We start from the raw sequence: 68860 nt of genomic DNA on the forward strand, positions 1-68860 counted from the left end.
CTTCCCACCCTCAGGGCCGCTCCCCCGCCAGGACCAGGGGTGTAATCCCAACTGCAGGGCTAGGCCACCCAGCTGCGCCCGCCGCCCGGACCGCAGCGCCGGGGCTACTGCTCCCCTGCACCCCACCCTGCCCCGCCCCGCCCGGGCCAGCGCCCGCGGGTCGCGAGTCCGCTCCCGATCCGGGCCGGGTTTCCCCCGCCTCGCTGGGGTCTCCGCCCCTCCGAGTCGCCAGCCCGGGCCCCACCGAGCGTCGCCGCGGGAGCCACGCGCACCGCCCGAACCCTAACCGCTGGGCGCCGGCGCCCGCGAGCCGCACTTTTGCATTCGAACTCCCCGAGTCTGGACCCTCGCGGTTCCTGCGCGTCACCCGAATTTGAGCCTCGGGGCTCCGAAGTGACCCCTTCACGGCACCGTTCGCTGTCTGCGCGGCCATCCCGCTCCGCTTCTCAGCTTCCTGGTCCCGGCTCCGGAGAGGTAGGGGGGCCGCGAGCCTTGAGGGGGCTGGCCTCCTCCACGGAATGGGGGCCGCCGTCCCCCATGGGAGAAAGCCGCGGCGCCCCCAGGGCCAGGCCCCGCCCACTCCCTGACCAGATAACCGAGACCGCCCCGCACTCCGGTGCTCAGACGCGCCATCCCATCAGCCCTCCTCCGCCCCGTCGCCATATCTGTCCCACCTGTCCCCAGAGTCTGCTGCCTCGGGGGACGGACCCCTGCCAGGTTAGACAGCTTCCTTGTGATCTCTCTCCAGTCTGCTTTCCCCACCCCATCTCCTCAAAGGGGCCGAGGGACACGTCTCCCACGGTTGAGGCCCCGGAGGCACCCCCTTCCTCATCCGCTGCCTCTGCCCCACTTCATCCTCCCTCCCCCGCCTCTTCTCCAGGTTTCTGTTCTCTTCCAGCCTCTTTTCTGGCTTTTTCCTTTCTTGGCCCCTCCCCCCACCACACCACCGGGAGAAGGGGGTGTGTCACGATGCTTTCTATTTATAGGCTTCCTGGGTAGGGGGTGCTGTGCTAGAACTTTTTTGGCGTCAGCGGAGCCCTGAGTCATGAGGTGGCATGTCTGTGATTCGGTATCCATGCCTCCTTCCGCTCCCCTCTCTCATCCTCTCTCCGCCGAATCTCCTGTCTGCCTTTTGTCTCCTTTCTGCCCCCGTTCTAGTCCTTTTTGCGCTCCTCGCATCTTGGGGCGCTTTGTGTAGCTGCGCTCTCTTTGTCTCCGCCTCTCTGCTCCCTTTCCTGCCTCTTCCAGTTCCCAAAAGCTGGGACTAATAGGGCATCAGTATTTTTTTGGGGAGGGGGGGGCGAATGGGATGGGGGCGCTCCCAGTTTGCCCGGTGATTACTTCAATCATCTCCTTCTCCCCAGATTGACCATTCATATTTATGAGATTGAAAGAACAGATGCAAGAATGTGGGGATATGGATGGCAAGGGAAATGCTACCCCAAGAGATGCCTGAACTACATTTCCCACAGTGCCCTGGAGGCACAGGGCTTCCTCTGCCTAGACCCTTTCTGGGAATTAAAGTTCAAGGAGTGGGTTTGAGGGTATCATACTGGAGGGTGGGAAGTGATCAGAAAGTGGAGCAAGGATTATAGAGCTGGCTGGCAGCTTTGGCTTGGCCTGGAACCCCTAACCTATTTTTTTTCCCGGCACCCACCTCCTTCAAGGTTTAAGGACCTTGGAATCTTTGTGTCTCCAAAAAGGGGAATAAGAATAGAGGAGTGCCCTGAAAGAAAAGATGGGTGATGAATTGGCAAGCCTTTCTTTCTTCCTTGTGACCCTGGGAACTACCCCACCCCTTCCCTTTACAAACAACCTAGTCGGAGATGTAGAGACACCATTGGAAATAGTCTCATCTTGAAAGCAAGGGAGGGAAAGAAAAGCCTAAAGTCTTAGATCTATTGGATGTGTTCCAGTTTACAAGTTGCTCACATTGTGGCCCCCTTAGGAGCAGGGCCGGGGTGGGGGGGGGGGGAAATTGCTGATGTTACTCCTCACCTACCAGCTTGCATTTTCCAGGGACCCATGGACAGCTGGCGAGGTTGCCTGGAGATGCAGGATAACCTGCTCAAGTTAACCATCATCCTCAGAGCCTGATGCAAGGAGTCTGATGCTTGTTGTTGGCCGAGAAATTGCTGACAGTGGGAGGGAAAGCAGTGGGGTTCCTCCTACAATCCCATCTCTGATTCTGAGTCAGCTCAGCCCTTAGCATTTGGGACCTCTGATTCCAGTCAAGGACCCAGTGATTTCTATCTTTGCTCTTCAGACTAGGTTTGGAGACACACACACACACACACACACACACACACACACACACATACACACACACATTAAAAGGTTATGTGTTTTTTTTCCTGCCTCCCTCACTGGCCTGGAAGCCAGAAAAACTTACAGTCTTGGGCCTCGATTTCCTCAATGTGAAAGGAATGGTTTGAACTTGGTGGTCTCTAATGACCCTAGTTGGGGCTCTAAGAGCCTCTGAGCCTGTGCCTCTGATCCTCTGAGCCTGTGCCTCTGAACTCTCTTACCTGGAAGAGCCTTAGGCATCAGCATCAGACTGAAAAGAAAGAGGGAGATGGTGGTCATGTTTTGAATCTTGTTTGTGTAGCAAGCGCTCTGTGTTCACATAAGTTTTATTTATGGTATGGAAGCTAAAATCACCCCTAACCCACCCTTGGTGCCTCTCCCAAGCCTTGGTAATGTTCTTGTTTGTGTTTTTGTTTTAATATATTTTATTGATTTTTTACAGAGAGGAAGGGAGAGGGATAGAGTTAGAAACATCAATGAGAGAGAAACATCGATCAGCTGCCTCCTGCACACCCCCTACTGGGGATGTGCCCGCAACCAAGGTACATGCCCTTGACCGGAATCGAACCTGGGACCTTTCAGTCTGCAGACCGACGCTCTATCCACTGAGCCACACCGGTTAGGGCTTGTTTTTGTTTTTAAATCCAACAAAGCCAATATCACTCTCCACAAAGTAGTTGTCCCCTAGGATGTTGGTTAATGAGATGCAGGTTGTGTGAGGCGGGGAGTATTAAAATTGGCTGGAAAGAGAGAGGAGGGGGATTTGATCAGTCTGGAGGAAGGAGATCTGGAAATAGTCCTCATGACTTGGGGAGGGCCTCTCTTTTTGGCCCTGTCTCTAGGCTGGGAAAAGAGAAAAGCCAGAGGCCAAACAGGTGCCAGATCCACAGGGAACTGACCCAAAAAGGAGCCTTTGATGAATGGCAAGGGCAGGGAAAGTCCTGTGTTGGAGATGGGGCAAAGATTACAGGAACGAATTTTAAAAGGAGGAAAAGGGAGGAGAGAGAAGAGAAGGGATTCTATCTTTGGAGGGAAGGAAAATGGGGAAGGGACATGGGTGATCTTGGTGGACATTTGGTTTGCTGGAGCCACAACAGAACCCTTTTCAAGATGATCACCTCATACTGGAGTGGAGCCAAGTCTCCCTAAGGAGGGAGTATACGCAAGGAGGAAGGAAAAGGTGGTTTTGCTGAGCCTGGAAGGAATGGCTTGAAATTTTCTAATGGAGCTCTCCATGTGTCCACTCCCTTGGTTTATGTTTGAATGTGGGTGTCGGGTGTGGAGGAACTGGGGCAGCATATATGTGTGTGTGTGTGTGTGTGTGTGTGTATGTGTATCTGGGGTCTACATCTCCCTCCCTTTGCCCTGGAATGATAAGTGACAATGGTAAAAAGATGGTGGGAGTTGAATCCTCCACTTTCCCTGGAAACTGTCCTGGAGAGGGAGTGGAGATTATGGGATTTTTTTTTTTCCTCATGTTGCTCTTATAGAGAGGTGGTAGGGCACTTGAGGAGTATCCCTCCATTATTTATACCCTCCTTCTTTCCTTTGAGTCCTGGGCCTGACAGGGGATGGAGGAGGCCAGGGGCTAGTCTCTGGGGAGCTCACAGGGCCCTGAGTTTGTGAGTGTTAAGACACATCCTGGTTGGGTAGAGCAGGATAGGATTAAGACTTCTTGGAGCTGGTGTGAGGGGGAACTGGAGGCCCTCTATTCCCGGGAAGGTCTGTGTGGAGAGAGGAGGAGAAGCAGTGTTTGTGTAGCAAGGGGCTGTGGGGACTATTTGTATAGAGGAGGCCAGATGTGGAAACAGCGGACTCTGACCCCAATGCCGGGTTCTTTCTTTCTGCAGGTTAATGAAGCTGGAAGCTGGCTGCCGTGTAGCCACCTCAGAGGTCCCTAAGCCTGAAAATGAGGCTGAGCCAGATGTGAAGCTACTTTCAGAACACCTGCCACAGGAGGCCAGGACTAAGTCCAAGTCTGGGTTAGGGATGGAGGCTGAGAAGGAACCTCTGGGGGCCAAGTTCCTGGGGCCAAGCCCAGGCCAGGATCTGGGCCCGAGACTGAGACTGAGCCGTTGGACCTCGTGGTGGCCACATAACCGGAGTTTGAGGAAGTGCTGGCCATCTCGGGGGGCATCTATGGTGGCCTTGGCTATCTTCCCAGCTGCTCCCACATCTGGCTCCAGGACCCCAACCTCACGGTGGTGCTGGCCAAGCACACCAGGGAAGTGGTGAGAACCGAGCAGTGCCTCGGTGAAAAGGGGTGAAGCCATGTTTGGGTGTCCGAATCTTAGGAAGGAGAGGAAGCAGCCTCTCTCCCTCAGCCCTTGTCAGATTGCTGAGGGTATCGAGTAGGCTTTGCAATCAAAGAGTAGGGTATTCAGATCCCTAGCCAGTGAGGGTGGGGTAGGGGACACGTAGAACTCAAGAATAGTGGAGGAGCCCAGCTGGCTCAGTGGTTGAGCATTGACCTACGAACCAGGAGGTCACGGTTCGATTCCATGGTCAGGGCACATGCCCAGGTTGCAGGCTCAATCCCCAATGTGGGGCATGCAGGAGATGGCCGATCAATGATTCTGTCATCATTGATGATTCCATCTCTCTCCCTCTCCTTCTCTCTGAAATCAATAAAATATATTTTTTTAAAAAAAGAATAATAGAGGGACTGGTGAGAGCTTTTGTATTTGAGGATTTGTTTGAGGAGTTTCTGGGGACAAGAGCACAAAAAGAGGGCAGCTAGTGGGGTGGAGGTAGGCTGGGAATGGGAGCAGGTAGAGTGGGGCCAGGAGCCCTAAGTAGGTTGACCTCTCACACAAAGAAGCCTGGTTACGTGAGTGAGCAGAACCAGTTCTGAGATGGGCTCCGGGAGAAGCCAATAGGAAAGGGGCGTGGTAGGTAACCGGGGCGTGGCAATCTCCTGGGGGCGTAGAGCCAGCGATAGGGGGCGTGGCGAGTGGTCTGGGACCCGTTTGCACCCGGAGCTGCCGCGTCTCTAGAGGTGGAAGCGGCCCGCCCAGTCAGCAGTGAGCGTTACTGCCAGGTCTGGAATCAGACCCAAGTACTGAGGAGAGCTCCCTGGACAGGTACCAGGTCTGGCCCGGCGCCCAGAGTAATGATGAAGGAGCGCTCAGCGTGTGGGAAGAGGCGAGCCCTGTGAGCCCAAGTGGCAGAGGCAGGGAAGGGGCCCCCTAACGGCCTGGGGAGTCGGTGCACTTGATCGATGCGAAGAAGACAGCGCTGGTGGAGGGGCTGCGCCTGGAGCCCCGGGAGCGCGGTCAGGGCGTGGCCTGCCTGCTGCAGCGCTTCTGCTCGCAGCTGGGCAGGCGGCAGCGCTCAGGGGTCCAGGTGGCACAGCCTTCCAGGGACGACCAGCGGGACCCCCAGGAGCTGAAGAAATACCTCCTAAACACCAAGCAGGTGAGAAGGACAAAGGGGCTGGGCGTCTTCCCCCAGGCTCAGCCAGTCACCCGTTTTCTTTCTCTGCCGGTTCTACCGAGTGGGAGCCCTGCCCTGGGACTCCCAGTCTTTACCCAGACCCTTTGGCCAAGGGGAAGTCAAACAGCTCCCGGCTCCCAGCTGCCAACCGTCGGTCCTTACTTCTGGAGACCGAAGAGCTCAGGAGCCTAGACTTTGGTGACCCTGCCTCCCATGCATCCATCCTGTCTCCCTTCAGGAACCCAAACATCTGAGCCTTTATCTCTCCCCCCCCCCCCCCCCCCCCCGCTTCCCCCATCCTACCAGCTGATCTGCTGCCTCACTTCCACCTCTCTCAGAGACTCCAGGGCCCACACCCCCAGTTCCCTGGACACTGCACACCGACCTCACCTCTCCTATTCACAGGTTTTGCCCCTGGTTCGTCTTCGCTATCCCCGGGGGACCCAGGCTTTCACATATTCCGCTTCACCCTGCACCGCACGATGTGTGCCCCTGTGGGGCTCAAGCGGGAGCCCGTGGGTGTGAATGTGGGAGTGAAGATGCCGAGAAGCCGAGGCCCCACCGGCTGGCCAGTTCTCCCACCGCCAGCCCCGTGCTCACTTGTGTCCCCCGCAGGGCATCCTTTTGGTCCGATCAGCACATCCGTGCTTCTGGCAGGCGGCGCTACGGGCCTCTGGCACTCTCAAAAGCAGGTGGCGACATGGCAAGCATCTCAGGCGTCAACGGCATGTGCCAGCTCTTCCTGGCGCCCCAATTGTGGTCACAGCTGGCTTATATCTGCCAGGTCGGCTTGGGGCTCCAGCTGGTCCAAGGTTACACGGAGCAGTATTTGCTGGAGGCCACTGGTGAAGTCCCTACTATCTGGAGAAGATGCCGCCCCCTTTCCCAGACCCCCAAAAAGCCCTGCCCTCATTTGCAAGCTCTGTCCCCTCCCGTGCCCCCATCCTTTCCTACTGCTGGTCCCTCTTTCCTTCCCCCTTACCTCTCTGCTGCCCACTGCCAGATCAGAACCACCCAGTTTGGTGGAGCCCCTTGCACTGCTATTGTCCACCTTTTCCCCTTCCTGGGCAAAGACTCTGTTCCATCATAGGCTTCAGAGCTTTTTCCTGTCCTCGTCTGGGAGTGAACGCTTTCCTTCCTGGCTTCTCCCTTCTGACAGTACCTCTCCAGCAGCACAGCTGCCTCAAGCCCTCAGAGCTTGCCCGTTCTCCCCTCACTGCCCTGTGCCTCTAGATCAGTGTCCTCTCCCTTTTCTCTGTACCCCCACCTTCCTCCTCCCTGGACCTCCCAGACACTTACCTCCTTTTCCCATTATCTCTTTATCACCCACCCTGTGTGCAATACGGAAAGAGACCCAGTAAGTGAAGTAGATTTATAATGCTCCCCCTGCTTTGGACCCCTATTTACCCTCTGGGGATGCACCTTTTTGAGCTTGCACCCTCTAACTGGGGTTTCCTCCAATTTTGCACCATGTTGATATTTCACAGGCCCCCTCCTAATGCCGGCAACCAGCGGCAGAACCAGGGGGTTCAGGCTGGAGAATTTGGTGTAGTGGAGGGCAAGTCCCCCAGCCAGTGTGAGGCTGCCTCCTAGTGAGACTGGAACCCACCTCCAGGTATTTCTGGACACTCCTCCCTTTCTCTAGTTCCTTTACACCTTTTGGACTTTGACAGTCTTCTACTTAAATGCAAGGAGTGCCCTGGCTGGTTTGGCTCAGTGGATAGAGCGTCAGCCTGTGGACTGAAGGGTCCCGGGTTCGATTCCGGTCAAGGGCACATGCCTGGGTTGTGGGCTCGATCCCCAGTGGGGGGCGTGCAGGAGGCAGCCAATCAATGATTCTCTCTCATCATTGATGTTTCTCTCTCTCTCCCTCTCCCTTCCTCTCTGAAACCAATAAAAAAATATATTTAAAATAAATAAATAAATGCAAGTAGTAACAGCTGTATTTGCACAGCACTGTCTTCTACCCTGCATCCTCACGTCTGCTGCAGAGGGCGGAAACAGAGACCCAGGAAGATCAAAGTGACTTCCCAGTCCCTCGCAGTAGCCGGGAGCCTCCTCGCAGGGACGAGAAGCCAGGTGTCCCAGGCCCAAAGCCTTCTTTGACGGTGATAGCTTGAAACTACTTGTTGGGACAATGAGCCGCTGCCAAGGACACATTGACAGTGAGCACAGGGTTCACTGGGATGGGATCCAAGACATGGGCGCCAGGAGGTGGGCGGTGGGCAGAGGAGCACCGCTGCTTCACACCGTCCCACTTCCGGCTTTGCCGCTGCCCTCCTCTGCCTCCTGTGCCTGACCTGCTGCTACTCTCCCTGTCGCTTCAACCAAGGCTGTGTTGCAATAAAAACGGATTCTTAGTCCACCCTGTGTTTGTTTTACTTCTCAGTGGGGGGGGGGGGGGGAGGGGGAGGCGCGTCATGACACCCATTACCTTCCCCCTTCCCCTGTGTTAGGACCTTAGCCCTGTGGCAATGGGCTAATGACTTCCCCGAGGGGAGCTAGCCCTTGCCTGCCCCCACTCCAACCAAGAAGCAGAAAGGTGAGCAGTGGCGTGGGGCCCTGCCTAGACCGGGCCCCTGCACCTGGCTGTAGGCTGCTGTCCAAATTCTATGGGCTCTTCCTCCAAGTTCCCCTTGGCATCCAGGACCAGCCTCCCTCAGCCTTACGATCCAGGCTCCAGGCGTCTAACTCCCAGCTCTCGACTCTTTCGCTTGCTTTCTCCATTCCTGGGTGGGCACCAAGCAGAAGGTGGAGCCGCCGCTTCCCGCGGAGCCGACCTCGGGGTGGTGATGACTGCAATCCCAAAAAGTAACACGCGGGGGCGCCAGGACGTGTGCGGACGCGGGCGAGGCAGCGCAAGGTGGTTTCCGTCCGTGTGAGTGTGTCCATGGGCGTCTTTGTGTGTCTGCGTTTCTGTACATGTGTGTACGAGTAAGAGGGTGTCTGGGTGAGATGTGTTCGGGACATCGTGGCTGGTGTACCCCAGAATCAGGTACTCCAAGTGTCTTTGATGAGGACGATGCATGATATGTTGCTATGTGCTGTGGATGGGGAGGCAGGGAACTGTGTGTGTGTGTGTGTGTGCAAGGCGTAGCCTCCCAGTCCCTGATCCGTATCTTGGGTTTTTGAAGTCACATACCTTCAGAGTTTTTACCCCCTTCCACCATCCCATGTGAGAAGAATGAAGGCTCTCAACGCGAATCTCCATTACCCTGTCACTTCTTCAGCATGGGTCTTCTAGGCTAGGTGTGACATTGTGTTTGTGTAAATGGGTGTGTCTCAGAATGTCAATGTAACTCTGAATGATAGTGGGGTGTGTGTGTGTGTGTGTGTGTGTGTGTGTGTGTGACAGGTGGGTGTTGGAGGAGGCTGACTCAGGATTATGGAAGCAAACAATTTCCTTTTTCTTGTTAGTTTGTGGGTATCATCTTTCTTCATGGCGTGTGTGTTTTTCTTTCTCGGTCTCTCCAGTAGTTGTCTCTCTTTGTGTCTCTCCTCATCTCTGTCTCTTTCTCTCCCTTTCTTGGTGACTCATCTCTGCGGCTTTGCCCTCCCCCACCCCCCACCCCCGGCTTCCTGGGTCTCCCTTCCCCCACTCAGGAGTGGGTGGGAGTATGAGGGAATGGGACCAGGGGACTGAAAATTAGGGTGAGCAACCTCTTCCTATTACTTATAATTCCCAGACCTGTCAGTGGCCCCCAGCCCTCGCCCAGTCCCCTTCCCAGGACTCCCCACCCTACTCAACTGGGGTGGCAGAGGATAGGGCAATAATGCATTCTAATGGGGCCATTTTCAGGGGGGGGGGGTGCCTCAGCAGCTTCTTTCCCTCCAAAGTGGAGACCCCTGCCCTTCTCATAAAGTTCCCCCGCCCTGCCTTCCCCCCCCCCCCCCCCGCCCCCATGGCTGACGCAATGAAAGCCTGCAGAGGTGAGTCACCGGTTGGGGGAAAGGAAGAGAAGGAGGAGGAACCTGGAGGTATGGGGGGGAGGGGCATAGGAGGAAAGGGGAAGGGGACCAGCCCTTGCTCTTTTTCTCTCCCAAACTTTCTCAGGGGAAAGACCCAATGCTCCCCTCTCCTGGTTTTCCAAAGCTTTAACTTGAATCATTACTCTGCTGGACCCCATCTTCTCTTACCCTACTGGAGAGTGAGCGATTCAGAAACAAAGACAAAGAGAGATGTATTTGTACAAACAACTCAGAGCAAACACCAGGCATCCCCTCCAGATCCCCATCTCAGCTTTGCCTTTCCCAGCTCTCCCTCCATTTCTCTTTCTTTCTTGTCATCTCCCTCTTTCCCGGATCCCAGGAACCTGTCTCCAATCCAGCTTCTTCCTCAGAAACCCCTAAAGGCAGCAAGGTATGAAGAACACAGTACATCTTCGAGAGGTAGAGTGTGCATGAATAAACTGCCCAGGTAGGGAACTGGAAAGGAGAGAGGCAGAAACAGACCCAGATAAGAGGGATCAAAAACCAGATTTCGGAATCACCAAGCCTAAATTGGTGCCTGGGGCTCCCACCCTCTTGCCATCTCTCTCACCCCAAGATGGCTGAGACTCTTGGGATGCTAATTTCTGAGATGTTCTTCTGGGCTAGAGTGGAGAAAAGGAGGCGTGGGGAGTTGGGGAAGAATGGAGGAACACTCTGCAAACTGGGGCAAGGACCCGAACTTGAGGGCTGCAGACATGAGTGGCTCGGATTCTGAGGCTTTATGGCATAGAAATCTAGAGAAAAGGTGAATGTGGGGAAGGGGCAGGAAAGAGCACATAGAAGTCCACATAACCTCTAATATATACCAACAGACATGGAAGGATCCAGAGAACTGCAAAAGACATACGTGTACACACACACACACACACACACACACACACACACACACACACACATTATTGACGCACCAACCCAGGCACACGTTCCAGACCCAGCAGATACCCAGACTCAAGACTCTTAACTACACAGGTATACTGGCAGAAGGAACCCACACCCATTCACACACAGATACCTGGAAACAGGCAAAAACACAACCACACACACTGGAAAAGACTACATATTTAAATCGGAACACGACCACTCTTGGCTCCCCCAACCCTCTTTCTTTTTCTTTCCTCCCATATATTTCACTAATCTCTGTACACATATACACACATGTACATACACACGTAGGTGCATGTCCACATACATGAGCCCACAGTAACACAGTTTCTCTAGGTGCCTATCTCCCCTCACACTTAGTCGCTTAGCCCCATCAACCTCACAGTCTCCTCCGTGGCTCCCCCGCTTTGCCTGGCTCTTGGATGGCTTCCCCTCCCCCTCTCCAGATGTCTGAGCCATCTCTCTCTGATTCATCCTCCTCGGGAAGGTAATGTGACCCCCTCCCCATTCCAATGCTCTCAGTAACCACACGGGGAAAAGAGGGAGATGGGGAGGGAAAGGAAGAATGAGGGGGGCACAAGGGCAGCAGGAGATCCTAGATTTGTTGTGTGGGGGTGAGGTACTGCTGTGGGGTCTGTTACCCCCTCCTCTCCCTTCTTTCCTTGGCATCTCCGCAGTCACCTTGGCTTTCAGTATTTTTTCTTCCTTTTGCCTGTTCCTTCTACCTTTTCCAGATTCCCTCCTTCCTTCTTCCCTCTCCTGCTGTCTTCTCTCTTTCCTCTCTCTCCTCCTCCCCACCTCTTTCCTCGCAGAGCTGATGGGCTTTCTTCTGGGAAAGTGGAGCCACTGATGGAACCGAGAAGCCACTGTTGGCTATAGAGGGAAAACACGTGAGTGATTGTGTGTGTGTGTGTGTGTGTGTGTGTGTGTGTGTGTGAGAGAGAGAGAGAGAGAGAGAGAGAGAGAGAGAGAGAGAGAGAGAAAGAGAGAGAAGAAGGAGGAGGAAGAGAAGGAGGAGGAAGAGGAGGAGGAGGAGGAGGAGGAGGAGGGTTAGTGCTAGGAAGAGATGAGGAGGGGGTTGAGGACTGGCTCTGACAATCTGAGCCCTGTGTGTGCCCATGGTAGCCCTGTGCCTGCAGCTCTTGTGTGTCTGGTGTGTGTCATTGTAACTCCCCCCTTTCACTGCCCACGCCTCCGCACAGCTCTCTGCCTGCACCGAAGCCCCCCTCCCTCCCCTTCATTCCTGCACTGGCGGCTCCCCTTGGCTCCCTCCTCTCTCCCCTGCCCCCTCCTCATTTCCGTCCCCCCTCCACCCCCGCCCACGGCTGGTCTCCCTTCACTGGACCCGGCTTGCTGGTAGATTCTCTTTGCGCAGTCTGTGCGTCATCGCCCCCAACCCCCCGGAACCTCTAGCGGTCCATGCCCCCAGCCCCAGCCCTTCTGGCCGGAGATACGGTCGAGGGGTCGGGTTGCAGTAAGGGGCGTTCTCTGACGTTGCATGCCCACCCCCACCTCCCGCTACGTGTGTTTCAACCTTCCCTTCAAGCAATGGAGAGAGCTGGAGTTGAGCCACCGCCCCCCACCTGCGCACCCCCCTCCCCACCTGGTTTGCTCTTGCCCTCCAAACGTCCTTTGGTGGGGGGCGGGGGGAGAAGGAGGAAAAGAAACTGAAGGGGGATGGGGAGTGGTGGGCTGAAAGGTGGCACAGCAGAGGCGCCAACATACGCTACAGAGTCAACTGGACAGACACACCTTTTTCTTCAGACACGCACCGACAGAGTACAGACACGACAGAGCCACACACATCCTCAATCTTTTCCTTCTCTTCCAACTTGGACCCTTTTCGGTAGGATTACCAAAACCGCAAGATCCACCCATCTGCCCCGGCCCAGGGCCGGCACCCCGCACCGCGGATCCGCATACAGCGCCCGCACATCTCCTTTCTCAGGTTCACGCCGTCCTTGGGCGTGTTCCCTATGGACCCTGAGATCGGAGGATGGGGAGACTGCCCCTACCTGCCCCGCTTTGGATTCCTTATCCTCCCCCTCCCCAGCATGGATTTCTTACTGGTGCCCTGTCAGACCTGGGAGTGCCCCATCCGTTTCGCGATGCGGGCTCCCGCCGCTGCAAATTGTTAGGTAAAACCCACCCTCCTGTCTTACAGTGTCTCTGCATCCACCTTTCCATTCATTCATTCATCCTTTTCGCCTTGTCCCTCCTTCATTCATTCATAGCCCCCAACCCCGCCCGCCTCGACATTTCATTCATTCATTCATTCATTCATTCTTTTCCCCGGTGCTCCACTAGCGCACGCCCCTCCAGCCGAGGACCCCAGTACGCAGTCGCAGGCCGGGAGAACACCGCTTCCTCCAATCGTTGGGCATCCTCCCGCCTCTAGGCGCCCGCCCGCTTCCCCATGAATGAACATTGACGTCAATGGGGCGGGACAATCCCACGTGACACTGCGCGCTCCCGTTTATAAGGCGGCAGCGGCGCGGGCGCTGTCCAGCGTGCTGAAGCCGGAGCGAGCGAGCCGCCCGGACCCAGCTGAACCCAGCCCACTGGACGCCAGACCTGGACCATCGATCCTATCCTAGCCACCTCTCGGAGCCGAGGCGGAAGCGTTCCGATCTTCCCCTGTCCCCACCCCGCCTCGACCCTCCTCTCCACCTCCTGCGTCGTGACACCAGCTGGTAAATACTCCACTGTCTGTCCCTCCAACCCTGGCAGCGATGGGTGTGAGGGAGGGTTCTCTCCCCTCCCAGATGGGGGTGTTGAAAACACATCGGGGAGCCCCCCGCAAGGGTCTCTGGTAAGTGGGGAGTCGCCGCTTTTTTCTTGCTGCTGAAGTCGCCCACGCACCATCCAGAGAGTCCTGTGGGGAGGGAGCGGAGATTTCCTCCTTATCCTCACTGCTTAGTACGTGGGCGCGGGCAATGAGATGGCTCAGAGAAGGGGGCGAGGAGGCACAGTGGGTGCGAGGGTTGTGGGCATTTTCCCATTTACACGACTCCAGAGATCGGCACATCTTCCTTCTTTGCGCCTAAAGGTCCCTCTTCTGGGTAAGGTTAGGGGAAACCCTGATTTCCTGATTAAAGGTGGGGGAAAGGAATGTAGAATCAGAGAGCAGAAAATTCTTAAAGAAATCCTTTCTTTCTTTCCTTCCCTCCTATTTTTCAGTCTCCGGCAGTCCCCTGGTCATGAAATCGCTCAGGTTGCCAGTTTCCGCCCTCTTCTGCTTCCTTGTACTGATTAAGGGGCTGGGAGGAGCGCCCCCCGGGCGCCTTGAGGTACAGTCACCTCCCCTCAGCTCTGAGCATAAAGAATCCGTAGCTGGGAACGCAGTGCCCGGGCTGAAGGATGGTCGCACCCCAGAGGTCCGAGCCGCTCGAAATTCAGAGCCGCAGGACGAGGGAGAGCTTTTCCAGGGTGTGGATCCCCGGGCGCTGGCCGCAGTGCTGTTACAGGCACTTGACCACCCGGCCTCGCCCCCGGCGCCAAGCGGCTCCCAACTGAAGCCAGCGGAAGAAGCAGCAGAAGCTCTGTTAACCGAGACTGTGAAAAGCCAGACCCACAGCCTCCCAGCACCAGAGACTCATGCGCCCGCGGCCCCGCCTCGCCCTCAGATTCAGGAGAATGGTCCCGAGGCGAGCGACCCCTCTGAGGAGCTTGAGGCGCTGGCTGCTCTGCTCCAGGAACTGAGAGATTTCAGTCCGAGCAGCGCCAAGCGCCAGCAGGAGACCGCAGCAGCAGAGACGGAAACTCGCACGCACACACTGACCCGAGTCAACCTGGAGAGCCCCGGGCCCGAGCGCGTGTGGCGCGCTTCCTGGGGAGAGTTCCAGGCGCGCGTCCCGGAGCGCGCGCCCCTGTCACCCCCGGCTCCCCAGCAATTCCAGGTTCATATGCCCGAGAGCCGCCCCCTTCCCGAAGCCCACCAGTTCGGGGAAAAAGTGCCTTCCCCCAAAACACACCTAGGCGAGGCATTGGCACCCCTGTCCAAGGCGTACCAAAGCCTGGGCACTCCCTTCCCCAAGGCGCGCCGGCCGGAGAGCTCACTCCTGAGCGGCTCCGAGGCGGGGGAGCGCCTTCTACAGCAAGGGCTGGCTCAGGTAGAGGCAGGCAGGCGGCAGGCGGAGGCCACCCGACAGGCCGCGGCGCAAGAAGAGCGGCTGGCGGACCTGGCTTCGGACCTGCTACTCCAGTATTTGCTACAGGGTGGGGCCCGGCAACGCAGCCTGGGGGGTCGGGGGCTGCAGCCGGAGAAGGAGCGACTGAGCGAGAGGGAGGAGGAGGAGGTGGAGCAGGAGAGACGCGGCGGTGAGGAGAGGGTGGGGGAAGAGGACGAGGAGGCGGCAGAGGCGGAGGCGGAGGCGGAGGAGGCGGAGAGGGCGCGGCAGAACGCGTTGCTGTTCGCCGAGGAGGAGGAGGAGGACGGGGAAGCCGCCGCTGAGGACAAGCGCTCCCAGGAGGAGATGCCCGGCCACCATCGGCAGGACGCCGAGGGGGCAGAGGAGGGCGGAGAGGACGACGACGACGACGAAGAGATGGACCCACAGACCATCGATAGCCTCATTGAGCTGTCCACCAAACTCCACCTGCCAGCGGATGACGTGGTCAGCATCATCGAGGAGGTTGAGGAGAAGCGGAAGCGGAAGAAGAACGCCCCTCCCGAGCCTGTGCCTCCCCCACGGGCTGCCCCCGTGCCCACCCACGTCCGCTCCCCGCAGCCCCCGCCCCTCGCCCCCGCCCCCGCTGGAGACCAGCTGCGGGATTGGAACGAGGTGCTCCCGCCTTGGGATCGGGAGGGGGACGAGGTATTTCCCCCGGGGCCCTACCACCCTTTTCCCAACTACATCCGGCCGCGGACGCTGCAGCCTCCTGCTGCCTCGCGCCGCCGTCACTACCACCATGCCCTGCCGCCTTCGCGCCACTATCCCGGCGGGGAGGCCCAGGCACGGCGCGCGCAGGCGGAGGCAGAGGCGGAGGAGCGCCGGCTGCAGGAGCAGGAGGAGCTGGAGAATTACATCGAGCACGTGCTGCTCCAACGCCCGTAACCGGTCTCACCCCGAGCGCCACCGCAGCGCGTGGTCACCCCCCTCCGTGTCGCTCCTGTCCCTCTGGGTATTTGCATGCGTCCCGGCCCCGCCCTCGCCCCGCCTCGCCCGCGGACTGCGCGGAGGGCCAGGCATACCTCTTCCTGGGTCCAAAGCCCGAACTCCCCAAACTCACTCATGGCCGTCCCAGGGCCAGCGCAGGCGAGCGGATGGTTTGTGCGAGCTCCCTCCCGCTGTCCCCACCTAGTTCCCCAGTTCCATTTGTGTCTATTTCCTGCCCTTTGGGCCTCCCACAGCCTCTCCACTCTCTCCAAATCGCTGTGAATTTACCTTCTTTCCCTTCTCTCTTGTAAATACCCCTCACGGAGGAAATAGTTTTGCTAAGAAATAAAAGTGACTATTTTATTAGGACTTTGTTCTCGGTTATTCACCCGTCCCCTTGGGTCTGTGCGTCCTTCCCAAGGGGCGGTGAGGGAAACGCCAGCCACAACACCCATCTCCTCCAGCTTAAAAGGGAGGGTTGAGTGGCGCCAATCCTTTTTAAAACTGTATTTGGGGGTAGAATTGGCTCACATCCATTTGGAAACCCTAAATGGTGGTTAAAGTCATGGGTTCTCAGGGCCTGGCAGAGAGATGCAAAGTAGATAAGGAGCCACAGCTCTGGGCTACCTAGGAGGCTCTTCTCTCTCTCTCTTTTTTTAATTTAATATATTTTATTGATTTTTTTTTTAGAGAGGGAGAGGGATAGAGTTAGAAACATTGATCAGCTGCCTCCTGCACACCTCCTACTGAGGATGTGCCTGCAACCAAGGTACATGCCCTTGACCGGAATTGAACCTGGGACCCTTCAGTCCGCAGGCCGATGCTCTATCCACTGAGCCAAACCGGTTAGGGCTCTTCTCTTGACTCTGAAGGGCCACACAGGCAGTACTGGTTGCTCCCCACAGACCCTGTTCCAACTCACTGACACACCTCTCTTAACTGCTCCCTAAATTCCCTGGTCCTACACACTTCACAATAAATATGGGGGGACAGGGGACGTTTGGCAGCCACAGAAACATCTTGGTTTTAGCCACTTCTCAACCCTTTCCTAAGCATAGGAGGTAGAATATATCCTTGAACTAGGGAGTCTCCTTCCCAAACAAAACTAAACCAGGCAAATGAAATATCCCACAAAGAAACCTTAGAGGAGTGAAACCTTAGAGGAAGTTTCTCTTCCCTGGCTGAAGACAGCTCAGGGAGCTAGCTGATTGCAGAGGCATTGAGTCAGCAAATATATTTTTGGTAGGGGGTGTCAGATAAAATACAGGACACTCGATTACATTTGCATTTCAGATAAGCAATGGATATATTTGCATAGGATACACTTAACCTTAAAAATTATTCGTTGTCCTGGCCAGTGTTACTCAGTGGTTGGACCATCAGTTGTGCACCAAAGGGTCTCAGGTTCAATCCTGAGTTGGGGAGGCAACCAATCAATGTGAGACACATCAATGATTCTCTCTTTCTCCCCTCCCTCTCTCTCATTCTCTTTAAAAATCAATGGAAAGATATTCTCTGGTGAGGATTAACAACAACAAAAATGATTCATTATCATACAAATTGAACTGTGTATCTTTTATTTCTGGCTCTAATCTGGCAACCCCTTTCTGGGAAAGTCAAATGCAGTGTTCCCTTCCCCTCCCAACTGATCCCAGCAGCCCCATCTTCTTTCACAGAGCCTCAGGCAGGCCAAGTCCAGAAATGCTTTTCTTTTATTTCAGAGGAAAGGAAATTAAGTCAGACACCTGCCCACCCCACCAACCCCTTAGTTTCTGCCTCACCCCAAATATGGAGTGAAGGGCCCAGTCTCCTATGAAGCCTGCCCTTCCCCCAACCCTCCCTCCCTCAAAGTGGCAAGGTTAGAAAAAAATTAACTATGTTGTTCCTCCCCCAGCACTGGACAGAGGCCCTATTGCAGCCAAGAAGGAAGGGAGGGTGCAGATGAGGGGAAAGGATGACCTAGTCACTACACAGATGCCCCCTTCCCAGGCAGAGAAGCTGCCCTGGCTGGCTGCAGGAGGTGGGAGGGGTGGAGGTAGGATATGGGGCAGGGAGACGAGAAGAGCCCTGAAAACCTTTTCCCTTTAACCTGACATATTTATATATTTACAATTATAAGGGGAGGGAAGGAAATTTGGAGTAATAGTTCTTCAAAGGCAGGGAATGAAAGCCAAATAGCACCCCCATCTTGGGTCTTGGTCCTATTTTCCTGCCTCCCAGCTCCAAAAACCTTCAGTAAGAAAAGGGGAAACAGGAGGTAGGGGGTGGAGGAAGGGACTGTTTGAGGGTCCTGAGCCTATACAGCTCACTCCAAAAGAAGGTGAGACAGCAGAGGAGGGACAGCTGAGTCCCACCAAGAAAAGGGCCACTTGTGCCCTGCGTCTCCACCAGCTCCCCACATCTCCATGTGGCCTGCGCAGGGGCTATGCCAGACCCATCTCCTCCAACACACTGCGTGGCGACTCATCCTCCTAAGGCAGAGACAAACAGAGGGTGACGCAGAGACAGCAGGAAAGGCAGACAGGGAATGAGGGAGGTGGGTGGGCAAGACAACAGCATCACAAGGATGGAGGAAGCACACAGAGAAACGGGGAAGGGAGAGAGAGAGAAGCCAACGTGAGCTCAAGGCAGAACAGCTGGGGACCCTTCAGGGGAGTTTCCCAGCCCCCCTAGGACTACCTCCCAGAGCCCACTGTGGAAAGGAGGGGGTCCAGGTTGAGTCCACCACCCCCCCCAGAGAACCACGGACCAAGTTGGTGAGCAGGGGGCCCAGCTTGGTATCTGAGGTGAAAGAGAGTGGAGCTGTGACTCGAGGATGGGAAACACTTTCTGAGGGCTGTGGGGGTGGCAAATGGTTAGGTCCTTTAGTTCAGCGTTGTGGGCACGTAAGAGGTTGGCATCAGGTCTCTGAGGTAAGGTGAACTAGACCGCAGACAGATGAGTCATTGGGGTCTGAGCAGAGCACTAGTGATAGGGGTGTATGTGCCAGGGGATGTGTGTGCTAATGTGTGTGTGTGTGTGTGTGAGAGAGAGAAAGGGAATCTGTACCAGTAATGTGGCAAGTTCAATTCTGCTCTTTCTCCTATTGCACCCCTTTCTCACCCCTTCCTCAGAGCCAGCTCATGCCAGCTTGTTTGTCACTGCAGATTCCGGTGACTCATCTTCCTGCACCAAGTCTCAGCAGTGGCACAGCAGAGAGGGGGCAAGCAGTAATGGGGTGAGGGCAGGAACACCAGATAGCGGGGTGAAACAGCTAGCTGACCTGTTCACCAACCCCCAAATCCCTACAGCTTTTTGCTTCTGAAAATCAGAGGCTCATTTTGAGTGTGTGTATGTAAAAAAAGGGGATGAGGGGGAGACACCAGGGAAGAAAAGCATTATCCACCATTTGTTTCTTCTCCAATTCTCTGAGCAACCCTTATATGCCAAGAGAAGCAAGGGAGATTTGCCTGCGGTGAGACACCCTGGGTCTTTCCGGAAGGAGAGAATTGGCACAGGTGGCTGTCTGCCACCCCCACCTCCCACCCCAAACAGGTGAGGGGGCCAGACACCATAGGGAGGGGGGCCCTTCGGTGGTGGTGGGAAGGGGGCAGATGTGGCAGGCAGGCAGGGTGTCCAGGGGAGGGAGGGCACCTTCTACCATGATACCCTTCCTCCTCCTCACTGTCCCAGGCCCATACCTCCTGCAGCAGGTCAGCCTGCTCAATAGCCTTTAGCACACTCTTCTTGGAGGTGTCCTGGACATCACCCCCCATCAAGAACTCATCCAAGATGAAGTAAGCCTTCTCAAAATTGAAGATGATGTCCAGCTCGCACACCTGAGAAGAGGGTGAAAAGGCCGAGTAATGAAGTGCATTCCCACCCCACATGCGCCACCTCGTTTCTCAATATGTCTCCTCATCTTCTTCATGACTATCCTCCAACCTTAGTTCCTGCCCCAGGTCTATGTCCTCCTGACCCCTAGGCCTTAGTACTTGGACCAGGTTTCCTTCTCCTTCTCTTGCCTCTTTGTCCCCGACTGTGGCTTTTGTTGCCTTGTCCCCCAGGATCTGTGACATTGTTCCCACCAGCACTGGGCTAGCCTCCTTCCCTAAATTCTGCGGGGCAGGGAAGGAGTCGTCAAGATCAGGAACTGCTGATGAAATCTGAATGACTTTTGTCCTTTTGTGAGAAGTCTGAGTTGAGTTCTAGATGGATTGATTAAGAGGCAGATTTTGGTCTCTACCCCCTCCCCCAGACTGATTAAGGGGCATGGCTAAAGAGGGAGATTATTTACTATTCTCACTGCTCCAGCTTCACTTCTCCCAAGTATCCCAGGGCAGAGATTCCAAGGACCCCAGAGTTCAGAGGGAAGAGGGGATTGCTGAGTATGGAAACAGGGGAGGGTGACTTACGCTGCCAAAGTATTTGTCCAGGAGCTCCACATATCGGTGGATCAGTTCCAGGGTAATGAGCTCATTGTCTTGGCCCTCGATGGCGCAGCAGAAGTAGAGGCTGGCATATCTGAGGAGAGGGGCACATGAGAGATAGCTGAAAGGGCTATTGGCCTGCTCCAGGACCCACACTCAGGGCTCAAACCTCTCATTTCTCCTTAGCCCATGGTCTGTGTGGCTTCAAGACAAAGGTGGGGTGGCCCCAGGATATACAAATAGTAACTCGCTCAGCCTCTTAGTGCCTTTCACAAACAGGCAACAACCAAACTCTTTTCTCCTCTTGCTCTCTGACCTGCTCAGTTTGACTCAGCAAAAACCTGAGCCAACTAATTTCACCTCCTCAGAGAAGGAACTAGAAATGGTAGTGTGTGTGTGTGTGTGTGTATGTGTGTGTTGGGAAAGTGGCACAGGATTTATCATTTATGACTGAGACAGCAAGGGGCATGTGTAATGGACAAGATATGGCCCTTGGGACAGAAGTATGTGTGTGAAGTAGGTGTGAGACTAGAGCAAAATTAAGGGGGGAACAGGAATTTCTTTAAGGTGAATGTAGAAAGGAAAGAAGGCTGGAGTTCAGCACTGCCCTCGAGATGTCCTTAGCCCCAGTTCTCCCTGACCTAGGGACTGCTTATTACTCAGCCATTTAAACCCATTGCCAAGCCCCAATCAAGCAGGATCCAGGCAAGTCTGAAAGTAGGTGGGGAGTCACCTCTTATAGACAACTTTGAGGTCTCTCCACTCCAGGAAACTGCACATTTTGGGCTTGCGAGCCAGAACAACCTGCATGAGCTCCCGAACCATCTTCTTTCTCTCCTTGTCTGATGTGGCCAGGTACCATTTTTGCAGTCTCAGTTTTCCCTGCCGGCTGAACAGCAGCATGAATCGCATCTGGGGAAAAGGCAGGGGGTAGGGGTGGGGGAATGAGAGGCAGAGCTGAGGGTCAGAGATTTGGTTCTCTGAGTTTCTTTCCTCCACAAACATACCGCCCCAAACGCATCTAACTCTTCTCCACTCACAGCTTCTATTTTCTTCAAATAATCAGCCCTTGCTCTCAACTCTGGGTATTCCCACCAGCTGGTGCCTTTCCTTCTGGGGGGTGTCAGAGCTTCTGAGTCTGTCTGTCATTTGGATTCAAATCCCTGCTTTACTAGTTGAGTAAGTTGCTTCGGGCAATTACTTTATGTTTCCTGGTCTGTAAAATAGATAATAAAAGTACTTATCTTACAAAGTTATTAGGAGGGATTAAATGAGTTGATATATGCAACAGTGCCTGGCACAAGGTAAACACTGTAACACATTAGGTATAACTATTATTTTTCTCTGACCTCCTGTTTCCAAACCATTTCCTAAAGGTAAGTAAAATACCTAGCACAGTGACAATCAGCCCATAGCTGATGTCAGAGGCTCTGTCTGCTTTCTTCCATGCTCCTATTCACCACCACACTGACTGAAATCAGGTATTTTGTTCCTGGAGAAGCTACCTCAATTCTCCACCCCATCCTAGCCACTCACCCTTGAAGATGTCCCTAACACACTGCTTTCCCGTGCCAGTCCTATGCCCAGAGGTATCCTTCCTGTTAGCACATGGTATTGAGCCTCCTCCCCCTCCAAATTCCAGCCTCCTCTCTCCTCAGCCATTCAGGCATTTGGCCATTGATATTTCTCTCTCTTTTTTTCCCTCTCTCTCTTTTCAATCCTCATCCTAGGATTATATATATTTAAATTGGTTTTAGAGAGAAATATCGATGTGAGAGAGAAATATGGACCGGTTGCCTCCCATATGTGCCCTGACCTGGAGTCGAACTGGCAACCTCTCGGTGTACCGGGACGACGCTCCAACCCACTGAGCCACCGGGCCAGGGCTCCTCACTTCTTCCTTTCATGATGCCTCCCGTTACATGCCCACTCCTTCCCAGATATCAGGTGACCAATTTCCCTTTCCATTTTTCAGTTAGAACACTGCCATCCAGGTGGGCCAGGGCTCAAGCTGGGTAGAGTGGGGAGGAGTGCAGAGCCCTCCTGGTGCACACGCGGTGTGCCCCAGCTACCCGGTTCCAAGGGGTCAGTCCACAGCCTGGAGTTCTCGCCTTCTCCCTGCAGCTCTCCTCTCCACGGACATTCCCAGGGCTGGAATCCCTGGGTGTGTGGCACAGTACTAGCTGAATACTGTTCAGTAAGCTGAAGATCACAAAGGGGTTTTTTGGTGTGAGGAAGGGGAAGCGCCGTTAGCGAGGTGGGAAGGCAACGGAGGAGCGCCAGGGAGCCCTACCCGTCTAAGACGGGGTGGAGGAGGGGAGCAGGAAGACGGAAGGCCTGGGTTCCGGAAGGAGAACGGGGTGGGGGGCGGAGAGCAAAGAGCTGCGGAGCCGGGTTCCAAGGCCCGGGTCCCCCCGAGCAAGACCTCGAGCCCACTTGCTTTCCCCACCGCACTCAGCCTCTAGGCGAGCCGGTGGTCGACCGCAGCAGGACGTCCTCTCCTGGGACCCGGAAACTATCCCCTCCCGCACAGCTCTAACCCCGCGGGCCGCTCCTCTCGGGGCTGCACCCGGGCGGAGTGTGACCCGTGCCCCCGCCGCCTCCCTCCGCCCACAAGCCCTCGCGCCCCTATTCCTCGGGCGACTTCCCTGCGACCCCTTGGATCGCGACCCGCGCGCTCCCCCTGGCTCGGGACAGTCCCGCCGCCCCCTACATCAGCCCTCCCTCGCCGCCCCACTATTGCGCCCTCTCCCCGCCCCTTCTACCTAAAGCCATGTCCAGGTGCTCTTCCTCCCGAGGCCGGCTCGCCCCCCGTCCAGGAAACTGAGGTCCTCTGAGGACCGGAGGAAGAAAGAGTGGCTCTCACAGAGGGCGGCCCCCAAGGACCCCCGCAGGTACAGCCCACGGCCCTCGGTCCCCCTCCCCTCCCTCTTCGCACAACCTACCATCCTGCAGTCTCCGTCTTGGCGAGTCCCTCTCCGGCCGCCGTAGGTGCCAGCTCCACTCCCTTTCTTCTCCTTTCTCTTCTTCCTCCCCCTCCCGCTGAAGCCCGGCCCCGCCCCGCCCCTTCACGTTTTGTATCGCGCAGGCGCCGAAGCTGCGGGGCGCGCGGGCGGGGAGGGAGGAGGAGAAGCGGAAGCCATGGCAACCAGGTCCTTTGACTTCAGCTTTGAGCAGCTACGTTGTCATGGTAACAAGGCTGTCCTGTGGGCTGCTTGGAGGATGGGGGAGAAAGACAATGAGGTCCTCGAGCTTTGTAACCTTGGGGGAAAAAGGGCGGGAAAAGGGGTGCGAGGTGACCGGGAGGATCATTGGAGTTTGTGAGGAATTAGGGAGGGGTGTGGGCAATTGAGGAGGAGCACGGTAGGAATTGGATGTAGGGCAGGATGAATGAGGAGGAAGACTGGAAGACAAAGGGTGGTGGGGGCAGACATGAGGAAGAAGTATAGAGCTCAAAATAGATATATACTGAGAACCTGCTAGATCTAACACTTTTTAAAAACTTTTAAAATTGAATTTATTGGGGTGACATTGGTTAATAAAATCATATAGGTTTCAGGTGTACAATTTTATAATACATCACCTGTATACTGTATTCTGTAGTTACCCCTCCAAGTCAAGTCTCTCTCCAACAGCATTTATCCCCCCTATACCCTCTTCCACCTCCACCCACCCCCTTTTCCTCTGGTAATAACCATATGTTGTCTGTGACTATGAGTTGGTGTTTTTGATTTTGTTTGGTTTTTTTTGCTTAATCCCTTCACCTTTTTCACCCTGCCCCGCACTCCCCTCCATCCTTCTCTGACAGCTGTTAGTCTATTTGCTATTTAATAGTCTGTTTCTATTTTGTTCATTAGATTCCACATAAAAGTGAAATTATATGGTACTTGTCTTTCTCTGACTGGCTTATTTCACTGAACATAATGTTCTCCAGGTCCATCCATGTTGTCTTAAAGGGTAATATTTCCTTTTTTATGGGTGAATAGTATTCCATTAGGTAAATGTACCACAGCTTTTTAATCCACTCATCTATTGATGGACACTTGACTATTATAAATAACATAGGGGTGCATATATTCTTTCAAATTAATGTTTCTGGTTTCTTCATTTAGGGTGTCCCAAAAATGTATACACACAATTTGAATACCTATAAAGTGTTTATTAAAATACATTTTATTTTCAAAATTGAGCCATTAGCTGTTAAAGTGTGTATACATTTTGGGGGATACCTTGTATATTCTCAGAAGTGAAATCACTGGGTCATAAAGTAGTTCCATTTTTAATTTTTTGAGGTAACTCCATACTACTTTCCACAGTGGCTGCACCAATCTGCATTCCCACCAACAGTGCACAAGGGTTCCCTTTTCTCCACATCCTCTCCAACACTTGTTGATTGTTTGATTCTGACAGGTATGAGGTGATATCTCATTCTGGTTTTAATTTTAATTTTTCTGATGATTAGTGACAGGGAGCATCTTTTCATATGTCTATTGGTCATCTCTATATCCTCTTTGGAGAATTGTCTATTCAGATCCTTTGCCCAGTTTTTAATTGGATTGTTTGTTTTTTTGGTGTTGAGTTTTATAAATTATAAATTTTGGATATCAACCCCTTATCAGATATATTATTGGCGATCATGTTCTCCCATTTAGTGGATTGTCTTTTCATTTTGTTGATGGTTTCCTTTGCTGTGCAAAAACTTTTTAGTTTGATATAGTCTCGTTTTTTATTTTTCTTTGGTTTTCCTTGCCCAAGGAGATATATCAGAAAAAAATATTGTGATGGGAAATATCTGAAATTTTATTGCCTGTTTCTTCTAGGATTTTCATGGTTTCAAGTCTAACATTTAAGTCTTTAATCCATATTCTTGTGTATAGTGTAAGAAGTGTATAGTGTAAGAAGGTTTGTTTTGTTTTGTTTTTAAAATATATTTCTATTGATTTAAGAAAGAAAGGAAGAGTGATAGAGAGCTAAAAACATCAATAATGAAAGAGACTCATTGATCAACTGCCTCCTGCACATCCCCCACTGGGAATGGAGCCCATAGCCTGGGCATATACCCTGACCGGGAATCAAACCGTGACCTCCTGGTTCATAGGTTGACACTCAACCACTGAACCACGCAGGCCGTGCTCTTTCTTTCTTTTTTTTCCTGTAAATTTCTGTCCAATTTTTTCAACACCATTTATTGAATAGACTGTCTTCGTCAAATATTAATTGACCATGCAGTATGTGTATTCATGTGGTAAAGGGGTTTGCATATAAGAGAAAAATTTTAAGTTTTGTCATGCTAAAAACTTAATGGCTGTCTCTAAATAATTTTTGGTGACTAATGGTGCTATTATTTTTTAGTAGCACTTGAAGCAATTGTTGATAAGGTCTTGTCTGTCTCCACTATATGTGCTTCTTTTCTTACTCTCTGTTAAGGAGATAATATTCTTTAGTTGCAAGAGGATGGGCTTAATTCACCCTGGGATGCAGTCTTGTCTCTGACCCTTACTAGCCTCAGGTAATTTAACTCCCCGTTTCCTCATTTTAAACATGAGGCTAGGAGATTGCAAGTTGTTCTGAGGATGTATAGAAAGTATCTGGCATACCCTAAACACTTGATAATAACAGAAATTATCATTACTTCTCTTTCCCAAATTCTTTCTTCTACTACTTTTTCTTCCTTTCTTTTTCATTTCCCTTTCTCCTCTGCTCATACCTTAGGCTTGCCAACGGCATAGACACTGGCTGAACTATCTTGGTGTTTTTTAGGTCAAGAATAATATAAATAAAGCGAGTTATTAGATTTAGAAAGAGTAAATCATTATGCAGTGAAAAGAAGGAATGGAAGTGTGTAAGAAGGGCAGAAAGCAAAACAAAAAGAGATGTAACCTCTCTCATGGGAGAAAGGAGAAGGTTGTATACAAGAGAGTAATGAGAAGTTAGATAAGGATGTAAAAGCAGACAGTGAGGCAGCCTGCGAAAGTTTGGAAGCTCTAGAGATGGAAACTCCTGCATTCCTGGGAAAGCTGACATTGCCTAGAATTCCTTGTCTCAATGAGGTATTCCTATCGAAACAATAAGATTCTTGAGATAATTGTTAGAAATATGGATTTTGCTCACGTAGAACCATAGAGTTCAAGTAGTTTTAACCAAATTAGAAAACATTGGACTGGATTTCTTCATTGTTAGCGAACAATGAATGTAAAGACCCTATGAGTTAGTGAGTCCAATACAGCTTGTGTCTGCAGATGAGTTCAGGTTTGATGCAGTGTGCAGTGGGAAGTTGGGAGTTGTTAGGATTTTCTGAGCAAGTGAATAACTTGGTGAGCTTTGGCTGGTGTGGCTCAGTTGATTGAGCGTCATCCCCATGCACCTAGAGATCTCAGGTCCCATTATCGATCTAGGCATATACCCAGGTTGCAGGTTCTGTCCCCAGTTGGGGCATGTGTGAGAGGCAACCGATCGATGTTTCTCTCTCCCTTCCCCTTCCTCTCTCTAAAATAAATAAAAACATATAAAAAAGAATAACTTGGTGAAAACAGTTTTAAGAAAATTAATCTTAAACTAATGTGGGGACAATTTGCAAAGAGTGATGGAAGACTGGAAGGTCATCTGGGATGCAGTTTGAGGAATCCAGACACAAGGATGAAATGGAGAGAGACAAATTGGAGAGATACCTGTAATGGGCCAATAACTGAAGTTGATAACTCATCTAAGTAGAGAAGAAAAAAGGAGAACCAAAGTAGTTGTATGTGTGAGTTGGCCTCATCTCTGCAGTGGATTATAATCTCCTTGTTGGATGGTGTCTTATTCATCTTTGTTTCTTTGCAGCAACCTGCACAGTGCTTGTCAATTGGCTTAAGATATGATTGTATACCTGGTTGTCAAATCTAGATATTTAAATCTTACTTCTCTGTACTATACAGATCACGAATCATAGAAATGTACACTTGAAACCTATATAATCTTATTAACCAGTGTCATCCCAATAAATTTAATCTATATATATAAAAGCCTAAGCAACTGAACGACTGGTCAACCAGTCACTATGATGCTCACTGACCATTAGGGGGCAGACGCTCAATGCAGAAGCTGCCTGTTGGTGGTCAGTGTGCTCCCACAGCCAACCTCCTGCGGCTAGCCAACCTCCCACAGGCCAGGCCGAGGGACCCCATCTGTGCACAAATTCGTGCACCGGGCTTCTAGTTAATAAATAAAATTTAAAAATCTTACTTCTCACCCAAAAAATGCTAAAATCTATTTTTGTATAAATGGAAAAATGGGAGAGGTGAGATTCTCCTCCATAGGTACAGATGGTGTTTGTGTTGTCACTCTACAAACCGTGCTGACACCATCCTATTCCTTCCCTCATCTGGTTATAGAGGTGGTTCCTGCAGTGGTTGGAAGAGTGGCTCGGATATCCTCTGAAGCCTTTCATCTCTGTAAGTCTATGATCTGAGTTTCTCTCTTGTGATGCTCTCTGCACCTATTTTTTGTGCATTCTTTAAGTAGTTCATAGTTCCCTGATGATGTCATTTGCAGTCATCTCTGGCTTTTTGATACATTTTTAAACAAAAACTGAGCAAATGGGATCTTATCATATGATGTTCCTAGCAGTCCTGGCAATTAAAATACTCTCTGTGGTAGATATTTGCCATTCTTTTTCACCTCCAAGCTCTAAACCTCCTTCCTAGGAATCTCCACCTTATGAATCTATGGGAGCTAGAACAACCTTCCAGTGTAGCATTTAAAATGCCCAGATATTGGCTTTCACAGCTTTCTTTGTACCCACAGCATGTCTACTGGATTGGCCAATCTGTGCACCCACCAGGACTTTGGTCCAGGAGGGAATGAGGTGGGGATGGGGCGGTGGAAGGTAGTTAAGACTCTAGCAGAGGGTCGTAGGATCAGATTCTAGGATAGCAGTGGGTTGGTCCCAAATCACACCAGTGCTCCCACTCCACCCTCACTGGACATGACCGTGCCATTAGTGTCACTCATGCTATGTTGTCCATTGGCTGAATGTGTGAACCAGCCTCATGTCTCCAGTTGGATGGTAAGTTCCTCATTGGGCAGTGTCTTTTTTTCTTTTTCTTTTTCATTGTTGTTTATGGGCGGTATCTTATTCATCTTTTGCTTCTTCATAGTACCCTGAACAATGCACTTCAATTACGATCATTGTCAAACCTATATATTTAAATCTTACTTCTCATCCAAAATGTGCTAAATTCTAATTTCATATTTAACAGTACATATTTAAATCTATTCTTTCTGCTAGATGATAAACTATATTCTTTTGCTGTTTCTACTGTGCCTGTCACAGTGCCCGACACACAGCAAGGCACCTGATACTTGTGAATAAATGTGCATAGGATCATCCATTTGAAAATTCCATTGTCCTCTCAGACTTCACTTCCCCCCAAAATTACTTCCTCCTGCCTTTCCCCGAAACCATCCCATCTCTATGTTTCCCATGTGGTCAATGTCACTGCTTTTTCCTAGGCTTGCAGACTATAAGTCTGGGACGTGACAGGTAACATAAAAGTATGGCTATTCAAGGGACGTCAATTAGACATGCCTGACTAGACTAGGAGGGATTATCTGGAAGAGAGGGAGACAGCTGGCTGGGTTATCAGAGGGACAAGGCAGCAGTCTGAAAACCAACCTGGTGACGGGATTTCATCCTCAGGTGTATTCCTTAAACCTGCCTTGCTGTTATTGTTACTTTGTGATTTTGTTTACACTGTTTTCTGGAATGCCCTGCCATTCCCTTCCCCACAGACCTAAATTCATTTTATTCATACTTTGAGTTTCAATCAAGCCTTTACCCTCTAGTCTGGCCTACAGTGGTCATTTCTACCCTGTTCCTTTCAATCATTTTTGCAGTGACTTGCACAGTGTTTCAGCTTGTTTGTGTCTATTCTCCTTAGGTACTTTATAGTCAGAAATATCACTTACAATTTTTAAAAAGTGCTTCACAGCACCCAATATAAAGTTAAGCTTTACTTTTTTTCCTTTTGTTATGCATTCATTCATTCGTTTATTTGTTTATTTATTTTTTTCTTTCTCTCTCTCTCTTTTTAAAGTTAAGCTTTTAAAATAAATACTTACTAAATTGAATGAAGTTCAAACTTGGCAAGATTTTGGTGGAAGCCACAACTACTTTGCTTCAAAGAAGAGCTTTCCACTGGAGTCAAAGCAACATCTGGTGGCTAGGGGATCAAAGGCTACATCAGGACGCTGGTGTTCAGGTTGGTAAGGCAAAGGTGTAAATGCAGGACATGCTGATGACTGGCATGAGGGCAGCACCTTTGCTCCTGACTTCAACTGAGTTTTGCTCTGTGTTCACAGAGACCGGTGTTCACTGATGCCATGAAGAAGGCATACCGATAAGGTGCAGTGGCAAGGAGCACAGACATGTCCCATTGCCTGGGCCTAAGTAACAATAACAGCAGCAAGTTATTCAACCTCTGCCTGTCTTAGTTTCCTTATCTTTATACCAGAGGCCCAGTGCATGAAATTCGTGCATGCATGAGTGAGGTCCTTAGGCCTGGCCAGTGATCAGGGCCGATTGGGGCCTTTCGGCTGCTGGCTGGGGCCTGCTGGAAGGGGCCAGGGGAGGTTGGCCAGCCATGGGAGGTTGGCTGTGGGAGCGTACTGACCACCAGGGGCAGCTCCTGCATTGAGCGTCTTCCTTCTGGTGGTCAGTGCATGTCATAGCGACCAGTCGTTCTGGTTGTTCCAGTTGTTCTGGCGTTCTGGTCGCTTAGGCTTTTATATATATAGAGAGAATAAGTGTTTGCTACTATTAATACTGTAACTGGACAACCAAAGGGTCTGGGCTGCCTGATACTACTTGAACCAATTAAGCAGAGATGGGGTTGAATCATATATGAGCATTTACTCCAATAATACTGGCAGTAGGGGAGAGCAGGAGGTCATCCACAGAAATCTGCTCTCCTCTCCCCATAAATCAGCTGCTTATATTGGGTAGAAGGACAAAGATTATGTGGGAAAGTAGGAATTACAGGCATGGAAAATAGGCATGGGATAATCATTACAGGTTACAAGTCATGCAGGCTAGAGGGGTTTACAGAGGCAGGTGCCTCCAGGCGCCCAGGGACCAGATTGCAGGAAATGGGGTTGGGGGTTGTAAAGAGCAGGTGCCTCCACTAGGTTGTTTCAGCCCCCAGGCTGTGAATCTTCCCATAATGATAGGCAGTTCTCAGGACAGGAGGATGGACTGCATTCCAATGTTAGGTCCCATGTCCCAGGGCATACAGCTCTCAGCCAGGTTAGAATGCTTTCTCTAATCAGAACAGAATCATCACGGTTAACAGAGCATGATTAATATTATAATTGTAGCTGGTCCCAATACTCTATTTCTGTCTCTAACAGTACAACAAACGTACTTGAGGAAACCATCTTTTAAAAATGATTTGGAAATATATGGTGTCTCCTTGACAAGTTTCACTTTGATAGAATATTTTCTGCCATTGAGGGATGTACAAATTTCATACTCATTGCCAATACTTGGGCAGGCAGATAAATAATTCCACTATGTGAGATTTACAAGAGATCGGCAGTAATGATGCTGGGAGCAGATCTTTGTTTTTTTCTTTTCTTTCTTTCTTTCTTTCTTTCTTTCTTTCTTTCTTTCTTTCTTTCTCTCTTTCTTTCTTTCTTTCTCTCTTTCTCTCTTTCTCTCTTTCTCTCTTTCTCTCTTTCTCTCTTTCTTTCTTTCTTTCTTTTTTGTCTTTTTTTAATCTCTAAAGAAACAGAGACAGGAAGAGGGACTTGGGATGGCCAAGGAGAGGGCCCAGACAAAGCCAAGCAGGGCTGGGCAGGCTTTGCACTGTGAGGCTGCATCATTACCTTTGTCTTCAGAACATCTGAGAAAAGCAGAGGTCACTGTTAAATGGGACACTTTCTGGAGCAAATACCCTTTGCTGTCATGAGGCCTTCTGAAGAACTCTTTTTTTCTGAGCCTTCTTAGTATGTGAGGACAGTTTTTGAACTGTATGTATACTGCAGAATTAAAGCAAATTTATTACAGATGTGTAACTCCTCAACAGCTAGCCCAGTGCCAGTATAATTGGTCATATTTTCAGGGTGTAAGGAGGATGAAAGATATATATGGGTCTTTGTGTCCTGAATTCTTGGACTGTTGCCTTCATGACCCAGCTACCCCTATAAGCTTAAAGGGAGATCTGTACAAGAGGAAGGAATTATTCCTGCAGGAAGAGGAATATATATATATTATGTATCCTATATACATATATATCCTATATAATAAAAGACTAATATGCAAATCAACCAACCAGTGAAATGACTGGTCGCTATGACACGCACTGACCACCAGATGGCAGATGCCCAATGCAGGAGCCACCCCATGGTGATCAGTGTGCCGGAAGCCAGGGAGCAGGCCTAAGTCGTCAGTTGGACATCCCCCAAGGGCTCCCGGACTGCAAGAGGGTGCAGGCCGGGCTGAGGACCGCCCCCCCTAGTGCATGAATTTCGTGCACTGGGCCTCTAGTGTGTGTGTGTATATGTGTGTGTGTGTGTGTGTGTGTGTGTGTGTGTACACACACACACACACACACACACAATTGATTTCAGAGAGGAAGGGAGAGGGAGAAAGAGAAGCATCAATGATGAGAGAGCATCATTGATCGGCTGCCTCCAGCACGCCCCCCACTGAGGATGGAGCCCACAACCCAGGCATGTGCCCTGACAGGGATTTGAACCCGTGACCTCTGGTTCATAGGTTGACCTTCAACCACAGAGCCACGTTGGCCAGGCAAGAGGAATACTTTAGTACCAGCTGAAGTTCTGGCCACAAGTCTCAGTGTAGAAGTATCTTGAGAACTGGATCAGACCACATGTAGTTTTTGCATCTATGGTCTAAGACAGAAGTAGCCCAAATGGCCTCTTTAGCCTGTTTTCTCTACTTCTACAACCATATCTTTGTCCTACAAAGCTTGTCAGTTACACAGGAAAGGAAAGATGAAAAACTCACTGAGGTTAAAACAGCATCTCTCTCTAAATCTGAGAGTAGCTTTAGTGAGCCACCCATTTGGGTCTCCTTTCCTCTGGGTCTTGTCCTGGTTCCCACTGGTTTTCTTTTTAATTTTTATTGATTTCAGAGAGGAAGGGAGAGGGAGACAGAGACGGAAACATCAATGATGAGAGAGAATCATTGATTGGCTGCCTCTTGCACACCCCCTCCTGGGGATCAAGCCCACAAACCAGGCATGTGCCCTGACTGGGAATCAAGCCATAACCTCCTGGTTCATAGTTCCATGCTCAAGCACTGACCCACACTGGCTGGGCACCACTGGTTTTCTAAGGAGAGAGAGAAACCTTCCTTTAAGGCTTGAATGGGCTTTGGGTCCATTCTGACTCTGTCTGCTCTTGGCAAAGAGAAAACTTGAAGAAATCAAACCAGAAGGGAGGAATCTATTAGGAGGAGGTGTCAAATAAGCACACCTTTGAATATTTTAGTGCAGTGATTTTCAACCTTTTTCATCTCATGGCACATGTAAACTAATTACGAAAATTCTGTGGCACACCCAAAAAATATCTCTTTTGCTGACCTGACCAAAACATTAGGTATAATTTTGATTCTTTCACACCAGGTGACCACTGTGTTGGCTGCTGTAATTTTTTTTATTTGTCAGTGAAAAGAGGTCAGTGCCCCTGACTAAATAGATATTGCATGTTTTAAAAACTCTTGTGGCACACCAGTTGAAAATCACTGTCTTAGTGTATCATGATGAGGCACCCAAGAATGCCCCTGATGAACCTTGAGAGGAAAACAGGAATGGGAGACGGCCTTTAGTTCTGTTGAATGATTGGGGAGTGAGTGAATGAGTGAATACCCTTTCAGGATTGGCATCTTGATAAAAGTCAGGATTCTACAAATGATCACAGTTGATTGTTTTATACCATTTGAAAATGCTTGTTTTACCAGAATCACAGATTGGAGGTTCTTAAAAGATACCTAGTCCCATCACTAGGAAGAGTTTCTATGGATATACAAACACTTGTGTATAGGGATAAATGTGCAAGGCTGTTCATCTCAGCATTGTTGGTAACAACAATGACAATCTTAAAAAGCCATGAAACAACCAAAATGTTGATCTGCAGTAGTTAAGGAATTGTCGTATAGGATGTATCATTAGGTAAATAAAGCAAGCTGCAGAACACTTGCTTTATATATATCCTATATAATAAATCCTATATAATAAAAGCCTAACATGCAAATCAACTCAACGGCAGAATGACTGGTGGAAAGACCAGTCACTCTGATGCGCACTAACCACCAGGGGGCAGATGCTCAACACAGGAGCTGCCCCCAGCCCACAGGCCCCAGGCCAGCCAAGGTGGGTGCCAGCAGGGCCTGCCCTTCCCCTCCCCCCCCCCCACATCGCCCTGCCAGTCACCCCACAGATTGGCCCTGATCACTAGCCAGGCCTAGGGACCCTACCCATGCATGAATTTCGTGCATCAGGCCTCTAGTATATATATATATGGTATGATCTTACTTGTGAGAAAGTAACAAATATTTTAAATATTCTTATAAATGCTTACCAAAGTTCTGAGAGAGCACCCAAGAAACTGGGGCTTACTAAGTTCCCACTTTTAATCTGTTGAACTGTTTGAATGTCTTACAATAAGCATGTGTTCTTTTAAAAAATATATATTTTTTATTGATTTCAGAGAGGAAAGAAGAGGGAGAGATAGAAACATCAATGATGAGAGAATCATTGATCGGCTGCTTCTGGCACGCTCTCTACTGAGGATCAAGCCTGTATCCCAGGCATGTGCTCTTGACCAGAATCAAAACAGGGACCCTTCAGTCCGCAGGCTCTATCCACTGAGCCAAACCACTAGGGCAAGCATGTGTTCCTTATCACTTAAAAAAAGTCACCTCATCTTATACCCTGACTCCTGAAGCATCCTTACCAAGTGGTCATCCTGGCTTTCTTAGAACACTTCCAGTGACGGAGAACTCCTTACCTCTTAACTATCAGGCAGTGTTTTGACCAGTACCTTTCAGATGATAATTACTTCCTATTATGATATGATCTAGGATTCTAGGGCCTGGTTCTATCAATCTTGTCTTGAGGGTCCTGGAGCTGGATGGCGCACAATTTTGACAGATAGTTCTTGGTATTTTTTTAGCTTAAAAATTATTTTTGAATATATGATCAGAAACTAATGTCTTCTGGTGATCTCACTCATATGTGGAATCTAAGTAACAAAATAAACTGATGAACGGAGTGGATCCAGAGACATGGAAGCTTGGAACAGAATGCAGAATCTCAGAGGGAAGGCGGGGAGGGCTGTGGTGGGAGGTAATCAATCAAAGACCTTGTATGCATATATGCATAACCCATGGACGCAGACAATAGAATGGTGAAGGCGGGGGAGGGGGGTGGGCGGGGCGGGCAAGGGGGGACTGGAGGGGGCCATTGGGAGCAGGGAAGGGGACATATGTAATACTTTCAACAATAAAGGTTTTAAAAAAGAAAAAAAAAGAAACTGTCTTCTGGGAAGAGTCTTCAAGATGCTAGAGGGAGAGAACAAAATACTTTTTAGGATGCCATTTTAAAGAGGATATGAAGAATGTATATAACAAAAGAGCTTTGGTTTTCAAGGAACCTGATATGTAAATGGGGGTGGGGTTAGTGTGCACACCTGAGCATACATGGATAAAAAGCACTGCTATATTCCAGGAAAAGGAGAATATCAGTAAATGCCAAGAGGAGTGTGAGGATGTTGACTGAATCCATGGAAATGCTGGCTGGAGCAAATGGACTTAGTCTGGATTTTGATAAATGGGAAGGGGGAAAGTGCAGGGGATAGGAGCATTTGGTGGTAGAAAGAAATGGTGTGAATAGAGATGGAAACCCAGGGGGACAGTGGGTGTGTGCAGGCCTGTCTGAGTGGTAGAAGGTGTTTGGGGGAACCCTCTTTCCTTTTTGAGGATGATGCCCAGGGGGAGAATCATGCCCACACAGAATGTCCCTGGAGCCTTCTTGCTGAGCCCCCGAGGCCAGTCCTGTGGACTTGCCACAGCCCATGTGTGTGTGTATGCCTGGCCCATGTGTATGTTTCCTAAAGATCCCTTTCGCCCGAGATGGCTGTGAACTGACAGAATTTTGATTTTGTACTGTGTAAGACGTGGAAAATAAAGGCGGGGACTGTTTTTGGAATATTCTTTTTATTTATTTATTTTTTTGTTTTAAAAAAATTTTTGTTTTTTACATATCATAAGTGAAAAAGCATATAATTCAACACAATTTCAAAAACATTGGACCCTACATTTGGGTGTCCTTGTGAGTATAGTTGTGGCTATCACTGTCCAGTGCATAATGAGAAAAGAAAACAACAACAAAGGGCCAAGATTTTTTCGCTGAAGAACACATTGGGATGATTAGGATTCTATTAGGATGCATTCATTTGACATGTATGTGCAATTCTTCAATAAATTGGTCTTCATGCCATACCCCTTAGCTAGCTGGTTTTCAGGGAAATTACCTAACTAGGGTAGTTGAGCCTGAATTCATGGTCTCTCTTCCATTCCCTCTCATTTTCTCTCTCTCTTTCTCACGTGTCCACCGCTCACACACAGCAGCCGGAAATGACACACTGAAGTGAGTCACCCATGCAGCTGTGAGTCACCCTGTAATTGGGGAAAGTTCTATCCTGCTAGGTCGTGCATCCCTTTGCACTCCTGCTCTTAAATAGATTGGAAAATTTTAAAATCTCTCTGTCCTCACTCCGGTCTCTCTCACCCACCACATCCTTTTGGTCCCTAAAGAGGGAAGTTGGGTAATCTTGGCAGGGGTCCTAATCCATCAAGTGGAAAGGAAAGAAGAGTGACGGGATTCAGGCAGCCACAAGGTGGCAGTGTGGGCCCCTCACGCTTGCCGCCCAGCGGGGTATGGCAGCTAAGTGACCAGACTCCTGAGATGCAATCACACAGCTCACAAAGGAACACTCTAAGCAAGTTTAAATAATATGCTTTTTTTTTAATAGTCCTCTTTCTCTCTAACAAGCACACAAGAAAGTGATAAATATTCAAGCACACTTCTGTCATCCTACCCTCCCCACTAGGAGATTGGAGCCAAGAGCCAGGCACACCTTCTTCTATTCCTGCAAAATCAAGTTTGTGGGAAGCAGAAACCTGCTTCTATAAGTAAACAAGTCACCTACACTCCGGAATAATAGATGCTCACTGTTTCTGGGGAGGGAGACAGCCAGGCCAGGGCGAAACTCTGCAACTGGTGGGCAGTTGCTCTGCCGTTCCACAGCACCTCTGCGCTGGAGAAGGATGGATCTTGCAATGAAAAGGTGTTTCTTCCATTGGTCTCTGGCCCGACGCTAGCCTCCTCAGCAGTGGCAGACAGTGCAAGAGTGAGGGCGACGTGACTGGAACACAGTTTCTCCTGTGAGCCTTGGGTGCCATCCTGCCAGGGCCTCAGGCGATCCAGATCTGAAGACCCAAAAAGGCAGAGTGATGGGCAGAAGCAGCTGCACGCATGGCTCTGAGAGTTTTACAGTCGGATTTGGAGAACTTCAGGGAGCAATGCTTCCGAGGTCCCTGCCAGGGTCTCCACTGGGGAGTTTTATTGAAAGGTCCCCTTTCTCTCCCTTGGAGAGGCTGAGGTCTAAAAGGCAGATTTACCATTAAAAAACACACACAAAAAAGCGAGTATCTTCTCTCTCTCCAGAAAGATTAATTAAAAGTTCTTTTCTTCGCAGTTTCTTCTTCTCTGATACATCTCCAGTTCTGTCCCAGTTGAGAACTCCTTTTTTCATGGTCAGGGTTCCATCACTTGGCCCATGAAAAGGACTGTTCCTGTGGATGGAAGAATCGTGGGAAATGAGAATTGGAAGGAATGGCAGAGCTCACCAAGCGTGAAGTTATGGGTGAACTAAGATGAGTGAGATGTCTGGAGTCACAGCTGCGTTAGTGACTAAGCTAGGACTGGGGTCCTGGCACAGCACTCCATCTATGAGAGAGCACTGCCTTTGAGGAGGGGAGAGGAACAGAGTTATGGATTCTTTGCCTAGAGTTCCCGGGTAAGAGGGTGTCTACACTTGTCTGGACCAGTGCCTGGAATGGTGGAGCATTGTGGCCCCGGGCTCACCTGTGGGGTTGTGCCGCACCACAAAGAGGAAGGGTCTGTCCATGATGATCTCCTCAGGGGCCATTCGGGCTGAGATGGTAATGGCTGGAAGAGAAAGGGACAATGTCTTAGAACAGAGAGAAGTAGGCACTGGTTCCTGGACCTGGACCTTAAAAGTTTAGGGAAGTCTCCTGAGGCCTGGTTTCTTTCAGGAGCTTGGTAGAGAACCATCAACTGCTCTCCTTCAAACAGACATTTATCTAAACCCTTTTAGGGCATATTGAGAACCAAGTTCCTTAAGTTGACTAGCCACTGTGAGCACAACCCAGACTTTCCTTTGGGAGGTTTTTCACATTCAGAGGCCCTCAGGAGCCGCTGGAGTCCGGGAATGGGGTTCCAGGGAAAGCAGGCCCATTTTCTTGGCTGAGAAACACCAAGGAGGAAAGGGCAATACTCCCCGCACAGGAAGTGCTGCTCTGTGAGGCCTGGTGAAGCGGGGCAGAGGGAGTTCATTCCAGGTGTAGGTGCCATAGGGACCCCTCCTGTAAGCCTTGGGCCAAGACTTGCCAGGCCTCACCTGAGCCTGACTCACCTGTAGAGGAGGATGCCTCCGTGCCTCTTTCATTCACCTTGATCTTCACTTTTTGCAGTGCCTGTGATACGTAAAGAGGCTCTTGATCTGAAACAGGAGTGGATACAAGAGTAGATCAGATCGGTTTTCCGGGAACAGCTCCTTTATCTTCTAAGGGGCCACACAGCCCCCCAAGATAAGAAATGAAAGGAAAATCTCTTACCTGAAAAAGTCGAGAAGTCCGCCTGACTTGGACTAAAGATGTTGGTCATCCCCAAGTTCTCCAAGGGCCTCCTGAGGTCAACTTCACTCTCCAGGGAGAACCTATAGACAGGAGCAGAAAACAGCTCAAGCTCAGGCTATCTCCAGCCACCTCTCCCAGTCCCTACCAGGTATCACCCTGGCAGCCTGATAGGATTGGGACTGATGTGAAAGTAGAAGAGGGAGGCTTGTTATTTCAAGGTCTCTGCTTGCTAGAGGTCTAATATTAATGAACATTCTTATAACTAATTACTTTTCTCAAATAAGACAGTAGTTGATTCTGTCTTAGGGAAAATTCTGGTCTGTAGATTGTGTTTCTGAGAGCTAACCTGAAGAAGACTCAAGCAGCAAGGCTTTGGGCTGTTCTCTGCTCCCCATCAGGGCACAACTAATTACTTCCATTCTTGGGTGGGAAGGAGGGAGGGAGGGAAGGAGAGAGAGAGAGAGAGAGGGAGAGAGAGAGAGAGAGAGGGAGAGAGAGAGAGAGAGAGAGAGAGAGAGAGAGAGAGAGAGAGAGAGAGAGAACTAACCAACTAAATTGGGGTAAGCATGGTAGGAGGCTTTCCTACAATTCTGGAATTATCCAGCCCCAGCCTTTTCCACTCTGCTTCTTCAGAAGGATTTTTAAAAAATCTGTTAGACACTATAATTCCAGTTGCTCCATCTGCAGAAGTGACTCCTTTTGTTCCCATTTTTGGATGTTGACTTGAGAAGATGGGGTGGGAGTGAGGGGCATTCATAAAAAGGTGAAGGCAGATTTAGCCTCCCACCTCTAGTATTTCTCTGGCTCTTCCTTTGGCTGGCTTTAGTTGGATATTCTGAGGGAGGCATATGCGGGGCATAGTCTAGAAAACCCCACCTTGCCCTCTAGCAGAAATGGGAGGAGGGATAATGAGAGGAATCTTAATCAAACCCAGGCAGTTTCCCATCAGCCTCCCACACATGTCCCTGCCCTGCAAACATCACATTTGGGAAACTCCACAAGGGGAGAGGAGAGGCAGGAGATGAGGGGGTTAGGGCAATGGCAGATGTGGCTAGAGCAAGGGGTGGCTTACTTGGGCAGAATCAGGAGGCGGGGCAGACGGGTCATATTTCCTTTCCACTGGCTGATGAGCTGGGCATCCAGAATGCTGGTGAGGGCTGAGAGAGGCACCTCTTTTTCATAGGGAGCAGCAATGAACATGCTGAGAGTGTCCCCATGGTAGGGCAATTCCAAGATGTCGTAGTAATGGCCATCAGGGGTGGAAAACTCAGCTGTGAAGACACCAAGATGGCGCATTGAAAATGATTCCAGCTCTTGTTGATTCTAACCCAGCACTAGATTTTCAACTAGTTCTCCTGTCCTCTCCATTCTTTTGGAAGCCAACTTTCCCTTCTGGCTTTTGAGGCTCCCACACCCACAGCTCCCCTATTCAATGTTTTCATTTCCATTTCCCTTATTTCCTGCCAATTCAGTTTCTTCTGGTTTTCTCTGTCTCTTTCTGACGTTCTTTATATTCACTTCTGCTTCCCCATATCCAGCTACTAATTCATTCCAGTCCTCTTCTCCTGAATCTCAACTTCTATGTAGCCCTTCCCACAGCAGGATTTGTGGACCATATGAGGATGTGAGATGGGGTCAAGTGGCCAAATGTGGGCCTGAGGGAACTGCTGGATTTCAGCTTCATCTTGCATAAGATAAAACTACTTTCTGCTACTCCGATTATCCTAGTGTCTCCTATTTGGGAAGTGTTTGTTAAAGCTGAGGTATTTTCTAGGGTTTCTCCTCCCTAAGAGGGGAACCCCCAGGGATGGGGTTCAGTAGGTATAGGGTTTGGGGAAGGGAGTCTTGCACTTACTGTAGTTGAACTTGCTGTTCTGAGTCATCATGGGCACCGAGACAGTGCTGCCATCAGACTTATGGAAGAGGCGGTGGTGGGTGCCCAACTCTGGGAAGGGTGCCTTCCAGTGGCCATTGAAGTACAGGGCATTCACTAGTACCAGGCGTGTCAGGCTGTCCACGGTCCCTTCACCAAGTAAGTCACTAATCATGCCTATGGGAAAATCAGGTGATCAGGAGCTAGATATTTTCTTAATCTTCTTAGATAAGTTCTCTTCAACTCACAGGCTTCAAATGGATGTGTGTCTATTGAAGTGATCCAGTCGGAAGATAGTCTGAGGGGTTAGATAAACCAATCTAGCTGTTTTCAACCTGTTTCATCTTCCTAAGGATCTCAGAAATCCTTTGCACACTTTCTTTAGCCTGGGATCCTGTCTAAGATCAGACCTGGAAACTTAAGTCTTCCCTTATTTTGCTCCCTTGAAGGAGTGTATGTGCTCCCTATCATGGTTATTACCATTCTAATTAAGTTGTACAGCACTTTTTAGGGCTGCCTTTTGAGTTGGTCCGTGAGAAGACCTAATTATGAAAACTATGACACTGATTCTTAAATCACTTGACCTTCTGCCTACAAAGAAAAGAATGCTGAAAGGGAAAGGTTGGTATATTTGGGATTTGTTTCCAAAACCCCTTTCTTGGCAGGCCCTTGGGCCCGGCTTCCTTTCCTTGCCAGCTCACCTTTTGTGTGTCTCTTCACCCAGTCATTGATGATGAACCTGGCTCGCTCAATCTCTGAAAAGTCCACCTGCTTGACTGTGGTGCGGAACAGCCTGAAGAAGTGAGGCATGAAACCTTGAACCAGCTTCAGATCCCGCTGAACGAAGATGGCATCGGCGATGCTGATCTCATCCTTGTTCCATGGCCCCATGAGTTCCTTGTACAGTTGACGAAGGGCAGGGGCCATGCCCTTCTCTGTGCCGGAGGAAGGAAAGACACATCAGGCTCACGTTCAACCAAGGGGTCCCAGCTGGGCCAACCCTCCCTCATGGATGGGGCTCTTCTGCTCCCCTAGGTTTCTCTAGAGGGAGATTTCATTCCAAATCTTAATCTCTTTTGCATCTCCCTCTTTTTCTCAAAAATCTCAGGTCTCAATCCTTTGTTTGGGCTAGAATATGTTTCTGTCTTTAAGTTATGAACCCTACATTTTTTCTCATAATAATAATAGCTATGCAAAGCATTCCATATAGACAATTCTGTTAAATCCTTACAGCAGCCCTCTGGGCTAGGTACTTTTATTATCTCCATTTTGTTCATGAGCAAACTGAGGCTCAGAGGGGTTAAGATTATGCAGCTAATAAGTGGTGATGCAACGTTATTTTACACCAAATCCACTGGCCTGTACACCTTGCAACTAGTCAAGGGTCAAGTGACACAGGGTATGGTGGTCCCTATGACATGGCAGTACAGGTGTTGGCTCAGCTAAGCTGGAGTCAGCCTTTCCTCTGCTTTTGGTTGGTTACATCCTAGTTCTGTGAAGGCTGCATGAGTGCCTGCCTCCTACTTTGCCCATCTCTCACCTTCAATATCGAATTGCATTGCTGCTTGGATCTGCTGCCTGGTTTCTCCTCTGGTTGTTAGCTGCAGCATGGCGAGGACTGAGGCCACCCCATAGGGTGAGAAAATCACATTACGGTCCTTGGAGGCCTGGGCCACCTGCTGAAACACCTTCACTCCAAAATCTGTGACCATTTGGGCCGCCTCAAGCTGGCGATGGTCTGAGGCAGATCCTTCACCAAGGATGAAGGCCAGGCCCAGAGCTAGGCAGGAAAAGACTGGAGACACTTTCATCCTAGAGCAAGTGGGAAAGAATCTGATGAGAGCATAGTTCTAGAAGAATGGGGAATGGGGAGGGGAGATGACATCCCAGCCATGGGCCGTGCTTCCCATGTTTGTTGCTGACAGGTGCTAAATGAACACAAGGACAAGATTCATTAAGAAACCATGATGTGGCCCTGGCCAGTGAGGCTCCGTTATCCCGTATACCAAAAGGTGGTGGATTCAATTTCCCATCAGGGCACATACGCAGGTTGCGGGTTCAATTTCTGGTGTGGGTGATTGCAAGAGGCAACTAATCGATGTTCCTTTCTCACATCGATGTTTCTCTTTCTTTCTCTCTCTCCCGTTCTTCCTCGCTCTAAGATCAATTTTTAAAATGGTTAATAATAATTTTTAAAAAAGAAAGAAACCATTATGGGTTCAGATTCTGCAATCACTGCTATGGAGAGGGCAACTTAGGGCTGCAGGTCTTGGGGAGGGGATGAACAGAGGCAAAGTGGGGATCTTGGATGGGGAAATTCTGTGCAGGGACATTCTCTACCTTAACCCAAGGGAAAAGATGGAGAGAGTTTGATTTTCTCTTACCTGAAGTTCTCAAAGTGCTTTGTGAATGGTGGTTTGTCCAGCTGCTGCTGCAGATTATGGTGATTCTGTTGCTGCTGGAGAGTGGTGTGTCTCTCTTGACAGTGCCCTTAGCCCTGCAGCCAAACACAGCTGTGCTGTTAGGGAGGCAGCTGCCTGCCTTTATACCAGAAATGGACAGGAAATAGATTAACTCATGGCTCAGCCCCACCTACTTTCTGGCTTTGGAAGTCTGACTCCCTGAGGCATGTGTGTGCGTGCTGCTGCTGCTGTGTGTGTGTGTGTGTACGTGTGAAAGGGCTGAGGAATGATTGAGCAACCCTCCACAGCCTTGACCTAGGGGCCTCCCCTGATTTTGCTGCCTTCCACCTGTGTCCCTCTCTCTTTGGCTGTTATGTCAGCCTGAACCCTGGCGGTGCCAGACAGCCTGAAATACCCAGTGTTTGAGATTACCTCCCCCAGTGCTCAGCTTGGGGGAAAACATTTTACATTTCCTCTTTTTCCTTTGGGGAAATGGGTCACCAGAGATTTATCAAAGGAGCTAAGGATCCTGTGGACTTCTGTCTGCCAGCATCGTCTACACCACGTGCACGGTAGCTGAGGAAGAATGCCCCTCCCTCCTCTTGGCCACATCCCAGTGGCCACAGGGCACGGAGCGTGCCATGTGATTGTCTGGGTTTTGACTGTCTAAGACATGAACCTGGCAGAGGACTCCCTCCAGTCTTTCCCTCTTCCCTTTAGAGTGGATGATGCATGGCTGACTCTCCCACGTGTCCAGACTCTTGAGTTGCCTCTGAGGGCTCTCTTTTGTGTCAACAGCCCTGTCTGGCAGGGATTTGAGGTGTACTGGGTGGGGTGGTGGAAGGACCAGGGGTTACTCAGGTAAAGTCTTGCCAAGGAATTAGTAGCCCAACATGTAAGTTTTGTTTCTCTGAGCTGCCCGCTGTAACTGGGGAGAATTAAGTCTTATTCTTTTCCTCCAGATGTAGACATTGGAGGTCTGGAGCAGCGCAAGTAGGGATAGAAAAGAGGGCTTCAATTCCTGGCTGGTTTGTGGGGTGTGCTCTTAGGACATTGAGTTCGAAGTGGAAGAGTGGCCCAAGAGTTTTACAGAGGGTGGAAATTGGCTGGAGGCAAGCGATTGGATCTGGACTAGTATATTTGGGGGCCTGGCAGGGTCAGGTACCCTTGGCCATGTTGCCTGGATGTTGTGGACAGGGGGCTAAGTGCCAAGGGGTCCTGAGGGATGGAGAGAGATGGTGCACTTGACCTGGGGTCCACACACTGTCATGATTTGTGTAGGTGGTAGGGTTCAAGTGGGAGTATCCATGGAGACAGCCAATAACAGATTCACAGGAAGTTTAAGTGGGTGGAAGTGTCAGAATATTTGTTTTGGATTTTTTCGGTAAACAGATACTAAGGGCAACCACAGCTGGATAGCTTTCCCAAGTTTACTCTGATTCTGCCTTTGTTTTCTCCTGTTTCCCTTGGGAATCAGGTGGGGATGGGAGGGGAAAAGGGACAACCCCTGTTGGAAAGTTAGGATCACTGACCCGTTACAGGACTGTTCCCATGTAGTTACTTTTTTATTTTTTTTGTAGTTGCTTCTTGTTTATTCCTTTTCCTTTTCTTAGTTGTGGTTTGGAGTTCCTGTGAGAGTGGTTAACCATGAAGAAGAAGCAGTCACCAGACCTCTCTCGGGTGGAGAGGACAGAAGTCCAGCCGCACCCCCACCCCCATCTATTATCCCCAGAAATGCCCCCAGTGCCTTGCCATACACCCTTGGGGCTCAGAGAGAGATAGGGACTTGGGAATCTGGGTTGCATTTGCCAGAGCCGTGGGCTGAGACTCAGTCAGAAACTGCTCTCTCCTGGCACCTCACTGCCTGGCCTCTCCAGCCACTTCCGCTGAGCTCCTTCGCTTGCTCCACCGGCTATTCCAGTAGCCCTTGTCCATTGCCTTGCCGGGCCTCAGCCGTAAAGGCCCCTGCTATTTTCGGTGGATGGCCTGGACCCTGTCAGTGCTGTGACCAATTCTATCCCCACTCCTGACCTGATGGATGATCCTGATGTCATTCCAGAAAAGACACTCTGTTCTCAGGCTCAGGAGCCTGGAAGCAGCTCTGTGTCCTATTAAAGGAAGAGGGGCCACTATACATTGGAAACAGAAAGGACTGACTTACTTAGGGGTCGTTTCCTAAACCAGAAGGGACTTGTAGGCATCTGGTGGATGTGTATTAGAAAACCAAGTTCCATGCCCTAGTTTCTGATGAGCTAGGGCCACTAGATGATCTAAAACCAGACTGGACTGTGGTCTCTCCTGCTCCTCCCTGTGAAATGGCCTTGCTTCGACCTTGTCTGTCCTCTGGAGACCTTCCACATATCATGGTGCTGCCTGACCACCCTCTGCCCCCACAGAAGACCTCCCTGCAATGCCTTTCTCAGAATCTGACCTGACTCAAGGGGTTGTCACTTTCTCTCCTTTCCCTGAACCCCAACTAACCGCCTTGACCCAATCACCTCTTTCAAGCCTTGGCTCTTTTGTAAGGGGTCAAATGGACAGAAAGAGAAAAGTCCCTGCTGTTGAAATAACTGGGTCTCTGATTCCGGGAGAGTCAGAGATAAGAGGATGAGTTGCAGGGCTGTGGATTTTGGGGGAAGTTTCAGTTCCAGCCAACTGGAAAGATGTTTCCATCTGTCCTTCTGCAGGTGGTTCGTGACTAGACCAGACTCAGACTCACATTTTCCGTTACTGACCATCCCCCCCCCCCCCGCCCCCGCCCCTCCGACACACACACCCATGCCCCAGGAGCCCTGCTTCAGTTTGGGCCTCAGGGCCACTGATGTCAACCTCCAACCCTTCACCTCCTGCCCTCCAGCTGCACTCTGGCCTGCGCTTGGCTCTTCCCCTTTGCTTCTCCGTTGCTCTCCCAATACCAACCATCTGCCCTCTTTTTCACCTTCCTTTTCTTGATCTCTTCTGTTCAACCATCCATCTATGGGCTTATCCCCGTTCCTTCCCCGGGTCCCCTCAAGTCTCAGCCTCCTGAGCTCACTCCCATTTCTCCACTCTTTCTTTTCTACTCTCTATGACTCAATCCCTCTTTCCCTCTCCTTTTCCAGAATCCCTTTTACAGTCAAATGCTCTGTTCCAAGGCTTCCTGTGAGGAGGAGAGGGCTGCCTCCTCTCAGTTACACAGGCTCCCTGGAATGTTGGAGCAGGCCTCCTGATTCTTGGTGATTTCACTGGGAGAGCTGGGGGTGGAAGGACAGGGTCCTACTAATTCACAGCACTATTTCTGGCCTGGTTTCTCTCCAAACAACACGATGACAAAAATAGCCTGTGTTTGGGCTGGGCCAGCTCTGCCTGTCTTGTAGGAGTGAGCGAGGTGAGGGCTGTGTGTCTCAGCCTCTTGAGATCATGGCCTTGGGACAGCCTGACAGAAACAGGGCCTCCTGGCCTTTCCAGGGTTCCTCCTCACACTGATGCCACGCCTAACTGCCCCCTCCTCTGCCTCCATAGCCTTTCTCCTTTCTGTCTTCTTCAGCCCCCACCTGCCATGTCTCCTAAAACTCCCATAACAGTAAAACCTGTGTCCCTCGCGCCCCCCGCCCCCCCCCCCCCCGCCCCTGCCAATGTAGCCCTTGCTTTCTGTAGTTGCTTTTTTCTCCATGTATGTCTAGAGTTTCAGGGGTAGGGAGGCCTCTAAGAACCACTTAATCCAGTCCTTTGAATTTGCAGGTGAGGGCTCAGGTCCAGAGAGGCTGAGCAATGTAATGTGTTTGAGAGCACAGAGTAACATACCACAAATGAGAGAACAGTGCTCATTGGAGCAGACAGAGCCAGCCAGCCTGGTCAGGGATCTGTAGGCAAAACATGTGTGAGCCTTAGTTTGCTTATTTGTGGACAGATATGTAAATTGGGATTTATAGATAGGTAGATAATGACTTCCATCCTTCAGGGCTGTTGTGAGCAGTAAGTGAAATATTGTCTGTCAATGTCCAGCATAGTCTAGGCTCTCACTAAGGGGTGGCCACTCTTGGTTGGGGCAGAGCCAGGACAGGACCCAACAGCGTGAGCTGTTAGTTTGGCTCCAATGCCAGCTCCTTGTTCTAGGCATTCTTTTTCAGTTCCCTCCGCAATTAGCGAAGTAGGTTAAGTGCCTGGGACATGGTTACCTGAGAGAATGGCTGCCAGCCCCTCTTGTCCATTTCAGGCCAGCTCTTCCTGCTTCCACTCTGGTACCGACCTGCTCCCGCGGGCCACCTTCGCAGGTTTTAGATTCTCCTCTCACTGTGGGGTCACAGGGGAACCCCCACGGACATGTGACACATGTCCTGATCTCCTCAGGGTGTCAGAAAGTTGGGTGGCGGGGGCTTGTTCTATCATCAGGTCAAAATAGAACTGAGCTTGGCCTACTCTTCTAGTCTCAGCCCTCTTGACCCATTCTCTGCCACCCATGTCTGCTGTCTCTCGTTGATCCCTCTATAGCACCCATTATCCTTTAACCACTTTTACGCATATCCCCTTGTCTTACAGTCATTTCTTTACTTATCCTTAAACTTACTGTGGCCATTGCCATGTCTCATTTATCTTTATTTCCAAGGGGGAGGTAATGGGTCAGTATCCTCTTGAGGGGCCACTCATAATGTCAGTGTGCAATGAGCACCAGAGGCCCTCTCAGCCTCCCACTCTCCTCCCCCTCCCCCGGCAAGAATGAGCCTCCTCTCTTGGGGAAAAGAGACAGAGGGAACAAATGGGACCCTGTATGGCCAGAAAGGGAAGTTTGCGGCAGGGAAGGGTGGAGTGTGTGATTTCTGGGGTAGATATGACCTCAGAGCCTGGTGGTATCCGTCAGAATGACTCAATGCAGGCCCCAGGGTCCTCTGGGCCCCCTGGTCAGATTCTGTCTCTTATTCCATTTCTTTTTACCTATGTGTCTGATTCTAACTCTGATTCACTTCTTTCATCTTTACCAGAACTTGTTCCTCATTCTCTACATTCCTGAATCTCCCTTTAGAACTCTCTCTGGACACATTCTGTTTTATTTTACTCTGGCTGTTGTGTAAATCTTGGCTTCCCCAAAATGGCCAAATATTTATTAACAAACAGCGCTTCATGGTGTGATTCAGAGAAATATAAACTTCTCCCTTTCTTGAACACATACTCTTAGTGGGACAGAAGATTACATACATGCAGTCATTAGATTAAGATGTAAAGTTGTCTGTGTGCTATGCTGTGAGACTTAGGCTGTCAGGGTGCAAGTTGAGGGAGGGCTTCCCAGAGGAAGAGGGATTGATGCTGGATTAGGAGGTGGAGGCAGAGTGGCCTCAGCAGAGAAGCAGAGGGCAACATGGAGGGAGTGGGTAGGGGACGCACGGAGCCCAGGAGCGGAAGGGAAGAAAATGCTCCCATCCTTGCTCCACCTGTTTTCATCTCTAGGGAACAGTCTTTTCATTTCTGCCTGAGGCAACCCCTCTTTGTTTTGCGCTCTGTGTGGACTTTCATATCACAAGTCTGCTCTTTCTGTGTCCTCCTCCCATTTCCTTGAAATAGATGTTCTTATTCTAGTCTGGATCCTGGCTCTGGACACAACCAGTGTATGGAACTGGGCAAACGCCCAGAGAGATGATGACCCCTTGGTCAGGGGGGAACCTGTGGGTGGTGGAGGTCCCAGGGATGAAGCAGCCTCGTGATGCAGCCCAGATGGAATTTGCCACTGGAAAGCCAGGGACGTCCCTGACCATTCCTTCTCTCTTACTTCCTCACCATATGCAAGCAGGCCCTTTCTGCATGTCTCTTCATCTGAGTCACCCTGAGCTACTTCAGCTGGTTTGGCTAGCAGCAGCACAGTTGGGCTGCTGGCTTGCTTGGATCAACGGGGGCCCTCGTGGGTTCGTGCTGTAAGGGCTGCGGAAAGCGGGTGCACGGTGAGAAGGAAAGGGAACAGGAGGACTTTTGCCTGCTCAGGAGGCCGTGGAGACAGCTGCCTTCCCTTTGTCCTCCAGCACAGCTGTGCCTGCAGCAGCTTCTTTGGATCTCTTCTGGGCTGGATTTGATGTGACAGTCAGAGATGTGAAGGAGGGGCGTGTCCTATCTTCAAGGATCTTACACTGTCCTAAGCAGACCCTGTACCCCAGGCAGCCTGGAGGCCACATGAAAGGACGTTCCTGACTCTTCCCATTCCTACTTTCTCATCTCCTGTCTCTGTGCCCACTCCCTTCTCTGGAGCACCCAGATCCTCCTTGCCACTGCCCCCCACCCCGTATGTCCCCACTGCTGCCTCCTTCTCCTGACCATATAGAGTCTACCCTGGTGAGGAAAGGCAGCCCAGGAGACCCACCACCACAGAAGATTGCCCTCCCTTCCTGCCAGGTATTCATTCATTCAGACCTGCTTTCTAAGTCAGATGGGTTTGCCCTCAACATAGGATTCTCTGATGGTCATCCCTGTGACCAGACAGTCCTGGCTCCAGTTACCAGGATGATTGTGAGAAAATCATTGTACCTTCCTAGAGCCCCATCTCCTTAGACAGACACCATGGGCCTGAATAAGAGGTTTTTCTGAGGAAAGAAGCAGATGTGGCCCGAGGACTAGGAGGAAACTCTGGGCGACTTCCTTTTCACCCCTGAACTTCAGCTTTCCTTTTTGCAAAGTGAGGAGAATGACGCCATGTCCATAACAGTGATGGGATTGTAAAGGATGGCATGAATGAAAGGATCAAGGGTGTGTATCCATGGAAAGAAAGTGATGAGCAAGTTTCAGTTGATTTTAAAAATTGTGAGGTTTTTTCGTTTGTTTGTTTGTTTGTTTGTTTGTTTTTTAGCCTTGGCCAGTGTGGCTCAGTTGATTGGAGCATTATCCCATACACCAAAGGCAATAGGTTCGATTCCTGGTCAGGGCACATACCCAGGTTGCATGTTCAATCTTTGGTTGGGAGCAACTGACCAATCAATGTTTCTCGCTCACATCAATGTTTCTCTTTCTCTTTCTCTCTCTCTCTCAAAAAAAAATTGTGGGATTTTTTTTTTTCTTGTGTCTTCTCTCGATCCCCTTAGTTTCCTGAGGGAAGAGACAGGGCCTCCTGTGTTAGAGAAGGGTTAACTAATCAGGTCCTTGGTGAGGGATGCCAGACGTCTATCAGATGGGGCTAATAGGACCCACACTGGGGCAAGGAAGGCCACCAAGGGCTCTGGCCCATGTCTGGTGGGACAGAGGAGGACCAGGTCTTGCGGATGCCTGACAAAGCATTATTACCTTGTTAAAACTTCGATCTAAAGCAGACGCTCAAGGCTGGCAGTGCCTGCTGCTCTTCCTATTCCCAGGCCCAGAATTATAACATTCCTCCTGAGTCCATTGCTTTCTTGGGAGCAGGGGGACTTGCTGTGCACCATGTCTGTGTCAGGAACTCGCAGGACTGTATGGGTAAAGGCTGATGCAGGCAGAACGAGTGATATTCATGTCGCAGCTCTGCCTTGGGGGGCAACTGAGGGAGGGGCTGGGCTGTTGGGGTGAGTAGAACTGAGGTGGCAGATATGAGGCAGTTCAGACCTGACCAAGGGCTCCAGGGCTGGCAAGGCAGGCTGACCTGGGGTGCACCTAACACTCCAGAAATCAGACTTGGGCTCTTTCCTAGAGCTGGTATGTGGGCTTGGGTTGAGGATAGGAGCAGGCAGGCATGAGCCACCCCCTTCCACACCTGCCTCTTCTCTCTACCTTGTTCAACCCTACAGGAAGTGCCATGGGCAGGGAAGTTGGCACAGATTGAGCAGTCCTGTCTCACCCTGTGATCACATTGGCCTCAATATTGGCCTGTTTGGGCTTCTTGCCTTTCTTAGTAACAGGAAGGTCTTGCACCAAATCTAGGGGACAACTGGTTGGGGACTCTGAAGTCCAAGGTTGTAGGATGTGTCCCCATCCAAGTGGAACCTCCTCACATGTCTACCCTGCGCTGGCTCTCTGGGCGTATGCTGCCCCACTGCACACACTGCAGGCCCCACAAAAGAGGCCCGAGACTCTGACCAAGGAGGAACAATAGCTCCCACTTCCTGCTTCCACCCTTTGCTGTCTTCAGCCCATCTCTCCACAAATCGTAGAGGTCCTGGCTGGTAGCCAGCACTGTCTGGACAGGAGGAAACCGGGATATGAGGAATGGCTGAGGCGGGAGTAACACAGAACACTGAGTCCTCAAGAGCAGAAATTCCACCGGAAAGAAAACAATATGCAGGGGACAGAGTCACCGTCCAGGGAGTAAGGGGGCAAGGAGACAGACATGGCTTTCCTGCCCCAAGCAGATAAACAACCTTGGCCTGGGGAAGCCCCACCATGATCTGTCTTCCAGGTATGGACGCTGCAATGTGGCAACATGGGGGTCTGGCTCCCACTGGAACTGGGAGAAATGGTCCCCTGCAGCCTTTCTGGCCTTCGAAGGTAGATGAGCTCCTAGGAAGGAAAGACAAGGTCCTCTGTCAAGGGCAGGAGGATCACAGGGAGGGTAGGGGCAGAACTGAAAGAGCATCCGGCAAAGAAACCTAGCTCTGCTGAGGCTGTGATGGCCAAAGCCTCCAAATGGCCAGTTGGCTGCTGGAAACCCAGTAAGAAAATTCTAGGTTCTATGGCAGGACTTTCAGAAACTGGAACCTGCAGAAGTTCCATTAGGGATGGAGGTCGGGCCAAGTCAGAGTGGAGGGGCCCAGGGCTTCCCACTGTGCCTGGTACCAGAGGGGGACATTTCTTCCCCTTTCAGGGCCCAGAAGAAATCTACAACTGGAAGGGATGGAAAGAAACCCCTCATCGGGTTGCAGTACCCCTAGGGTCCCTTTCTGCCTTCCATGCTGCTAAGGCTGGTGGAAGGATGGATGCTGAGCATCTGAAAACTTGTGCCAGGCAGGCTGGATTTGTGGCTGCCCCTGTTCATTTAATCTATTTAGGTGGGTGCTGGTCTGCAAATCCATTTATTTCTAAGGTGTTGTCATCTGCACGCCTTTTCTTTAGAGTTTTAGGTAAAGCCCCCACTCCCACATTGCAGCAGTAACGAGGGCTGAGATGTGCCGAGCAGCTGCTGTCTGCCGGGCCCTGTGTGATAATACACTCATGATCTTAGTTCATTCTCACCCGGCTCAGAAACAGCGAGTGGCACTGTCCCCCTTCTACAGATGAGGAAACAGACACACAGGTGAGTTGGGGTCTCTTGCTCAGGGTCACTCAGCTAACGAGAGGAGCTGGCTCCAGCACCCCCATCTCTTAACCAGCCTCCACTCTGTTTTCAGTGCCTCAGCTGCCCCTCTAGCTGCCCCCTTGCATGCCTGTCCCCTTCACCCCCCAACCCAGGAAGAGTCCAGGTCCCTCCTTCACTGTGTCCCACTGTGGGAGGGCTGGGCTGTTGGGGTGAGGGGAACTGAGGTGGCAGATCTGAGGCAGTCAGACCTGACCGTGGTTGATGGAAACATCCTGCTTTGGTTGTATCAAGTGTTTGTCTCCCCAGACTCCCCCTTCCCATCCTGACTCCTTCCTTCAGAACTCTTCTCATCAAAATGTTGCCCCCTCTCTTCCCCCAAATCTGCTGCTAAGCAAGACATGGATTCCAACTCAGGCCTTAATGATTTATTGTTTTAAACTGTCCCAAGTCACACTCACTTTAGAATTGTGACCTTCTGTGCCTTGGTCCCGTGGTTCTCAGCCCAAGGGCACACTGGACTCCCCCAGGAGCTTTTGAAAAGTCCCAAGACCAGCTCCACCTCTGATGATTTAAACCTTGAATTAGAATTCTGGGAAACTGGTTTTGTTTTGTTTTTCCTAGTCGCGTCTCTCCAGGGTTGAGACCACTTGAACAGTGATGTGGACTTCCAGGCATCTGCTGCCCTGGGGCGCCTATTGGAGGCCGGGGATCTCTTACCCCATTAGGAGTCTACCTGACTGGCGAGGCAGGTCAGTCTTCCCTGAGGCCTTCACCCTGGGTCTCCGCCTGTGGAGGCGGAAAGGGGAGGAGGACTTGCCTGGCTGCCCTTTGACTCATTTGCTCAGTGAGCAGTTTTTGTTCATGTCTATGGATGGTTTTCTGCTAACCTTGGACTTCAGGCTTGACTCGGAGGCGGTGGGGAAGGCATGGAGGAACAGTCTTCACCTTCAAGCCGGAGGAGACAGAACAGGCCTTGAATGCCTCAGGAGAGCTGCACGTGCAGTGCTCAGGGAGCTGACCTGTGACAGGGGCCTGGCAGGGTGACGGTCACTATGGAGAGCACCATCTGCCAGCGTTCCTGGAGAGCTGCTTCGCTGTGCTTTCTGCCCGGGGGGCATGTAAAGCTGCTGGGCTGGGCACAATGGCTCCAGCCCTGGAGGGGCTTAGGGCCCTGTTCCAGAGGAAAACAGAGGTTTATGACCATAAAGAGTTCCAAGAAGGACTGTGCTAGATTCCTCTTGGGTGACACCTGAGATCAGACATCCAGCCAAGGGCGGGGTGGGGAAGACATGTCAGCCTGGAGAAGCAGTCCTACAGGGAAAAGTCGTGTGGGGAGAAGAGCCTGGAAATGCGGGACACCAGAGAGCAGGCCTGGGGATTGGCTCTGTGTGTGGGAGCCTGGGGGAGCCTCCCTGCTCATCGCCCGCTCGCCCGGAACCACTCTTAGTCAGTCCCTGTGCCGGCTGCTCCTGCCCCTGCAGCTCCGGGGTGGTGATGAGGCCCCCGTTATTCACAGCCTAGATCGACAGCTGGCTCCCTCAGGCCCACTCCCTCTTTCCCAGGGTGCAGACTGGCCTGCCAGCTCATCACTGCTGTGGAGTTGGCCCCAGACCCAGACAGCCTCCTCAGTGCCAGGGTCGGCAGGAGCTCGGGGTCCCTGCAGGCAGAGACCTCTCCCTCCTTTTCTGTCTTGCCCCACACTGGCCAGCTCTCTCAAAGGATTGGGCGGGCTCAGGAAGCAGAGAGGCAGTTGTCTTATTTCCAAGATCTAGCTCCTGCAGAGGCAACAGCAGTGGCTTTGGAGCAAAGGAAATTTGGGGATCCCCTTCTCATTCTGAGCTCCTACTGTAGACTAGGGTTGATGGAAACATCCTGCTTTGGTTGTATCAAGTGTTTGGTCCCTGAACTAAACTCCCAGGATGGGCTCCAGGGAACCTGATCCTCAAGTGGTCATTCAGGAACCGGCATGGCCAACTTCATTTTGTGCGTGTTTGCTGCTGGTGGCAGCTTCCTCAGGGAAATGGGGGCGGAGGTGGGAGGCAGCAGCTGAGCCCGGATGGAAAGCCCCTGACTCGGGAACTCCCTGTTGTTATCACTTCTGAGACGCGAGGGGCTCAGAGGTGAGGGGAAGAGGTTGTGTTGTGTCTGGCGCACTTGGCTGGTTTCCGGGCTGAATCAGGCACATGGTCAGCGCAGCAGGTGGAAGGCGCAGGGCTGTCCCTCCGGGTTCGGGCAGAGGCTCCCTGTCCTTCCTCTCTGAAAGGTCAGCTCTGCTGCTGGACAGGAGTGTGTGCTTGTGTGTTGTGTGGGGGAGGGATGCTCAGGGCTCCCTGAGTTTCTTGGCAAGCCCAGTGCATATATGGGAATACCAACAGGAGCAGTGTGGGTGAACTGGGAAGGAGCTCATACAGGGCTGCTTGGGGTCTTGATCTGCCACATCTATCCCTTCTCCATCTATACCATCTGATTTCCATCTTCCCACCATCTCTGGCCCCTGGAATGTGCCACCTCCCCTGCTTTCCTTATGTAAGTCAGCTGTCCATGAGCCTCCCTAGGCGGCTTACATTCCACCTTCCCCGCAAAGCCTCCCAGACTCCCCCAGGCCCCCCTAAATGGTCTGTCCTTTGAAGTTGAACACTCTCAGCATCAGACCCACATGGTCAGGCACACCCTTTAGCACTGGATTGTATCACACGTGTTCATTTTGTTTTCCTTACGGGTTGTACACTATTTAGGGGTAAGAGCTGTTTGGCTCTACAGTTTCCCCCTGTCCCTCAATACTGCCCCACGTGGGAAGGACTCGGGGTCTGATAGCTATGGACATTGAAGTTAACATCGCCTTCTGAGAATTCAATTAGGAAGAAACCCAGTTTAGGAGAGGACATGAGCCCTCTGTAGACATTACCTAGGAGACTGGCTGTCTGTGAATATCCCAAATCTAATTAAGGAGACCTGGGTGAAACCTCGAAGGACAGATAAGATTGTGATTGCATTTTAGCAACATAACCGCATTGTCTGTTCCTTCTCATTGTAAGGGGGACCCAGGGAGACCCAACTTGGTGCTGTGCAAAGGAGTTGGCGCCCTGTCCTGCAGACATCAGGGGCCGGGCCTCAGAACAGGTGAGTCCCGAGGTGGCACAGGCACCTCAGGCCATCCGGCCATTAGATCATCCAATGCCCTTGGCCTTGTTCTGATTCTATGCTCAATACTTATATTCTGAGGTCCCCAGAAGAGTTGTGCCCTCTGTAAATTACTAAGCCGCATTCCGGTTTGCTGTTGTTTGTGTCCAGTTCCTGTTAGTCAGTCCTGAGATCGGTGTGTCCGTGATGTGCACACAGTTAGAACCAGGTGCTGGGCTGTAGCGAGCACCACCGTAAAGCCACCTGTCTGCGGGACCAGCCCCCTTCCCCAGCTGGCTGAGTCTTTCCCTGACATTTTTACACTTGCTGTTTGCATTGGTTACTTCAAGGCAGGGCTCAATAAATACGTTCTGTGTGGCAGGCTGGTTGGTTGGTGCTTGGGGTGGAAGGAAACAGCCCAGCCCAGGTGTTTGGTCTCTAGAAGGCATGAGGAGAAGGCCCATGGTCCTAGGGGTGAGGGGAGAAGGCATGAATGGATGTTGACTGAACACCCCTATGAGCCAAGCACTGGCTGAGTGTGTTTACATTCTTTATCTCATTTATTCGCCCTGGAAGCCCTGTGGTGTATTTCACTGCATCGGTTTCACAGATAAGGAATGGAGGTTCAGAGAGGTTAAGTGACCTGTGCAGAGGTCACCTGGTGAGTGAGTGGTAGGGCTGGGATTAAATGCAGCTCTCTTCAGCCTGAATCCCTTTCTGGGGGTGAGGGGTGGGGAGAAGACCCCAGAGGGCAGGTTCATGTACCTTCTGTGTTAGAAGAGGGCCTTCGGGGCGGAGAGGTAGACAGGGCCTGGAGGCCCTCCTGGAGGTCTCTGCTCCTTGCCCACGCCCAGCATTTGCCCTTCAGGCACAGACTTGGCAGCTGTGTTCCTTGATTGAGGATTAAATGGTAGGAAATGAGCTTCAGGGAAATTCCAGTCTTGATTCTTCGATGAGGTGAAGGCTGGCATGATGCCCTGCCTGGGAACACCCTGACAGCATGTCCCCCACCTCCATTGGCTTGCAGATCACAGAGCTACTCCTCCTTCCCGCATCTAAACACCAGCACAGATGCCCAGCCCCAGCCACGGGCAGAAACCCTGTGAGTGATGCGTGGCGCTGCTTCTCCAACATTGGGACACAGTCTCCCTGACACACCCCAATCCAGCTTCCGCCTGCCCTGGTGACCCACCTGTAGTTGCTGCTCAGACATCTCAGTTTCATCTCCTTCCTCTCTCACTGCCTCCCCAAGCTCTTGGATGGAGGCAATGTGGCGCTCTATGTCCTGAGCATGGATGTGTGTGTGGGCCTCCGGTCCCTGCGGCCTTCTCCCTGCCCCTGGTGTTCTTGGGTCTCCATTCTTTTCTCCAGGGATCACTAGGAGCAAGTGGCTGGACAGAGGTCAATGCCAGCTCTTGCTGGCCTGCGCTACCTCTTCGCTACTCCTTGGCAAGTAGTACATGAGGCTTTCTGGGGAAGCCACACCCACATCATCTTTGTGGGTGAATACTTTTCTTTATCTTTCTACCACCTTCGCATATGACCTCATTCCACACCCCCAAAAGATATCTCTGCTCCAAAGTGCAGCTTCTTTTTAGCTGGAAAGACTTCCTGGCAGGAGAACCATGAGGCTCAGAGGCAGAGAAGGGGACCGGGAGCCTGGCCTGGCTCTCTCGGCTCTGGCCCTGCAGAGCCAGCCTGGGGGGGAGACAGTGTCTGGGAGCTCTGGTGCCTTGGGGTGGGCAGGACCTCCCTATGTTCTAGCTCAGCTCCAGGTAGCGGGAAACCCACAGAAAAGAGTTCAGCCTTCCCCAGCAGGGGCTTGGCAGCCCCCCAAGCTGTCTGTGGAGGTCGTAGGGAGGGGGTGGTAGGGAGTGGGCTGCAGGATCAGCACAGCCCCACCCCAGCTCTGCAGAGCTCAGGCAGGGAGAGCCAGGCCCAGGGTCTCCAGTCCCCTTTTCTGTCCCCAGGCCTCCAAGGTTCTCCCACCAGGAAAAGTCTTGCCAGCTGAGGAAAAGCTGCGCTTCGGGGCAAAGGTATTTTCTGGAGGTATAATGGGCTCACGTGGGAGGTTGGTGGGGAGAGCTATAAAGAAAAACATCAATCAGCGAAGATTATGTGGGTGTGACTTTCCTGGAAGGCCTCCTGGGCAGCTCCTCGCCAGGGAGTGGTGAAGAGTTGGCCCTGGCTGGCAACAGTTGGTGCCGGCCTCTATCCAGCTACTTGCCCAGCTCCTGGTGATCTTGTTCGTGTTGCATAACCTCTCTCACCTCACCTTCCTCACCTTTAAACCAGGGATGAGAGTAGTATCTGCCTCTTAGAACTTCTGAGGGGACTAATTGAGTTAATACATGTAAAGGGCACAGCAGGTAGAGGGGCCTGGCTCAGAGTAGATGCTCAATAGATACCATTCACTCACTCACTCACTCACTCACTCACTCACTCACTCACTCACTCATCTCAGAAACTATTCTAAGGGCCTATCAGTGTACAAAACAGGTCAAATGTCCTGTCCATCGGGGCTTGCAGTCTCCCCAGGGTGGATATTGGGGGAGGAGACAAACGATAAACAAGAAGCAGGATAAATAATGAAATGGAATGGTACGTTAGGAGGTTAGAGTGCTATGGGGGGAAAAAGTACAACAGGGAGATTATTACCTTTTTTCCCAGAATTTGGGTAACTGAACTCTTATTCATGTCTCCCTTCTAAGGAAAAGAATAAACCCGCTTTGCCTCAGGCCATGCCTGATGACAGCTGCCGTCTCCTCCCAATGTATCTGACACCCATGCCGGTGACGAGGTTTTAGCAGATTCACTCATGTGTTCCTTCAACCAGCAGATATTTATGGAACACCTGATTATGGAATGCTCAACGTGACTCATAAGTTCTCGTCCTGAAGGGTCTTGCAGTTGAGGAAATTGCTGCATGTTGATTAGGCTTTGGAGAAGGGCAGGCAGGTGTGGTGGAGAGCAGGGGGCAGTGTGTGCCCTGCACGGTGTGCACCAGCCCATGGTGCCAGCCCCTCCCTGGACTCAGGGCTGTTTCACCGCAGCTTTCTTTGGCTGTTTTCTTCTGGTAAGTTGATGGATTTCCCAAATTTAGTATTGAAGGGAGGGGAAAATATGCATTGTTATTTCTGAGGGGGAAGAGATATTTTCTAGGTTGGCCTTTGAGCAAAATCAGGCCTGGGATCCCCATCTCACCCCACCCCCTCAGAGCGGGAAGGGATGCTGTGACCATCTATCCAGTTGTGTGCCCAGCCTGTGATGTTTATAGGCCTCCACACCCCTATAGTGTGGCTTCTGCTGCCCTTATTTAAAGGCCGGCCTGATCCTGGAAGAGCAGTGAAGGGGAGAGAGGCCCCTTGCTGCAGATCCCACGGCTGTGGGAAAAGGAGGTGGTCCTGATGCCTCCGGGGCTGTGACTTCTTGAATGCAGAGGAGAGACCCAAGTCTGAGGGAGGAGGCTTGGCCACATGGCTAGGAAACCCAGGCCGTGTGTGTCTGACCACAGAAGCAGACGCGCCGCCTTGGGGTTTGGAGCTGGGAACAGACCGTTCTCTCCACAGTCACCGCTCACATGGACCATGGTGATCTCGCCTGCACCCGGCCCCCTCAGCTGCTGAGTCATGCTCCCTGGGGTTCACAGAGGCGCAGCTCCAAAGCAGGCTGAGTCATTAGATGATGAATTGTGAAATTCTTATTCAGGCTGTCACCACGGCAGCAGTGGGCCCTGATCCACACCTCCTGTTCCCCCACCAAGCCTCTCAAAACATTCTCCCCTCACTTGTCATTCCATCTTCATCTTGGGGGGCCCTGACAGTGAGCACAAGACAGCAGTGGGATGCGTAGGGGTATCCCTGAGCTTCCCTTCTTGTGTCTGGATTCTGGACCTATTATAGCGACAGGGGTCTGGTCTGTTAGCTCAGGAAAGAACCTCAGTTCTCATTTTGTTCAACTCATCTGTGAACAAGGAAACAGGAGACATGCTCAGGATTTAGAGCTGTTTGGAAGGTCAGCTTTGGAGTCAGAATCTAAATCTACTTCGCCTGAGCAAGCCTCGCCAGGCTTCCGTGTCCTTGTCTGTCAAATAATGTTAATGTTCCTACTTTGTAGGGGTTGTGGCTGCTGGAAGTCACGAGCGAAAAGCACAGGGAGGTGGGTGCTCAATAGCTGTTATTTGATCTGTGTTAGATGGGAGCCTGAGGCTGTGTGAGTTAGAAATAAGGACCTGAGGTCTTTCTTCTTCTGGCTCAGGACACTCAGAGGGGAGGGGCAGGAGAAGGGGGCGGGGAGGCGGCTTTGGAGACCGATCAGAGGAGGTAGGGTGGGTTGGGCCAGCAGGCAGATATTCCTGCAGCCTGATTCCTCCCAGCCCTGCAGGGGCCACTGTGAGCTTGCAAATGCAGCATGCTAGAATGTATTCCCCATGTTCATTTGGTTCCCCCAAAACAGAAAGCCAGCAGAGACCAGTAGTGGGCACAGCTACCCTGACCTGGGCTCCTCACCCAGTCATACCTCACCTGAGCGTTCATGCGTGCAGTCCCGCTGGGCCAGATCACCTGCTGGCTCCCACCAAGCATTAGCCTGGAAGGTACACAGTGCTGCCCGGAGGGCCCCTCTGCTACAAGCAGGAGTGGCCCAGGACAAGGGTGGGACCACAGATGGTGACTATGCCTCCCAAGTACTGGGTTGGCATCTTTGGAGCTACGACAGGGGTGGCCATGATCTATTTTCCCTTTGCCATCTGGGCCTGGTTGTTAATAGTCCCCCATACCCATGAACAACCTGAGAAAAGGTTCAAATTTTTATAAAGAATTTATTCAGCAACAGAATAAAGATAGAAACACAACTGAAGGAATGAGAGTTTACAACAAAATTTTCAGCCCATTTCAGCTAAAAGAAATTTACTGGGCTGACACCATAGATAACGAAGCCCCAATTACAATTTCAACCCTCTCTCTCTTGGCTGAAACGCCAACCAGTTCAAATGTTCTCCTGAGACAAGTCAGGCTGCCTTCTAAAAACCTCCCCAAGGCTACTTCCTGATTGCCTCTTTATACACAGGCCCTTCTCTATTTGGTCCCAAAGATTCCTCACCTGGGGCTTCAGGTGAGGTCCACCCTGACCCTGCTGCACCTTACCCACTCCTGCAACCAAAAGCACATGTGGTCCCTCAAAGATCCTTTTTTGCTTTTGTCCTGATCCATTTAACTAAACCATACTCACTAACCAGTTGGGTAGGATGGCTCTGCTACCTCTGGTCAAGTTACCAATCTTCCTAAGCCTGCATCGGAACTTGGTCTTCTTCTTGCAAGGAACATTTTTGCGTGCTCTCTCTGGTAGCTCTCTGCCCCAGCTAGTCCAAGACTGCATTCTCCCCAAAACAGAACTCTGAACCCTTGTCCAGTCTCCCATTTAATTCATGGGATAACTCTAGCTCCCAGCTGACCCGCCAAGGAGAGATGGTCAAGTCCATTGATCTTGACACCCACCTACCCAGCTCAAGTCACTGACCTCACCGATTTTCTTGGAAGATCTCTGACTTCTCTCTTGGACTTCTGCCCCTGTGGAATTTTATCTCTGTAGATTTATTATATAGCATGGCTTTAGAGACACAGTAATAATAAGACTACAATGAAAGGAGAGCTATTCCCTCCCAAATTATATTTTCTCTAAATTATCAAGAGATTTGGCCACTCTCGCCATTTTGAACCTCTAAGAATCTATGGTTATCAGTCCTTCATTAGTACAGTCTGATTCTCAGTTGGCTTTTACGAATAGCATTGCATCTTAGCAAGCTGGCCATTGGTCCCTCCTGCTCCTATAGTCACGGTTGTGTTATAGTATATGGCATCTTCCAATAACTGCTGGAATGCAAAATAAAATCTTCTCCAAAGGAAAAAAAGGTAACTGCTCTACCCAGATGTTGAGCTTTTACCTGCAATATGTGCACATAACATCCCATTCAAGCTTACACTGACGTAAGAGTATTAGGTTAGTACAAGTGAGTTGATCTTTTTTTCTAACCAATACCTCGGATTTGAGCTTTATGGCATACAAAATAATTCTCTCTACTTCTCACCCAGTCCTCACAACCCTGTGAGGTGGGCATGGTGGATAGTATTATCCCCACTTAACTGATGTAGAAAAAACTGAGGTTCAGAGAGGTTAGGGAGCTAGACCAAGGTAACAGTTAAGTGGAAGAGCCAGCACTCAACCCAGGTCTCTGCTTCCTCGTTCACTTTTTTAGGTGCAAAGTACTAGTATATGAAAGAGGTTTTCTTACTCCCTTTCTCCCTACCTGAACGAATGGCATTCTCCTTTCACCAGTACATGCACAAGCTGGAGAGTTCCAAACAGGAAAAGGAATGATTGACCAAGTTAATTGTCCTGGTCCAATGGGGGCGGGGGCATATCTTTCACAATGTCCCTGATTGCTTAAGATCTGTAGTTTAACCAAGAACTCTTTCCCTCGCTGCTGAGTGGTGCTTTCTATGGGTTTCGTTAAGATTCCCAGGTCACAGGTAGGATGCTGGGGATTTGACCTCTAAGTTGGCTCAATGCTATACTCCCCATCTATTTCATTTTGCCAGTGTTCTGTGCCTTCCCACCCCCACCCCTTAATGAGAAAAATTTAGAATTTCTGTCAATCTTCCAATGCCTGGCTTTCCGGGAGGCTTACAGCTTCCTGAAAAGTCACGTGTCTCCTGTATGTCTGGAGCAACGGGATTTTCTTCTTGTAGTCAGGTGGCAATTCCTCTCTAAAGGTCTCTATTCCTGGTTTGCCTCCTGGGTGAGCCGCTTGGCTGGAGCCAATTCACCAGCCAGGTCCTCGGCATTGTGGTTCCTATACAGCTCTGTAGAGCTGCTGCTCCAACCTGAGGATGTATGATCCCCAGGTCCCCCTCCACACACATAAGCAGGACACCCCAATCTCAACTCTTTTGTGACTGGGAGCTGAGCCACGCCACCCCACTGTCCCCTCCCCAAGCATATGGTGGACAGTGTCCACAGTGTCCCCCTGCTGGAGATTTCCCATAAGCCAAGGTTTTGGACAACTTGGTTGGATAGGGCTATGTCATTTAAGGTGGCAAATCTCTGGTATCTTACCACTGTCCCACCCCTTTTCACAGATATTAATTCACTTCACACATGTGTGACTGAGCACCAACTATGAGCCAACATTTTGTTAACTCTGCAGATAGAGCTGCAAAGACGGACCCTCCCCACCAATGCAATTCATCCTATACTAGTTGGTTCCTTAGAACCCCACGTGGTTTCCAGTTGGTCTGAATTAGTTGGCAAACTCAACAAGACCTACTGCCTTCTGAGCACTCCATAATGATCTCCCTTAGGGGATCACTGACCTCGGTAACCCTTCCCAGGGGGTTCCTTGTCAGTCACCAGACAGACCCCTGCTCTGATGGCCTTTCTCCCTGCCACGCCCAGCCAGCTGGTACTCTCCCCCGACTCCTGCCCCTCTTCTATCAGAACAGTCTCATTTGTGCTAAGAGACATATCCATTCGCAAATCCAGTAGCTATTCTTGAATATCATTTATAGAGGTGTATTTTTGAAGTAAATATCCAAGCATATATGTTACTTAATGGACAAAAATAACTAAGTAGCAATGTGCATATATGAGTAACAACAGCACAAAATAACTCATAAAGAACCCAATCTCCCAAATCACTGACTATTTACATATTTTGAACCTATTCCCACACGGTAATGATTCAGACATACTTTCACCTTGTTGCTATCATCATGTGATCATAATCCAAATTCTTTTTTTCCTTATGATTACATCACATAACATATTCTTGTAAATAGTTTTCATAGTTATCATATATGAAGGCAGTAGCTCATTGTCCTAACAGACCACAATCTACTTAGCTGTCCCCCACAGCTGAGCAGTTTCCAGTCAAGACTGTAATTTATAGTGTGGCCACAAATATCTCTGTGCAAATACTTTTTTTCTTTTGAATTATTTTCCCAGAACGTATTCCCCAAAGTGAGATAACTGAGTCTTATAGTCTTTTTTTTTTGTACTCTTGTCAAGTATTGCTAAAATTCTCTCCAGGAAGCACCCTTTTATAGTGCCAGGAGTCTGTTTCTCCACGACATATTTTTAAAATGTATTTCTGATACATGAAAGCGACTGACCTTTAAAAATCGTTTTGCTTAGTAGTCTTGGCCTATGCGCGTTTCCTCCTGGGCACACAGCCTATTTGGTCCTCTGACCAAGTAAGATATGTTGGTCACTGCACATATGCAGGCTCAGCTCTTACTCAGATCAATTCTACAGATGCAGTTTTCTCATCTGACTGGTTTTTAAAATCTTCATTCTTTGCTGTACACATTTCAATTTTTATATAATTGAATTTGTTCACCCGGCCTTGAAGATTTCCCCCATCAAGTCAATAAACAAGCAATAACCTCCCCTTCCCCATGCTCTGCGCTTTCGATTTGGACTTGTCCTAATTCCCCTGGTTCCCTCGAACACTCCATTGTCCATGATCCTAACGTTACGATTCCCTTAGGTCATCGCTCGACAGCCCCTGGCTAAACACGTCCACCTCAGTCCCACCACTGCCATGACGTATGCAAAGAACCAGTGGTTGTGGTTCACCTCCAACTAGGTCCTTCCCTCCGGTTTCCACTCCTCCACCATCCCAGCCCCACTACCACCTTCTGAGGGTTTCCAGCCGTTGTCTCCCCAGTCCCACAGCAGGCCTCCAGGGTTGGGGTGTTGGCCCCAGCAGCAGTGGCCTACCGAAGGACACATTCCCTCACCCCTTAGTTCAGCCAATGAAAGCCAACATTTCTCCAAAGGAATTTTGCTGGAAAACTAAGAGGAAACTAAAAATAGACTCCAGGAAATGTAAAGATATAAACACAGAAGAGATTTTACATCCTACGTAAGTCTTGGCTCAGAGGTGGCGGGGGCACCTGGGGTCCCCTTCTCTCACACTCAGAACCCCGAGTCGCAGACTCGGACCCTGCCAGGTTGTCTCCTAGCAGCGTTCTCTTGTGGACTTTGAGGTAAACGCCTCTTAGTCTGGGCTGGCGCCTGCACTTGGTAGCCCAGAAGCCCACCCCATACTGCACTGGGGGACGCCATTATCAGAGAAGCCTGCACTCCTGGCCACGGCTGTGGGAGATGCCATTAACTGCCGTTTCAAAATCCCGGGCCTCTTCCGACCTGGTGTGTCCCTGTGCCAATCCGGGGAGAGGCAGTTCTCGGTCCTTCCAAAGGCATGTGCCTGACACACCCTGAGACCCCCTGGGCTTCTGCCCACCTCCCCAAGACTCCCGCTGGGCTCCTCCACCAGGAATCTTTTTTCCCCCCCGAAGAATGCTAATTAGGACAAGCTTACAAATCTCAGAGACTTAAACTATAACAACAGTAGCAGAGGGGGTGGTGGTGATGGTGGGGGCAGTCACCCACAAAAAGCAAGAGGAGGTTAACTCCCAGCACCCTGCCAGTCCCTCCTCCTCTGCTTCTGAGGGCTTTGGTCATGCCCCAAGCCTTGGTCCCTATCTCTGCACACCCAAAAAGGGGTTGGCAGTGTGGCATGTTACATGGAAAGGTTGCCAACACCTGCCCCCTGGGAAAATGCCCTCGTCCACCACCTCCCATGAGAACCCTGCCTCCCTCCTCCTGCCCCACTCCCTCCCCACTCCCACCCAGTTCCACCCCAGTCCCAGCCTTTTAACTGTCAGGAGAGCGGACCCGAAAGATGTGGATGGTCCCATTACTGAGGGACACGACCAAGTACCTGCCGTCCACCATGGTGGTCACCCGGGGCTTTTCCAGGCCATGATAGGCTGTCAGGAAGTCGCCTAGCAATGACCCCTTCGGGTCCAGGATCACCACCTTGTTGACCTCTCGGAGAGTCAAAAAAATATAACCCTTCTTATCCACAGACACGGAGCCTGGCTGGCAGCCATGCAAGCCCGGCCCTCCGTACTCCCCAATCACCTGACCCAGCCCGTCACAGACCACCACGCTGTTCTGCTGCCAATCTGAGCCCACGAAATTGCCCTGGGGGCTGGTGGTCAGAAACACCAGTGCCCGAAGGCCTCGGTTGGCCTTGCCCCCAGGGATGAAGCGGGTGGCCAGGCTGCCTTCCATGTTGTACACCTCCACGTGGCCCGACACACTGACAGCCACCCGGTCCCCACTCGGCATTGCAGCCACCGCATGGCTGGCCTGGGACAGGCTCAGTGCCCGGCGCCACTGCACCTCGCCGTCAGGGCTTATGAGGTACAGCCGAGCCCCGGCTGAGAAGGCCACCGCACCCTGCAAGGCGGCCACGCTGCACGGGGAGCAGCCCTCAGGGACAGGTATCGCGCCTTTGTAGTCGCCATTAAGGGAGAAGCGCTTCAGAGCCCTGTTCTGCTCATCAGCCACCAGGATCTCCCGGGGGCCAAAGGGACAGAGCCCAGTGATCCGGGGAGACCGCTTGTCTCCAGGCATCCGAGTGGGAAAGCTGCAGGAAAAGATGGGCCTGGGGAGGAGGCCAGAGCCCTCCAGGTTGGGCCCGGGCGCAGGGCTGGGCTCCCGGGAAATGGACTTGAGCCTGCCTTTGAATTTCCTCTTCTTGTTGGATCTGCCGCCCCCTGCAGTCTGGACTTCTCCATCTTCTTGAGGCATCTGGGACCTGCCTTCTCTCGGGGTCTGGGCTCTGTCTGTCTTTGGGGTCTGGGCTCCATTTTCCTGGGGCATCTGGGCTCTGTCCTCTTTTGGGGGCTGGGCTCCATCCCTACTCGGGGGCTGGGCGGCACCTTGTCTCTCCATCTTGGCTCCATCCTCTCTGGGGCTCTGGGCTTCCTCCCCTCCCTGGCTCCCAGCTCCATCTTTCCCACTGTCCTTCTGGGACTGCTGGTTCTCAAAGGAGAGCCACAGCAGGTGGCTGTTCTTGTCCAGGAGCCCAGGATGAAGCTCCAGCTGGGGCAGCAGACAGGGGGCTGGTCCAGGCGCCCAGGGACAACCCTGCAGCTGCCGGAGCCTCTGGGCAATCGCCCCCTCCAGCGAGAGTATCTCGGCCTCACGACCGAGGCCGAGCACCCGACGGGCAAAGGCAGCCGCAGCCCTGGCCACCTGCTCCCGGCTCTCCAGCTCTCCCAGCCTTTCCCGAGCAGCCTCCTCAGCGGCCTCCACGTGGGCCCGTAGCTGCCCCAGCACCTCCTTCTTCTGGGTCAGGAGGGCCCGGAGAAGCCCCTCAGCAGCCTCCTCCACCTGTGTCCCCACCCTGGCCGCTTGCTCCCGCAGGCGGGCTAAGGCTTCCTTTTCCACCATCCGGGCAGCCTCCAGCTCGGCCAGGTTCTTGTCCACGCCTGCTAGTAACTCCTCAAGGCCTGGCCTTCGGGCACGCACAGCTTCAGCCAGGGGCAGGCAGGGGTGGTCCAGGTGGGGATCCAGGCGACACTCACGGCACAGTAGCTGGGAACAGGGCTGGCACAGGAAGCGCAGGGCCTCTCCTGGGTGCTGGGGGCACTGGGCTGCCTGGCGCTCCCGGGCCTCCTCGTCATACCACCCTGCCCTGTAGCCCACCAGGTCCACCACTCGGTGGGTGTGAGTCTGCCGGGTGCAGCGGTGCCCATCGGCACAGGCCTGGCACAGGTCATCAGCACAGTCTAGGCACCGGGCTGTGGCTGGCCCCCCGGCACTGGCACCCCCCATCAGGGGGCACAGTGCACAGGCTGGCTTTCCTGCATGCAGGTCTCCCCCGGCCCGCGCCCTCACCAAATCCAGGAGCCCATTGACAAAGAAGTTGGTCTTGAAGGCGGCCACGCCTGCTGGTGGGACTGGCACGGTCTCGCGGCACTCAGGGCATCGGAGGTGGCCGCCCTCGGCCAGCTGAGCGAGGCAGTCCTGGCAATAGGTGTGCAAGCAGGGCAAGGTTTTGGGTGCCCGCAGCTGCTCCAGGCAGATTTTACAGGCCAGGAAGTCGCTGCTCAGGGCCTCCAGAAGGGAGGGCGAGGATCCCTGGGACACCATGCTGCAAGCAAAGGGTCAGGATGAGAGAGCAGAACGCACCCCCGGCCTGCCCTCCTGCCTCTCCCCCTATGCTCAAGCCCCACCAGGACTGGAGAATCACCTGAGTGGCCAGGAATTTTCTTCTGGTCTTCTGAGTTCTCTGGCCATTTGCTCTTGAGCCAGGGAGCTGCCCTCCTCCTTGCATATATTCAGCAAATATGAAAAAAGTCAGTGCTGCTTGCATGTGGTAAGAGATATAAGAAATGACAAGACGGAGAAGAGAAACCCCTGGCCTCAGAGAGTTAACAGAGTAATGACAGGCCTTGTGGTAAGTGTGACCCAAGCCCCCTGTGAACAGGTCCCGGGGATCCTGCTGGGGTCGAGGTGCTAGGGTGGGGGGACACAGCGGAAGGTCCAGGTGGGCGGAGCTGTCTTGACTCCTGGCGTTTGGGGCAGTGTAACCCCAATTTCCCTGGCGCATACACCTGTCTTCTAGACCCTGGGAGTGGCTTCGTGGGAAGTGGGGTCCTGAAATGGGTTCTGGAGCAGCCAGCAGGGAGGCCGAGGGGAAGGGGCTGCCCTGCCCTCTCCTTCCAGCCGCTGGGCCTGGGGGTCACAGCAGCCTCTGCCTCAACTCCTAGAGTCCTCTTCCTTCAGTCTTTCCTGCTGCAAGAGGCCCTCTGCTCGCCTAGAAACCTCTGAAGGGTCTGAGATGCGTGAGGCTCATCTGGGAATCCTCCCAGCTCCCAGTGGCAGGGAAATAGTGAAGGGACTTGGGGAATTTCCCCCAAACTTCCGGAAGGTGGGGGCTGGGGGCAGAGCTCAGAGAGTGGGAAGGGGTCTTTCCCAGGGAAGCCTCAGACCTCTGGTCCCGTGGGGTGAAGTGGGGGGGTGCTCCCGCCCAGCCTCCCCTCTCCTCCTGACTTCCGGGTCCCTCTCTCCGCCTCCCCCCTCCCTTCCTCTGCCTCCCGCGCTCTCTCTCCCTTCCCCCAACTCCCTACAGTTTAGCTCTTCCTTCAGCGCCCCTTCCCCTGCCTCTCCTTACCTGGCCTGGGCTGACCTTGGGCTCCAGCACCAGGAGTGGGGGGCCGGGGCCTGGGCACGGCTGCGGCAGGGTGCCTGGAAGAGAAACAAAACTGAAACTAACTGTACTTGTGCAACTTCCGTCCCAGCTCCGGGACACCGACCAGCACAGCCTCAGGCCCCGCCTTCTTCCCCACCCCGCCAGGACCTCTGCCTGGGGGGGCCCCACCCCCATCAGAGCTCGGCCCCCTCCGGGAGGCTCCGGGGTCTGCGGGTCCGTTGTAGCCTCAGGACTTGCTCCGCGAGCGAAGCATGTTTGCTCCTCTGAGGGAAGAAAATTAGAGATCTTCTGTGATTCAGACCCCAGTTCTCAGGCCGTTTCCAGTGCTGCAGCTTATCTGCACATCCAGTCCCGGGTGAGGCCCTGGGTGCCTTCCCCTTCTGCTGAGCTATGGGAGAGCCTGTGGGAACCAGATAAGGGGCCTCCATCTGAGGGGTTCAGCAAAGGCTTCCTGGGAGAGGCGTCCCTTGAGATGAGTGTGAAGAGTGACCAGGGGTTTGGGGGTCGCTGGAGAGGAATACAGGGAAGAGTGTTCTGGGAAGAAGGAACAGCAAGTACGTGGACTCAGAGGAACGAAATGGCACAACTCTCCTGGGTGGCTCTGAGTGACCTAGGATGGGTGGTGGGACGGGGGCATGTGAGTGGTGGCCCATGGGGTTGTAGAAGGAGGCAGCATGGCCAGATCATAAAGGGCCTTATGAATTGCATGGAGTCTTGAGTTTCACCCAACAATCTAAAAGAAATCACTGAAAGATATTTCCCCCAACATCTTATGAAAAACTTGAAGCACAAGGAAGTTGAAAGAATTGCAACAAACACTCCTATACGCACTACCTGGATTCTGCAGTTAACATTTTTCCTATAGTTGGTTGATTCATCATATATCTATTCAGGTACGCACCCCTTTATCCACAATGACAGGATTTCAGCTCCAACTGATGGGAGCGCGCTCTCAGCAGCTGAGAGAATAGAGGAGAGCCTGACTACAGGGCCCAGGTGAAAAGTGTGCGTGTGGCGGGGGTGCGGGGACACGGGGGGGGGGGGGGGGTCTGAACTGACCCTGTGGCAATAGGGACAGAGAGGGGATGGAAGCCCCACATGTAAATTACTGTGGAAGGCAAAAGAAGCCCTGGGGCTTGTGACCAGCCCGGGAGTGAGGTGAAGGAC

General features: G+C 51.5%; 5 protein-coding genes across 6 annotated transcripts; 2 read left to right on the top strand and 3 right to left on the bottom strand.

Annotated features, from left to right (window-relative positions):
• The first annotated feature begins 394 nt into the window (after positions 1-394).
• NAT16 (N-acetyltransferase 16 (putative)) lies at positions 395-7335 on the top strand. The gene is given in 7 exon segments (XM_054714169.1): positions 395-717; positions 4158-4283; positions 4349-4571; positions 5512-5724; positions 6380-6587; positions 6976-6979; positions 7230-7335. Coding segments are annotated over 6 exon segments (876 nt in total). The 5' UTR covers positions 395-717; positions 4158-4161.
• A 5794-nt stretch (positions 7336-13129) lies between these two features.
• On the top strand, positions 13130-16070 carry VGF (VGF nerve growth factor inducible). The gene is made up of 2 exons (XM_008141437.3): positions 13130-13307; positions 13795-16070. The coding sequence occupies exon 2, from the start codon at positions 13815-13817 to the stop codon at positions 15669-15671; it is 1857 nt and encodes a 618-aa protein (XP_008139659.2). The 5' UTR covers positions 13130-13307; positions 13795-13814; the 3' UTR covers positions 15672-16070.
• A 1337-nt stretch (positions 16071-17407) lies between these two features.
• AP1S1 (adaptor related protein complex 1 subunit sigma 1) lies at positions 17408-23158 on the bottom strand. Of its 2 annotated transcripts, none has more exons than XM_008141436.3 (5): positions 23068-23158; positions 20856-21034; positions 20108-20216; positions 19394-19531; positions 17408-18184 (listed from the first exon to the last, which is right to left on the bottom strand). In XM_008141436.3, exons 1-5 carry the CDS (start codon positions 23068-23070, stop codon positions 18137-18139), a joined length of 477 nt encoding a protein of 158 aa, XP_008139658.1. In that variant the 5' UTR covers positions 23071-23158; the 3' UTR covers positions 17408-18136. The 2 variants fall into 2 exon arrangements, with proteins under 2 accessions (XP_008139658.1, XP_028001071.2); XM_028145270.2 differs by lacking the exon at positions 23068-23158 and adding an exon at positions 21163-21303.
• A 13444-nt stretch (positions 23159-36602) lies between these two features.
• Positions 36603-42465, bottom strand: SERPINE1 (serpin family E member 1). Its single transcript, XM_008141435.3, has 9 exons — positions 42327-42465; positions 41483-41754; positions 40644-40877; positions 39925-40119; positions 39142-39340; positions 38049-38149; positions 37847-37933; positions 37276-37359; positions 36603-36983 (listed from the first exon to the last, which is right to left on the bottom strand). The coding sequence occupies exons 2-9, from the start codon at positions 41751-41753 to the stop codon at positions 36946-36948; spliced, it is 1209 nt and encodes a 402-aa protein (XP_008139657.2). The 5' UTR covers position 41754; positions 42327-42465; the 3' UTR covers positions 36603-36945.
• Positions 42466-64338: 21873 nt separating this feature from the next.
• Positions 64339-66849, bottom strand: TRIM56 (tripartite motif containing 56). Its single transcript, XM_028145268.2, has 2 exons — positions 66731-66849; positions 64339-66631 (listed from the first exon to the last, which is right to left on the bottom strand). The coding sequence occupies exons 1-2, from the start codon at positions 66775-66777 to the stop codon at positions 64339-64341; spliced, it is 2340 nt and encodes a 779-aa protein (XP_028001069.2). The 5' UTR covers positions 66778-66849.
• Between the last annotated feature and the right edge of the window lie 2011 nt (positions 66850-68860).

Source organism: Eptesicus fuscus, chromosome 4, assembly GCF_027574615.1.
Source record: "Eptesicus fuscus isolate TK198812 chromosome 4, DD_ASM_mEF_20220401, whole genome shotgun sequence".
In the NCBI taxonomy this organism is placed as follows: domain Eukaryota; kingdom Metazoa; phylum Chordata; class Mammalia; order Chiroptera; family Vespertilionidae; genus Eptesicus; species Eptesicus fuscus.

What these genes read in the sequence shown, in the direction of transcription:
- VGF (XM_008141437.3), top strand. Translation starts at nt 13,815, where the DNA reads ATGAAATCGCTCAGGTTGCCAGTTTCCGCCCTCTTCTGCTTCCTTGTA.
- AP1S1 (XM_008141436.3), bottom strand. An exon ending in CTCAAAGTTGTCTATAAGAG is followed by an intron (nt 20,217 to 20,855) that starts GTGACTCCCCAC and finishes CCCTCTCCTCAG; the next exon opens with ATATGCCAGCCTCTACTTCT. An exon ending in TGGACAAATACTTTGGCAGC is followed by an intron (nt 19,532 to 20,107) that starts GTAAGTCACCCT and finishes CCCTCTTCTCAG; the next exon opens with GTGTGCGAGCTGGACATCAT.
- SERPINE1 (XM_008141435.3), bottom strand. Translation starts at nt 41,753, where the DNA reads ATGAAAGTGTCTCCAGTCTTTTCCTGCCTAGCTCTGGGCCTGGCCTTC. An exon ending in CGCCTCCTGATTCTGCCCAA is followed by an intron (nt 38,150 to 39,141) that starts GTAAGCCACCCC and finishes TCCTGTCTATAG; the next exon opens with GTTCTCCCTGGAGAGTGAAG. An exon ending in GGACTTCTCGACTTTTTCAG is followed by an intron (nt 37,934 to 38,048) that starts GTAAGAGATTTT and finishes CTCCTGTTTCAG; the next exon opens with ATCAAGAGCCTCTTTACGTA.
- TRIM56 (XM_028145268.2), bottom strand. Translation starts at nt 66,777, where the DNA reads ATGGCCAGAGAACTCAGAAGACCAGAAGAAAATTCCTGGCCACTCAG. An exon ending in GAAAATTCCTGGCCACTCAG is followed by an intron (nt 66,632 to 66,730) that starts GTGATTCTCCAG and finishes CTTTGCTTGCAG; the next exon opens with CATGGTGTCCCAGGGATCCT.